At 43.3% G+C, this 65,827-nt stretch overlaps 1 protein-coding gene across 1 annotated transcript; it reads right to left on the minus strand.

Moving 5' to 3' along the window:
* Positions 1 to 724: 724 nt before the first annotated feature.
* On the minus strand, positions 725 to 60,727 carry TMCC3 (transmembrane and coiled-coil domain family 3). Its single transcript, XM_086948704.1, has 3 exons — positions 59,791 to 60,727; positions 30,046 to 30,181; positions 725 to 6,633 (listed from the first exon to the last, which is right to left on the minus strand). The coding sequence occupies exons 1-3, from the start codon at positions 60,711 to 60,713 to the stop codon at positions 6,331 to 6,333; spliced, it is 1,362 nt and encodes a 453-aa protein (XP_086804830.1). The 5' UTR covers positions 60,714 to 60,727; the 3' UTR covers positions 725 to 6,330.
* Between the last annotated feature and the right edge of the window lie 5,100 nt (positions 60,728 to 65,827).

Genomic DNA, 65,827 nt, shown 5'->3' on the forward strand with positions numbered 1-65,827 from the left:
TTACTTAACACATTGGACATCACAACCTCCAACCTGTAAGCACAGTCTGCCCCCACCCCCGAACACAAATGATGCCAGCAAACCCTTCAATGTAAGGTCCCACAGATCCTCAGACTCCCAGAACACAGTAGGCACAGAAACCATTCTCTCCTTAACTAAAATCCGACTCAATAGCCATTAGAATCATCCTTCCGCTTTACCACAGTCTGCTCTTCGCCACCCAATAATCAGAGCCTGTCCTGCAAACGCTTACACTGCTTATGCACCACCGTCTGGCCCCCAGACCACCTCTCATAAAAGGACAGTTTCTTTGAGACCAAAAACAGACTGCGACCGGTCAGATGACCACTCGCTCTTCATCCTGGGCCAATACTCGTATTCACTGCCTTAGCCCTCCGGCCAGCAGTTCAGGATGCGCATGATCCAGGCACGAGCTATGCCCGGGATATATTCAAATATACAAATTCTATAACCTACGCCATTGATGGGTAAAAGCAAAAGAACACGTTGAGTTTTGCAGCCAAATGAAGAAAGATTGTAAACCTCAGGAGGAAAAATGTAATGGAAGACTAGTTCCGGTAGAATGGATGCATTGCAGACATACTATGAAAAGTAAGTAAGTTTTCAACCAAGAGCATTTGCAATCCTCTGTTTTCTCACGTGATCGTGCTGAAAAATATCTCGTGCAGTTTAAGACAGAGGAAATAAATTGTCGGAGACAGGATTAAAGAATTCAATTCGATTTATTTAAAAACAAGACAATGGCACCGTTTATGATTCAGAAGGGTTCTGCTGAGGTATGATCCCTGCAGAATCTTCCAGCAAAACATGTAACGCTACGCATTCCTCGACAAAGAACAAGAAATAATGCATACACTGAACACAAATCGAAACAACAACTTCCTGAAACACAAATCAACCGAGGGCCACATACGTTTCCCCTGCGTCTCCGTACTGCCTAGGAAACACTGGGAAAAGCTATCTTTTCATAAAACGTTGTACACTTTTTATAAACATACAACCATGGAAAAAGGAAACTTTAGGCGCTCTCCCCACAATCATAAGACTCTTTTTTTACATTTAAAAAGCGGTCTATACAGGATCTCTGAACCCAGAAAGAACATTTTAGGAAAACAAAAACAGAACATGTACTCTTTAGCCTCCTTCCAAATACAGAACAGTGTTTTCCTCAATGAGTGTACCACTTTTACAATACTTGTTTGTTAATACTCAAGGCCAGCAAAGTTTTGTTTTGTCTTCATGTTATATGGTAAATTTTATATAAGTGGGGTACAGTATTATCCACAGAATGTTACATGCATATTGCAAATCTACTCTGGGACATAGCCAAAGTTAGGAGACCAAAGGCTCTGGGACTCAAAGGCAATGTCTTTTCAAGTATGGCAGGGGTCACTTTATTCCTTATAATACATGGCCCCATATCACACACCTCAATCCTTGGGCACCTGCTCCTCCCTATGAAAGAGATCCTCTGCCTGCCAATATAGAATACATGTTGTGAAGTAAATACACCGAGGGTAATTTAATGCAAACACATATGTTAAGCAATATAAAGAAAGTCACAGTCAAAGTCAGCTTATTAAGCTTAGTGGTTTCAAGCCTATGATAGAAGGGGATAGGGGATAGAAACCTGCCTTCCTATATTGAATCCCAGCAGAACAATAGAAATTTAAAAAAGCCTCCTTATCAGCTAATGGCGTAATTTTCAGTGAAAGATTGCTCAGAAAAAAGGGAACTGGAAAACTAGTGATCACTGTAATTGTTTAAGTGTCAGTAGGTGTTCTATTTTTGGAACTTCTTTTCACACTTGTTGCTAGTTCTAGCACAAAGCATGTGACATCACAAATCCGCTTAAAAAAATTAATACAGTAGTGATGTCATATTAGTGTTACGGGTGAATGGTGATATCACAGAAACCCTTAAACGAGATGTAGTTGTAAACAAAAATTGCAGGCCCACTTGGTAAGAGAATCCTTCATTTTATCCCGCTGTGAATTAAACACATACTGTGCTCATTTTGTTCAACTCACAAGGGTGAAGGTTTGAGTGACCGGACAGGATATGAACGAGTGCTGTACAAATAGCATATAGACATCTGCGGCACGTGCACACCCCTCTAAGCTATTATATTGGTTTGGCATCACAGCTTTAGTACAGAGATTTATAAACATATCATAGGTTGAGACATACGGAATGATGAGGCCATTATTCTCTGTACATCCATCACCTAGGCTGCAAGTCTTTTACAACTGTAAATGTAAATTGATACTTGTATAGAGCACTACTCACCCGCAAGGGTCTCAAGGCGCTTGTACGAATACCGCTGTGGAACCCATCCTGGCTTTCCCTGTGAGGCGTCCACTCCTGGGCACCCCCAAGGTGGAGGCCAGGCATCCTTAGCGTTCTGGGGGCCGTTGTGGAGATTAAGCAAGCTATTGCTCAGAGTTGCAGAGTGGGACTCCATGATTGGAATAGGCACCGAGGCGAGAATTATCAGGTCCGTGGAATTTTTCAGCCGAAGATCCGCCGAGGCAGGGAATTGAACCCTGGTCCTGGGCTAGACCTCTGCATCAGGGTCTGCCGCTCTAACCATTGAGCCACACTTCCCCAACTCAATATGCTTATATGTTAATTTGTCGAACCCAAGTACTGAGGTGCTCTATATTTCAGGATAGCCAGTGACTAATTAAGCGGCTTCCATACAGATTCATTGACTCTGGTTTTCTAAAGAATTCGTACACCTGCACCCACAGATTTATACCTTCATCTGGGTAAGATTTACAAACTCTCAGAATTCTCAAAGTTTTACAAGAGTCGATTTACACATGTGAAATATTAAACAACATTGGTACAATATTACAAAGGTGCAAATGCTTTAAGAGTGCAAGTACAGGTTTGTGTATTACGAAGGTGAATTTTCTCCCATAAATTAAGAAATGTTTGAAGGAAATTTAAAGCTACTGGCACAAATGGTGTTCTGAATTGGGCCTACCTTTGCAAATGCATCTTATCTGGCTTTTTTTTTAATATAGAGGAATGGTGTAAAGCCCAAGTTTGCAAGCATGTTTGCTTTAAAGGGATCACTTGACAATATTTCCACAAGTAGATTTTTCTGAACTCGCCTGGGAAACATTAGGCAAAGGATGTGCATCTGCTTGATTGGGAGCACTGAGGCAATGGTATCACCCCAGCAGCAGAGAAATAAGGCGCAATATGATACAAAGGTAAAGAGAAAATCGGAAATGCAAAACTTGATGTCGGACATACAAAGAACCGACGGCAAAGGTTGCATTTTGTATGTTGTATTTAAAATATAACTTGTTCTAAAAGTTTCTCGTGATGTGGTCAGCTGGCCAGGTCGCGTTCTGCATAGATGACGCGATGAGCAGCTTGGCACATACTGCATTGTAGGACATCATCGAGAAATGAATGCAGTGCTGCATGTCGCCTACATCAAAATTTGTTATGGAATGTGAAAACACCAAATCCTAAAGGATAAATGTTAATGTAAAATGTATAGATGGCATCACACAGCTGTGTTTGAGTCCCACATATTTAGGTGGGAAATGTGCACTTCATGGAAACAATGAAACTTCTCTATTTTTCATATCACCCTTCAGCACTCACACTTAAAATGTTGCCAAAAAGTACTAGGAAGAATAGAAAGTCTATCTACTGTGAGTAGAAATCTGCCTTTCTTTTAAATTGTAAGCCCCACCCTTGAAGCATCCAGTCTTTTAATGCAAAGGAGAATGTGCTATTTTTCTTCTTTAAGGATTAATTAATTTGTTCTTTTTATAGGTTTGAGGTACTTGTGCATAGTACATAAACATTTTAAATAAAATAAGAACTCTTTAGTTCAATACGATCTCATATGAGTGACTTTCTGTTGCACCACAAATGGTTTTAATAATGTTAGATATTACATTTCCAAGCGTAGGACTTTCAGAACGCAGCACATGGAGTGGCACAGTCCTAGCTCCAGATATAAACATGCCTGCCCCTTGATGCGAGAATGCTATAGAAATTAATCCATGTGGCAAGTCACAAAAACAATTTAGCAATTAGTATTAAGTTACAGTACATGAGAAAACACGTAATGTCGCCTTGGGGCATTTCCTTTCTGACAGTCAACAGCTGTACAATAACAGACATAAAAGATGGATTCCAAAGGTCAATAAACGTTTGTAATAATGAACAAAAATATATGTTTGTGCACATTTTTTCCAGTAGATGTTGCTAGGGGGCTGAGTTGTTTCTCTTGTGAATGAGGACTAGAATAATGTTCTTTTCACAAGGTCAACTCTTCATCTCCCCAGGCCATTAGCAATGTTCTTCTTGCTCTTGCTTGTCCAGCATTTTTAGAAATGCAACAGTCACAGGAATAACCGATCCCAGATACAGACCACAAATGGACAATTTACTTCCGCCTTTATTCACAACCAAAGCGTTCCAGGAAAGCAGCTTCCTCCTACAGCACTATTGCACTTGATTTAGGTCCAGAAAACTGTAAACAAAACTGAAGGAGCCACTCAATCACAGAGATGTACGGGGTATCCTTAAACATTGTGCAGCATAAACGTGGATACTCAATCAAGCATCACATTTTAGCTAGCCCCGCCTTCCTTGTGGACAGGGCCAAGAGCATCCTTTACTGGATTCAATTTTCCAAATGGATTTGTGCAATGAGACGCCAAGAGAACATCACAGCCATTCATTACCAAAGATGCATATTAGTCTTCATAAAATGCAATAAAAAGTGAGAAAGCATAGCACTCAATTAAACCCTGTTTGAAGTTTAGCAGATATGAAGCCAATGCCTCAGAACATTGATTTGGACTAGTGATACACAATCTAAATTCTATTTATTTTAGACCTTAAACTGATTCAAAGTTCATGAAGGAAGAAGCAGATAGGCACAGCATGTTTTTACTGGACCTATTGCTGTTGGAGTTACACTGGTCCCATTGACTAGGTTATAAATTAGATTTAGGAATCGATATGATTTGGTATCTGCTGTAAGATAATTAAAGATCACATTTTTACATCCATTAGCAGATCGGTTTCTGAATTATATACCCCTCTAAAAAGAAATATCCCAATTTGCTTTGCTTGATTAATAATGCAGATGGCAAGCATTTACCGTAGTCCTGTTGCTCTTCTAAGAGTCCATTGTTTTAATTATTGTGGAGAAAACCATCACGTGGTCAGAACCAATTTCGAACTTCCTGGCTTTTGAAAAACAGTTCTCAAAAGTAAAGGATGGTATGCATGTTTTAATTCGTGCTCTACTTCTAAAACAACAGAGTTCAAGATTAAATTGCACATTTGTAAGTCTATTTTACCTGCATGCAAATGGTCTAATGAAATGCTTTCTTTAGGTAGACTTTACCGTATTAGTTCCTCCACGGGAAGCCATAGGGGCATGCATTTTGGGGCCAAATGAACTGCCCAATGAGAGACAATCATGCAACCAAAATCTTTTTCAGTGACTTTAGACTATCAGATACAGGCTACAGGACTACCTGTCCCCATAGTGGCAGAGGCCAACATTGAACTACCACCCACAAACATACTCAACAATAAACTAGATGACCTGTACAAACCATGTGGCTGTGGCAGAGTAACAATTTCCTACCCGCTCTACTGTTTGCTTGGCTCGAGAATAATTGCTGGTTAGGATCGTTCTGTGGTGGAGTACATAGAATAACTACAAATAATGGACCACAAACGAACAGAGCATGCTCAAACAAGAACATGCTAGTTAATAACAACTCAGATGAAGCAGGGGGACCTACGATGCGATTTACTTCAAAATGTCCTGGGTGTATGCATAACAGATAACTTTGGAAGCAAACTAAATTATGGAAAACTTTGGTAATTAAATAGCCTGTGAGAAAAGTGAGGCATCATCATTTCTGGTTGAAAAGTTTCACATCATGAAGGTTGGGGACCACTTGCAGTGTGCAAACCAAAAAAGGTAGAGATTTGATCTCGGGCGGAATCCATGCGGCTGACAAATGACACCTCAGCGACATACGGTGCCCATACTTCAGTGCAATGGTATGCTGGTTTGTAAATCTGTTCATCTTCTAAGGCAGCAAGGGTAAAAGAGAGCATGCCACGTATAATAAAAAGTTATCGACTGTGTACATGACCCTGACCAGGTAGCTCCATGCCAACTCAGGTTAAGTCTGAAATATGTACACTTCGAAGATCCAAGAGTTCTCACAGTCTACAAATTGAGTCTCCCTAAAAAACGTTCAAAATCCTTAAAAAATATTTTTGGGATCTGATTGTAAAAGGAGTTCACTTGGGCAGAATGGTTCTTTCTATTGCGCATATGATGTGGTCCCAGTTCTTGCAAAAGACTGCCAGCAGCGTCACTGCGCACAGGGTGCAGATGATGTGGAGGCGGCTCTTCATCAGGGGGGCGATGAACTTGGCGATGGTGGAGACGCACACCAGGATGACGGTCATGAAGGCCAGGATGATGTTGATGCACTTGCCCAGCAGCACTTTGGCGTTCACAGTTTCCAGTTGGACGGACTGCTGCTCCTGCTGGTGCAGTTCTAGCTTGGAGATGCGCGTCTGGCAGGTCTCCAGGGCTTCCTGTTAATGGGGGAGAAAAGAAAATTGCTAAAAACACAAAGCAGTGGCTGAAGCATTACATCATATAACAGATTTCCCTCTCCTGTATCTGTCTTTTACAGAATGGAAAATATGATGGATTTCCCTTTGCACTTTCTTCCCTTTGCAAACCGACGCCTTTAATATTAGTGCAGACAAGTAACATTTAGTAGGCTCAAGCTAATGAGATGACATTAAAGTTTTCCCTAATAAATGTTGCATTATCAACGTCCCTCTTACAGAGAACCCTTTTTCGGAAATGCTAATGGGGTGATGAGTTCGAGATGCGGTTTCCATGGCAGCACTCGCCACACGGAAGTAGTGTGAAGTTTGCCCCTCATCCTCTGTGTGACAGCGCTGTAGAACACTGCGGGCCTGTCGAAAGGAAGCCAGCGCTCCTTTACTCTGTGAGCAACACCCGTTTGGCAGATGCAACTCCTGCTCTTCATGTAAAATAACATTATAAGGAGTGTCATTACAAAAGTATCAGGTGGCATCAGATGGGCGCCCTCCCACAGTATACAGCAGGGGTCTTCAAACTGTGGGGCGCGACCCCCAGGGGGGCCATGGAGCGATGCAAAGGGGGTCGCGCCTTCACAGTGTCACTTCTGCCCTGGCCTCCAGGGCTTCAGCCCCCCTCCTCCCCCATCTTGTGTCTCAGCCCGGCTGTTGCAGTGCAGCTCGCGCTCCTGGGGCCTCTGCTGGGCAGTGTCTGGAGTCTTATCTACAGCCAGCCGAGTTTTTCACAGGTCTTCAAAGACCATTAGCATATTTACATGCCTTTGTTAACTGATTACCAAAGCTTCGTTTTTTATGGTTCCAGTACCCCCTGGGCCCCCACTCTGCCTATTCCCTACATTAGAATTTGTACACTTACTGCTGTAGTGTGAGAATGCATTTAATGAAAAGAAATATAACGTTGTGTTGCCAAAAGAAACATGCCTGCTATGTGCTGTTTAAAGATCCTGCAGAGACCTGCTCTTGACACTAAATTGAGTTATAAATAAAAAAGTATGTATTAATTAGTTATGTGACTTTTCTGTCTTTATTCTCTTTAATTATTAGTCATGGATCATTGAGGCATCCCTAGAACACAATTAAAAGTGCTTTCTATTTATATTTGATGTTCTAAGTATTCACAGATAAGTGCAAAAAATACAGCTGTGGGTGACTGCTTATTTATGGGCCATCAAAATAATAAGCTGGTACCCTAATCATTAGACTGGAAGTTTGTTGCAGGATCAGCACATTTTTTTTTCCTCCACCCTCGAACCCTGATTAATGCCATTATAGCAATAGTTTAACTTATATCTGAAACCCTACGCTTCAAGTTTCTGGGAATGCACCCTGCTTTCAGACTACTCACTTCTTATTCTTGCCTTCACTTTCACGTTCGCCCTGCACTCGCAGCGATCACAATGCACTGCACCTGATCACTGTGCACTTACAGCAATCACAATGCACTCACAGCAATCACAATGCACTCACAGTGATCACAATGCACTCACAGTGATCACAATGCACTCACAGTCATCACAATGCACTCACAGTCATCACAATGCACTCACACTGATCACCATGCACTCACTGATCACCATGCACTCACTGATCACCATGCACTCACACTGATCACCATGCACTCACAACATTCACCCACTCACCCTGCACCTACATTGATCACAATGCACTCACACTGATCACCATGCACTCACTGATCACCATGCACTCACACTGATCACCATGCACTCACACTGATCACCATGCACACACACTGATCACCATGCACTCGCACACTGATCACCATGCACTCACACCAATTACCCGCTCACCCTGCACTCACACCAATCACCATGCACTCACACCATTCACCCGCTCCCCCTGCACTCAGTGATCACAATGCACTCACACTGATCACAGAGCACTCACACTGATCACCATGCACTCACACCATTCACCCACTCACCCTGCACTCTCCATGATCATAATGTACTCACAGTGATCACCATGCACTCACACTCTGATCACCATGCACTCACACCAATCACCATGAACTCACAACATTCACCCGCCCACCCTGCTCTTACAGTGATCACTCTGCACTAAAAATTTGCTTGCATTGTTCACTCTGTACCTCACCCTGCAGTCACACGAGCACACTTCTCACCCTGCACTCATGTGACACTCCACTTACCTGTACCCCCCCTTACTGCTCAATCTGTAGCTCACTCAAACAAGGCCATCACTAACCATCCACTAATTCATCCCACTCTGCACTTACAGCCGAACCCAAATTCATATGGTCACCTCACTCACCCTGCAGTCACTCCTTTTACCCTTCTCTCACACTGTTGCATTGCTCACCGTGCAGTCACATGGGCACTCTTGTCACCCACACAGTGCAGAAGGTTAAAGTGCCTGGTACAAAGAAGATGTACCATGCACATCACAGAACTGAGTGTGAGTAAACTATGAGTAACGCTATAAAAAAAATGAAATGTTTGTCAGACAGGTGTTATAGAGAGATGAGGTGTATTGTTGGTGAGTGGTAGTGAGAGAATTCATGGAGAAGGTGGAAAGACTTTTGCACTGTGTGTGACCAGTGCTTGGACAAGCCCTGGCTGCCCCCCCCTGCCCCCCCCCCCCCGAAGTTCGGGTCTAGTGGATCCCCTGCTTCTGCCTATTATTTACATTTGTAGTGCGCTACTGTTACCAAAAGGTGTCCAGGGGCTAATAACCATCTGCCTGCAATGTGAGAGAGGGATCCGGGGTTGAGAGAGGAGAGAAGAGAGGGATGGAAGGAAGGGGGTGAGAGGAAAGGGGCATGGGTAAACTGTTTAACTCTGCACAAGACCGCCATGGTTTGAATGCACCCTTGCTGCTCCCGGCCATGGCCAGGTGAGCTTCTAATGTGGCAGCGCGTATTCCTGCGGATTGGGAGGCCCTTCAAAGAGGTTGACTAGACATCTTTCTGATGTTAATTGCTGTATTTTGGTTATAAACTGGTACTGATGGGGTGAAATCTTTCCTCAGTTTTACTGTGTTTAAAAAAATTCTAAATAATAAAGCAATACTACCCCAAAATACGCAGCATCACAGAACATTATTTACATTTTCTACTCACACAATTTAGTCAAGCCGGTCGCATAATTTCGTCCTCAACTTCCTCATAACCTAGAGGTTTAGACATTTTTGTCAGGAGGGGGTCCTTACATTTGAAAATGTTGACAGGGGGGTCTCTGCATCCAAAAGATTGAAGACCTCTGGTCTACAGAGTCTTCCATCTGAGTGCTCGTGGCGTGCGGCAAAGAAAGGGAGACCGGTCAGCTGAGCCTCTCTCTGCTAGCCATCAGGGGAGCTCCCAGCAAGCGATGTGCACTTACCTCGGACCCCGTGACTGAGCCAAAGTGACTACTGATCTTTACATCTTTTTGCCTTTGCTACTCCTATTTGTTAGATATTTGTGCTTCTTTTATGAGCATGGTACAATCTCAAACTTGCAATAAAGAATGTTTAAAAAAAAACAGGAACTGGCAGGCTTTTGATTTCACAGTGTTTCTGAATAAATGTAGGGTCTCTTGGGGCTCCGGAAAAATTAATGAGCGGTATGCCATGAATTGCTGGGGGCCAATAAGCACAACATAATATGGCATGCACACTGCAATTGCCCCTTTGCAATTAAAAATCCTTGGACATCTCTCCTCCACACCACATACCTGCTTCTTTCACACAGCTCAATCTAAACATATACTCGAATGTCTGCAATGATTCATTGGTCAATGTAGTACTTACAGTAGCACCCTCTACATTGCTATATCAACACTCCCCCTACCCAAATAAACATGTTCACAAGGGGCATGGATTGTCTGCTGTCATGCGGATGTTTTGTTCTACCCTGTTCATAAATTCTATGTCTGAAGATATTTTTTGGGCCTTTTGTTGGGTGCACCATGTTATTTCTCTGAAATGTTCCTACAAACACTGAGATGAATCAAGTCATTTCGAAAGACATGCTAACTAGAACAACCAAGACTTATTTCGCATCTGTTTGTTCTTTAAATTGAGCAGAATGAGTTTCGGGAACTACCTTCAAAAAACCCTTTTTAGGTTTCGCCTGCACAGGGCTTGCTCTGCGTTTGTGAAATCTATTGTTTTTAATATAAACACACAAAAAAAGGGGCTCACATCCCACCTCCTCTCTTTGTTGGCTTTTCATTAGTTCTTGTACTTGCCATGTACTTTTCCTCCATTTCTATTGGCTATAGCAGATTTCCCTGCATCTATCAATACTTGTTCCTAGTCTGCTTCTCTTATCAGTTTCCTGTGGCCGAAATACTGTTAACAACCGTTTTGGTGAACTATTTATTTATGAAGGTTTGCCTCTTTCTGCTTTTTCGTCTTGCAGCAGTTTTGTACAGGGCAACTTATCACCTGGAGGGATTACGTGATTTGCCCATAATCACAGGATACTGCGCCGAGTCCCAAATCCAGGCTCCTCAGTTCTGGAGTCAGCAGCTCTAGTTGCTGTGCCACATCCTTTCCACTCCTGTGATACTTGTTAAATATAGTAATTCTAGAGACTTCCATCCCAAGAGAAATGTTTTATTTTTCCGTTCTTTTCCGCGCTGTATTCTGTGCACAATTTGGTTTAAGAAGGGCGCACAGGACGGAAGCCCCTAGTCACACAATTGACTGCGTAGGAAGTATGGCGACCACTCAAGTTGGTCTTGCACTAATTTACAGGCACTTCATTTCCATGCAGTGACACCAGTCCCTGCTCTGATAGCGTGGACGATGGCCAAACAAGATTGTTTCAATATTTGCGAAGGAGCACAAATGTGTTACAAGCCATGGAGCAAATTAAAAGCACTGTGCAAACAGCAAAAAGTGCTTTTTTTTCTCAGCTTAGTTTATCTAACAATGATTTGACTTAATTGTAACTCCTTTAGGACACACACCTTACATTGAGCAGTATTGAGTCAAGTTCAGTTGAATGATTTTACTTTTTATTTCTTCACTATATATGTATGATATTTTGAAATTTAATCGGTGATGTTAGGGTAGCAACACAAAAAGAAAACATTAAAGTAAGTAAGTAAAATATCTATAAAGCGCAGCGAATGCCAAGGGGTCTTGGCGCTGGAAGAAACATGTACTTCTCCTAGAATAGAGGTAAAAATGCTTCTATTTACTTGGAGGGGGGGGGGAGAGGGGGGAAGCCAGGTTATGAGCAACTTCCTAAAGGAGGAACGATTGGATTGCAATCTGATTGAGGCAGGCAGTGATTTCCAGATTTTTTCTGCCCAGTAGGATATGGTTCTGCCGCCCCACCTGGCTCTTCTGATCCTAGGAACTTGGACAAACCCAGCATTGGCGGATATTAGATCCCTCCGTGGGATGTACCAACCAAAGTATTTTTGGAGGTCACAAGGCCGCCCATACAGTGCTTTATGCACCAGGCATAATTATTTAAATGTAATCCTTTCTTGAACGGGTGACCAGTGGAGTTTTCGAATGCTGTTGGATATGGAGTCAAATTAGGGGATATTCAGCAACACCCGCGTTGCCACATTTTGCAAAGACAGTAGCTTTATTATGTAAATGTTTATCAATGCCCAGAAAAAAGGGAATAGCAGTAGTCTTTTTTAGAGAGGATCAGGGCCACTATCAGAGTGTTTTGTAACTCTTGTGGAATATATGGAAAAATCCTTCTCATCATTTTTAGAAGGAAAAAGCAAGAGGATGTAACATGGTTAATCTGTTACAAAAAACAGAGTTCATCATCGAACAGTAGTCCCAGATTTTTGGCTTTGTTAAGTGGGTCAGGCCATGGACCCGTATCCGCAGGCCACCAGAAGTCATTCCAAAGGGGCGAGCCGTTTCCAAACTCAATCACCTCAGTTTTACCTGTATTTTGCTCAAGGTAATTCTCGCACATCCACCCAATGATGTGTGACAGGCAGTCATGAAACTGACTTGCCAACGAGTCAGCGCTTGCTGTTAAAGATATAACTATCTACATATCATCTCCAAAGGATACCAGTGAGAAACCATGCGCTCTAATGAGTTTAACTAAAGGGGTGACATAGATGTTAAATAGGGTGGGGGACAGCGCTTACCCCTGCGGAACTCTGCACGAGAGAGAGAATGCATCCAAAGTAAAATTACCCCAACACAGTTTCTGCTTTCAATGAGAGAGGAAGGAAGTGAGCAAAGTAAGAGCCAACCCTTTTATTCCTACTTTCTCTAGCCTCTGCATTAACACCTGATGGATAAAGGTGTCAAAAGCAGCAGAGAGATCAAGCAGGATAAGCACCCCTTTTCATCCCTATCCAACTGCTTACGGATCTCCTCTGTGGCCATGACCAATGCTGATTCTGTAGAACGATTAGGTCTCAAACAGCGTTGTGAAGAATCAAGGAGATCATTGTATCCCAGATGGTTCACCAAGTCCTCATTCATCGCCCTTTCCAGATTTTGGTAGGGAGAGGCAAACATGATATGGGTCAATAGTTGTTTGGCTCAGTGAGGTGTAAAGAGGTTTGTTTTAGTAAGGGAAAGCTTTCTTCCAGGTTATAGCATAGATCCTCGAAGAGAATACATTGTGTAAAAGGGGAGCTAAGGAAGAGTAACATTGTCTGATACTTTGCGTAAAACAAAAGGTGGACATGAGCCTGTAGGGGAGCCTGACTTAATGGATAAAAGTAATTTGTACTCTCTTACAAGGCAGAGATGAAAAGCTTGTCAGTTCATTCTTAGCCTGATTGTTAAGGGCTGTACTCGTTATTAGCGGACCTGTGGCTGATTCGATTGGGCGCCCCAGAAGCTCCTTATAGACTGTATGCACTTTGGATTGAAAAGGATTTGCAACGTTGTTGCAAAAAGCTTGATCAGGAGATAACTGTTTGCCAGATTGGAGCTGCGACAGAGTAGTGACGGTTTTAAAAAGTTCTCTAGTTGAGTTTCTTGCTGCCCCTATTTTCATTGAAAAATACCTGGTTTTAGCAGCTATGATTGCCGCTTTGTTTTCTTCTAGGACTAGCCTGTAGTTGCATTTACCCTTTTCACTGAAGCCCTGCCTCCAGGTTCATACTGGGCTTCTGCATTTAGACTGTATGGTTCTAAGTTCAGCAGACTGCCAGGGGGCTGAGTATTGGTTCCTGCGATATTTAATATTTTTCTCTCGGGCCACCATGTCAATTGCCGAGCTGACCCAGTGATTAAAATTGTTAGACATGCTGTTATTACCTTGATCATATTAAAGACATGATTATACACTGTTGGTGCAACTTATCACCCAACGAAATTAATTAAGTGATTTGCCCAGAATCACACGATGCTGCACTGTTGAGACTCGAAGAGGGATCCCCGGCTCTCGAGTCAGCAGCCCTGACCTCTGCGCCACATCCTCTCTAATCCTGTGCTACTTCTATGAGAGCTCTTTCTTTTGTCCCAGATGATGATTGATAAAAACAGCTTATTATTGATCACATAGGTGAAACCGATGCCTTTCCAATGCTTGTTTCATTGTGATGCGCAAGCTAGTATGTCGATAATAGATCTGCCATCTATTTATATGTCCCGAATGGTGGGAAACATTAATTCACATAGTTTAAGTACATGGGGGTAAAGACTGGGAGATAATTCCTTTCACTTAAGTGGGAAAACACCACACTAATTTTGCAAGGTTTTTTCCAAATATGTTGGCACAGCTTTAACCTTTATAGAAGGCAATGAACAAATATTTTTCTTCAAATTATAAACCAGGTCGAATCTTTATAGAGCCACACAATGGCCAGGGGAAGTTTTCACCCAAATTTCGAATCACTTCTTACTAACAAGTACATTTTTTTTTGCAACAAGAAGGTTTGCAGTTTACTTGCATCAATCCAGTCCTTTAAAGCATCTAAAACACCTCAGGAAAAAACACAGTTTGTTGGTGGCATTATTGGATTCTAGTGTTGTAACTAAATGATTCTTTTTGCAATCTGCTTGGCGCAAATTTGTTGGGCAAATGTTGAATGCTTCGTAATTCCCAGCACAGTGCCTCTGGTGTTTAAAATCTCCCGAGTTAGCTTTAGAAAATGTAAATATTCACCTTGCTTTGCAATGAAGATTACATCCTCTATGGAAGCCTCTACATATTTGCTACTCTTAGCCTCATGAAATTCAGGACCAAATTACCCCCCTCTGCTGTCCAGAGTATATTCTTGATTATTCGAGAAAAAGTTAGTCTATGAAAATAATACATTAAAAATTGCTAGCTTGATGAAATAAAAATATCCCATGTGCCCTATTTACTATTGACTAACCTTGGAAAACCATGATTCATACAATAGTGTAACACAACAAGTAGTCTAGTAGTTGGGTGGGCGGAGTCGGGGTAGTCAGGGGAAGAGGAGGGGTTTAGACAGGACGAGGGCAGTCAGAGTAGGGACCTGGAAGAGACAAGACGTGCTGAATAAAGGTGATGATAGACAATCATATATGTGTCCTAGTGTTCTTACTTGTGGACATCACAACTGGCGATGAGGGAGGGATGTAGCAGTCCGCTATCCCAAGACCCCAGAAGCAAGCACTGTACGGTCCCTGGGTGTCGCGCTGATCAAGTCGCCGTAGCGACATGCGAGCCCGCCAAGATCGCCGTCGGAACGACCAGCGATTAAGACCTGCACTCCGCGATTGATAATACGCGTGGAGCTTCCCTGGCGCAGCTGAGTGAAGTGCTGCCTGAGTGCCAGAGAGGGATTTTCAAATTGAGCGCTGTTCGTGCCAAAAAAGACTGCCAGCGCCCAAGTGAGTATGGGCTGAAGTGAGGCCTAAGGAAATGAGGCAAGGGATCGGGAGCCCAAACCCGACCCTGCTGGGTGGCCTGAATGAATGCGGGGATTGACTGAGCGCCGTGAAAGGAAGCGATGTCCCGCCGAAAGAAACTGTGCCGCCCCGTCGGAAAACCTCACCCCCAATGCGTGAGCTATCGCATCTGTGTCCAAAGATCGAGTCGGACTGAAATCTCGAGCCTACCTGGTGGTGGAGAGAAGAAAACCCGAGAAGAAAGGAGCAGGACCAGAATGAAGGCCTGGGTCAGTCCATGGGGAGATTTGCATGTGAAGACGAGCCGAATGTAGTCAAGCCTTGTGGGAATTGGGCAGCCATCTTGGAGTCAGGCAGCTGGGAAGGCCTCCCTGTGCAATCCTGAAGCAGCCATTTTGGAGTCAGGCATTCAGTAAAAGTTCAAAAAAAGCATTGACACCAACAAATATACAAGCATTGGCAAGAGGAAACAAACAAGCTTTGGCAAAAGCAAGTAAACAAACACTGACAAACAAACAAGCCTTGATAAGGACAAGTATACAAACAGTGATAAACGCAAGGGCACATCATGCCAACTCGCGACAACTCCCCACAGCGCAATGAGGTTAAACCAATAATCTCGAGAATGTCTCACCTGCGACCACCAGAGCCCCTAACATTGACCACTGGAGGAAGCATGGGTCCCAGGTGGCAAGAGTGGTTTGAGGATATTGAATATTACATCAAAGTGTCAAAGGTGAATGAGGACGATGAGAAACTGATAGCATTAAGAAATCTGGCTGGACGAGAAATTAGCAAAATAATCAAAGATCTTCCACCAGCAGACACAGCAGACTATGGCAAGGTACGAGATGCTCTAAACAGGAAATTCCTTAACAAAAGGAATGCGGATTACGAACGGCACACATTCCACAAAGCACGTCAAGGGAAAGAGGAAGCAATGAGCACCTTCATTACACGACTGCGCCGACTGTCTCGACACTGTGAATTCGACACATTCTCAACTGATGCTGCCATCAAATCACAGATCATTGATGGTTATAACTCCAAAACACTCAGGAGGCGGTTGCTAAGAAAATGTCACGAACTGGATGACATAGAGGAAATGACCCGTGTCTATGATCAGGCGGAAGAGCACGCCAAAAGTATGGAGACCGGTCGAGCAGACAGCCGAGAACAGGCATGCAGAGTTCAAGCCAGCAGCAGTCGGAGAAACTCAAAGGAGAGACAGTGGAGTTCAAGAACTACATTACGTCATCAACACACAGAACGGAGGAGACGTGATCCAAGCAAACGAGACAAAAGGCCTGATCGGTCACGCAAGTGCTACAGATGTGGATATGATTATCCACATGTGGATGCCTGCCCGGACATGGGTCAGCGATGTCACAAGTGTGGTCGGTCAAACCATTTTGAAGCCATGTGTGGGGATTACCACAGCAGAAAGCGGAGTGAAACAACAAGGACCTCCAGGCCATCTCGGTCCAACGTGAGACGACATCAAGCCAGAGCGGTTCAGGACAGACCGAAGTCATCATCAGGGTCATCACATTCCATCCGAGATTCACGGAAGTCTCAATGGCTGAGACGATCACCATCCAGAAGCTCCAGGTCATCATCACGTGAATCTGAGTATACGGTGGAATATGCAAATATGATTGCAGACCCTGACCAACTTAAAAAGTACCCTCAATTAGACATCAGCGTGGGAAATCATGCTACCAAATTTGTTCTGGACAGTGGGGTGTCACTAAATTACATTCCAGTTACAGAGTATAAAAAAATGGAGCCAAGACCACTTCTGAGTCCAGCTCACATCCGAGTTTTTACTTGGATGTCCAAGAAGCCTCTTCCCTGTCTGGGAAAATTTCCAACGACTCTCCGACACAAGACAATGTCTGTACCAGCATTCATCCATGTGATTGAAGGCCCTGAGGCTGATTGTTTACTTAGCCTGCCCACTGCCGAACGTCTTCGGTTGGTCGAGATCCTATACAGGGTCATCCATAAATTCCCCAAATTGTTCAGTGGGCTTCAAAAAATAAAAGGGTGTCAGACTCGACTTCACATCAATGAACAAATTAAACCTGTAGCCCAACACCCTCTAAGAGTACCATTTCACCTTCAACAGGCTGTAGAGGATGAATTACAAGAACTCCTTTCTGCTGACATCATTGAAAGGACAGATGGACCAACACCATGGGTATCACCAGTAGTGATAGTACCAAAGAAAGGAACGGTTGGCAAAGTGAGACTGTGTGTGGATATGCGGCTCCCCAACACTGCCATTGAAAGGGAGCGACACCCTGGACCACATTTAAGCGACATGATCTCAGCATTAAATGGGGCAAGAGTATTTTCGAAACTGGACTTAAACAAGGGCTACCATCAGCTCGAATTACATGCCAAATCCAGGTACATCACCACTTTTGCGACTCATCTGGGTTTATTCAGATATAAAAGGCTGAGTTTTGGCATCCACAAAAGAAATTCCTTTCTGTGTTGTGCAACTTAAAATATCAATATAACTTTAAGCATCTCCTCGGCTGCTGAGATCTTTCAGGAGGCCATCCGTCAAATCATTCACCATATCCCTAACACTTTGAACTATAGTGATGACATTCTTGTATATGGGTCTGACGTAAAAGAGCATGACAAGGTGCTGGATCGGGTGTGTCATGCACTTTTGGAAGCCAACCTAACTCTTAATAAAGACAAATGCGAATTCCATCAGGCAACCCTCAAATTCTTTGGGCACATTTTATCCGGTTCAGGTATGAAGCCAGACCCTGATAAAATAACAGCTTTGAATGAGACCAAGAGCCCTCAGGACGTCAGCTATCTGAGATCGTTTTTGGGCATGGCCAGTTACTGTGCCCACTACATTGAGAATTATGCCACAATCAGCCATCCGTTCAGGTTACACACGAAGCAGGGTCAGCCTTTTGTCTGGTCTTCTTAGTGTGAACAAGCCTTTCGGGAAATTAAACAAGCGGTTCAGTCCGCTAACAACCTGGCATATTTCAGTCCTCGCCGGAAAACAGAAATTACAGTGGACGCCAGTCCTGTGGGTCTTGGTGCGATTCTGGCCCAATATGAAAATTACACTGACAAGAGACGTATTGTGGCATACGCTAGTCGCAGTCTGTCTGATCCTGAAAAGGCTTACTCGCAGCCTGAGAAAGAAAGTCTAGCAGTAGTGTGGGCCTGCGAACACTTTCATGTATTTATCTACGGAAAACACTTCACCATTATCACTGATCATAAGGCTCTCGTCACCATCTTTGGGAATCCAAGATCCAAAATGCCCCCGCGGATAGAACGATGGGGCCTGCGGCTGCAGGAATACACCTTCACTATTGTGCATAAACCGGGGAAGTCAGAAAACCCGGCTGACTACATGTCCCGTCATCCCCAACCATCGTCAGCGTCGGGTCCATCTATTGCTGAGGAATATATTCATTTTGTTGTGGATCATGCTCAACCTATGTGAGGGGGGCGGAGTCAAGATGGCGGGCTGAAGCCGGCGAGTGTAGGCTGCTGCATGGAGCTGCTCCGCCGCGATTTAGCCACGATCTGTTAACAAACACACCTAAACTGGCTGATTTTGATAGCCGCTGAAGGAGAAGTGAGAAGAACAGAGAGGGTGCACCGGGAAATACGGTAACAATTTCGGAGCTCGGAATTCGGAACTCACCGATTCACTAACTGCTCCGGTACTGCTCCGCTACCGTGATTGCTTTACTACACGACAAGAATCAATGCTACGGATCTTGCTTTGCCATAGCAGGGGTTTGCTCCGCTCCTGGACATTCGCACGGGTCTGCTTCACTCGCACGCCGGCGAGGCTTGTTAGTGGGGCGTGTCCCGGACCCTGCCTGTTTCCCCTGCAGCTGAGCGCTCACCCGACGCTGCGTTCAGTGCTACTGGTGCCGAACTGTTTGGCGCCTGAGGAGCCGATGTCATCAAGGCAGAAGAGGTCTGCAAGAAGCCGGAAGATCTGCCAAACGGTGAGACAAGGGAACACAGGTACGATGGCGGCAGCTGCGGCGCCAGACGATATAAATGCATCACAAATAGAGCAAATTGAGCACTCATCGAAACTCAAACTAGCCACAGGCAACAATAGCGATGGGAGAAGTAAAAATATCAAACAAAAAACCGCTGACACGATTGAAGTAATTTTGGGTTCTGATATGAAGCCCGCTCAGAACAGTAATGGCGGAACGCGTAAAGAACCTGAGCCAGAGTTACTAGCAGAGTTAGAGACCAAAGAGCAGACAGATAAAAATAAAGATAAAAATAAAGAAACAGCTACCAATGTAAATGAAGCTCGGTCAGCTACTACTATATTTTCTGCGGAGAAAGTGGAAATTAAGAGCAGAAGCAAGGGCTCGGATAAGCTCTCTAGAGTGAATATAGTAACCCTCTCTTTAGAAAATCAGTCGTGCACTGGGGATACCTTAATAAAAGAAAATCAAACCGATATGGAAATAAGTGAAGAAGGGACCTTTGCGATGAATGCAAGCCATAAAAAGATACAAGATATAATGCAAAAAAAGGGGCGGACATTGTGGAACCAAACACAAACTCCAACTTACACCCAAACAAAACTAAATTGAAGGGGAAAAAGGCAGGAGATGGCTCAAATCAAGAAACTATTGAGCTAACAGATGAAGATTCCAATTTAGAGTATGAGGAATTAACTGACGAAGATGAAATAGATGACATTTCTAAAATTATTTCCAGTAAATCAACCGGCTCAAGGAAAATTAAAATGAAGGTTAAAACCAAGCAAAAAAATTTGACTCATAAATCAGTAATTAGAAAACCAGCTGGAAACAAGAAAAATCGCCTAATTGATGATAGCCCATTGAGAAGATGGATAGAGGCAAAGGGTGGCGTTAAGAACATGGCTCTAAGACTTTCTGGTACAAGTCGTGAAGATGTGCATAACTCTCAGGGGAGCAATAAAATAAGCCTTATAGATTATATAACGGACTCTATAAAGAAATCATCACTTGCAAACCAAGAAATAACAACCTCCACAGGTGAAACTAGAGCTGACTTAAATAATGAGAACAGAGAAGGGGCTCCCCTGACAATAACCCCTACTACTATTGATAACTATGAGGTTAATGAATTTGTGGATATTAACTCTGAAGACACAGTTTCTAACCCCAATAGGATAAGTGAAGACTCGGATTGCATAGTATCAAGCTTAAAATCAACCAAAGCCTTGCCAGCGGAAAACTCAGTGGGCAATTCAGGAGATCAATCTGAAATGATAAATATAGCGACTGAGGAAATAAATATGAATACTTGTCCATTGGAAGTTAGCAATGAGCTGGTAAAGAAAACAAATATGGACTTCCTCTATCCAATCCCATCACTGGATCATACTTCTACACAGGCACAAGATACAATAACATCACAAGATCCCTCAAAAGCATCATCAATAACCATATCAATGGAATCAATTATGCAAACTCTTCTGGCACATAGAATGGAGAGTCAGCAGCAATATTTGCAGTTGAGAGAAGACAACACTCAGTTACAAAACTGCATGAGAGATATTTGTCAAGGCCTTGGTGGGGTTACAAAAGAAATAGAGGACATAAAACAACTAATAGTAGAAGTGGAAGAAGGTGCCAGCAAGACTGATTCAACAGTAAAACAAAATTCATCAAAGGTTTCCAAACTAGAAGCTAAAGTTGAGGATTTGGAAAATCGGGCTCGGAGACAAAATCTTAGACTATTTGGAATTCCAGAAGGAATGGAGGGGACCGACCCGAGATCGTTTTTAGTGAAACTATTTCAAAGAGCCTTTAGCGATCTATCCGACTGGGACTGGGATTCCCAATTACAAAGAGTACATAGATTGCCTCTGTTTCAAAAAAATAAAAATAGTACATTCCCTAGACCATTTTTGATATACTTTGGGAATTTCCTACTGAGACAAGCTGTTTCACTTAAAGCCAGACCCAACAATCCTGTAACTGTTGATAATCTCACCTTCTTTGTGAAATCTGACCTAAGTAAAGGTACAATGGACAGACGTTGGGAACTTCGAAAAACGATAGATGCTTTCAAAAATCTAGGATGCATGGCTTATCTCCAAGAGCCTGCACGTCTCAAGGTTATACGCAATGGACAAGTGTTTTTTTTTTTTACTGATCTCGAAGCGGCAGAACAAGCTCTGGAAAGAATCTCTTTGGAAAAAAAAAAGAAAAAGAAAAAGAGGATAACTGAACTAAAAAATTAGAACTCACTAATAATGATACTATTCCTTTTTTTCTGACCAGTGTGCTGATATAATACCCAAAATAACCTTTGGCTTATATATTTCTTTACTCTCTCATTTCATTCCCTTACCTTTATTCTTCTTCTTTTGAGTGCGGGCTTACATATACTTTTCTTTTTCTAGGTGTGGTCAAATATAGATATACATATGATGTGCTAGGGGCAGTTTCTCATGTAAGCTCCTTCACTACGCTGCCTTTACAGCGGCAGCAGAAGATAGAGGGGTGCTCCCCCCTAAGGGACGTGAGGGTGCGAGGGTGGGGGGGGTTTGCAAGGGAGGTGGTGGTAAAAGGTGGGGGGAAAAAACGTGGAAAAAATGTATTGCAAGATTCGATTATGTCTTAAAGAACATTAGCAAATATGTGGTTAAAAAAGAAGGTATCAACAGAGGGGAATCAATTATATGGGAGAAACTTTACGCTATCATAAATGCTTAAACTAAGACTATTAAATTGGAATGTAGATGGTCTAAATAGTAAAAGTAAAAGGAACTTAGTACAAGAAGAGATTAAAATGTACAATCCAAACCTTTTGCTAATCTCAGAAACTCATATTAAATATCAGGACAGAAAGCTGCTTTCTCAGATGGGTTATCAACTGGTTGTATGTTCTACGTTGAATGAGACTATTAGAGGGGTAGCTATTTTAAAACAGAGAGGAACTCGATTTGATACAATTAAAACTGCTTCAGATGCTCGGGGCAGGTGGGCAATAGCACAGATGCAAGGTGACAACAAAAAATTTGTATTATGTGTAGTATATGGACCTAATATTGATGATCCCAAAACATTTGAAGAATTAAGTATAGAGTTACTTGAGTGGGAGGGAGAAAGCATAATAGCTGGGGATTTTAATTGTGTTATTAATTACAAAGTAGATTCCATCGGGCAAAGCAACTCTAATAGAATGCATAAAGTTAGATCAGCAATTATAGAACTAGCAAGACTAAACAATCGGAGAGATGTATGGCACTCTAAACACCCTCTGATAGCAGGCTACACTCACTACTCTGCGCCACATAGATCCTGCTCTAGAATAGACATGATATGGGCATCGGACCAAATAGTAGATAATTGTGAAATTGAAATATGCCCAAAAATTACTTCAGACCATAACCCTCTGCTACTCGAAATTGAAATAAAAGATCAAAAAAAAAGAAACACAAAATGTTACATTCCCAAGGTACCTATTGGCTGATACTAGGTTCATAACACTACTAAACAAACATATACAAGAGTTCATTTTGCTAAATATCAACTCGGCTAGCATTAATATTGTATGGGATACCTGCTAATGTCAAACGCTGAGAGTCGCCGAGCTAACAAGAGAATTACCTCTACTATATTACACACTGAACTACAACTTGCTGATGCAACGCGACACTCAAAAAAAGATATCGATGAGATCAGACTAAAGCTAGCCGAATTACAAGCAGGATTAAAAAAAACATTAAGAGAAAGATATAGTGCAAAAATACATAAATATAAATTTGCTCAATATGAAGGCGGTGATCGTATAGGCAAAGTACTTGCTTATAAAACTGCGGATAAAAAAGCCAAAACTAAAATCAAGGCAATAATAGGAGCAGATCAAGGCACTTATGAACAAGCTGATCAAATATTGAACCAATTTGTTAAATATTACCAAAATCTTTATACCCCCGAAAATATACCCTCTAAAACCACAATAATACAATACCTTAATAAACACTTAACAACACAAAGGGTGTCAAATATAGAAGCTCTGCAACAACTAAACTCAAAAATAACATCATTTGAAATAAAACGTGCAATCGACGATCTAACTATAGGGAAGGCGGTTGGAGAGGATTGTCTGCCTTTGGAAATATATAAATCTTGTGCCCAAGAACTACTACCATTGTTAGAAAATGTGATAAACTCAATTTTATTATCCAAACAAGCACCAGCATCTTGGAAAATTGCTAAAATAATCTTTTTCCTCAAAAAAGGCAAACCCGAAAAAGAGTGCGGTTCATACCGCCCACTTTCACTGCTTAACTCAGATGCTAAAATTTTCTCTAAAATTCTCGCCAACCGCCTAGCTCCTATTATGCCAGATATGGTTAACTTACAACAGCATGGCTTTGTAATGGGTAGAGACACCACCGCTCATGTAAATATGGCAATTACAGCCTTTGATGTGGCTGAAACTATTCACACCCCACTCGGTATGATCATGTTAGATGCGGAAAAGGCATTTGACCGAGTGGGGTGGGAATACTTGTGGGAAGTATTAAAGAAAATGGGAATATCTGGTTCTTATTTGGATTGGGCAAGCTCACTATATGACGAACCACTGGCTAAGATAAGTTATGGGGGTAAAGATTCTGTTAGCTTTAAAATAGCAAGAGGAACAAGGCAAGGTTGCCCCCTTTCCCCATTACTTTTTGCTCTTTCTCTTGAACCCTTTTTAAATGCACTAAACGATCAGGCTAATATTATTCCAGTCAACCATGGGGGAAAATCCCTCAAATTAACTGCTTTTGCCGATGATATTGCAATATATACAACAGACATAAACAAAGCAATGCCCGGGATTATTAATGAAGCGGATAAATATGGAAAAGTATCTGGGTACAAACTCAACGTGAGCAAAACACAAATTATTGTCAACTATACCCCTGATGAACCTATATATGATATCTCCCAAAATGCTATATATTTAGGAATTAAATTAGCTGCTAATGTGGGAAAAATACTAGATATGAACTATGAAGCTTTTCTAAAAGAAACTACTTTAAGCCTTAAAAAATGGCACAAAATACCTCTTAGTTTAATAGGACGACTTAATTTGATTAAAATTAAAGTATTATCTAAATTACTTTACTTATTTAGGGCTATACCACTTCAACCTAATAAACTTTTCTTTAAAAAACTAGATGGCATATGTAGCAGCTTTTTATGGGGGTACAAAAAAGCACGAAGGGCTATTAAATTTCTGAAATTGCCAACATCTAAAGGGGGACTTGCTTTTCCGGATTTTAATCTCTATTTTCTAGCCACCTTTTTTCGTCGAATAAGGAGTTTAATAAAAAATGAAATTCCACTATTTTTTCACCAATATATGTTAGGTTCTGATTGTAAACAATTCTTACTTTGCGTACACGACCCGAATTATTTTAAACGGGTCAAATTGAAGACGGCCAAGCACATCAAAAAAATTTGGGATAAAATTTTGTTCATAGGCAAAAGCTCATTTTTTAATGCCGAACTTAGACTCTGGAACAATCCAGGTCTTCCTGGTATCTTCTCTGATGGGACAGGAAATCGATGGGTTAGACATGGAATAAATACACTGGGAGACCTTTATGGATCAAATGGTATGTTAGATTTTGAAAGCCTGAAAACAACAAACGGCATAACTAATGATATGTACTTTAAATACAGACAAATAAGAGATTTCCTTTATAACAAAATGAAAATACCTGAAGTTACTCAATCGGACATATTGGAGTGTATATATTCCGATAAAACAAAATCACTAATAAAATTGGGCTATCAACACTTAGTTAAGGGTAAATGCGATGATACGATTAAAATTGCATCAAAATGGTCTAGTAGACTCAATTTGGATATAAATCCCACACAGATTGCAACTGCACTATCCCATTTAAACAACATAGCACACTCTTCCAATCTTAGATTGCAATTCTATAGAACGATTACAGAACTTTATTATACACCACAAAGAATCTCTACCTGGGCACAAGGGGAACTCTGTAACAGATAAAACTAAATGTCCAAAATGTGATTTATATGCGGCCGGAATCGAACATATGTTATTCTCCTGTCCCGCATTATCGATATATTGGAACGGAATAATGGAAATCCTAAAAAATAAACAGATAACAACCCCGGTACTTTCTGCACACTTAGTTTTATTAGATATTCAAGAAATCAACTGTCTTAATAAAGATCTCATAACCATTCTTTTTGCATGTGCAAGATTAGTTATAGCAAGGACATGGATATCTAAAGATCCTCCTAACGTTGCAGAATGGTGCGCTTTGGTTAGCGAAATAAGAATTATGGAACTTACATTAGCTAAACATAGAGGCCCTAAAGCCTCTAAAAAAAAAGAAAAGATTTGGAAACAATTTTTTGAATGATAAAAGTGGAGATTTCTATTTTCAGATGACTATTTACTATTTTGAGCATTTCTCTCAGCTAGTTAAAAAGCACTTCATTTTTTCTTCTCTTGTTTTCTTATTTTCTCTGCTGATCTTCTTTTACATTGTAAAACCTAATACAAAGCTAATACTATGTCAGTTTATTGTCACACGACTCAATACATTTGTTTTACTATGTCTTATGTCTTATGTCTTATCTTGCAATAATAAACATACTTTAAAAAAAAATAAAAGGATCATGCTCAACCTCCAGTAATTCGAGACGCCACTGCTCAGGATGTCATGTTGCAAAAAGTAATGTGTCGACTACAATCAAAACGATGGAGGCAGGACAGTGACGACGAATCTTTGGATCCGACACTTCGCCAGGAACTACAAGCCTTTAGACATGTGTGTGATGAGCTGTTGGCCACCAAGGAAGGGCTGTTGTTAAGAGATCAGAGAATTGTTGTTCCACATCAATTACGCCAGGGAGAGCATTGAGAGAACGTGTATGGTTTCCCCTTTTGACCAACTTGTGGAACTGACATTAAAAGACTGCCCACAATGTCAGTTAGTCAGTCATGGCGATCCACCCGCCCCACTACAAATGTCCGTATTACCGGAGGGAGTGTGGCAGGAACTCGCCATGGATTTTTATGGACCTCTTCAAACAGGCAAATATGTCCTGGTGATTATAGATGAGTATTCACGATTCCCCATTGCCCAGCTCGTACCATCTACAAGTGCCTCCAGCACTCTCATGGTACTGGATGAAGTCTTTGCAGCGTGGGGAGTGCCTAAGGTATTAAAAACAGACAATGGTCCTCCTTTCAACGGACATGAGTTTGGTGCCTTCGCAAAGCATTTGAACTTTAAGCATCGAAAGGTCACACCCCTATGGCCACAGGCAAATGGCACGGTCGAAAGGTTTATGGCCACCCTGAAGAAAACGTTTCAACAGGCCACCGTGGAGAAGAAGGATCTACAGGTGGCACTCAATGAAGTTCTCAGAGCATACAGAACAACTCCTCATGCCACCACTGGAAAGTGTCCTGCCACCCTAATGCTGGGGCGACCAATACGAACTCGCATCCCGACCTGGGAGGGTGCACTACGGGCTGTGTCACCTCTCCGTGTCCATCAAGAAGTTGCAAATGCAGATCGGCAAGGGAAAGAAAGAATGAAGGCATATGCGGATGCGAAAAGGAGAGCTAAATCGCCATCACTGCACGAAGGAGATTGCGTTATTGTGAAGCAAGAACAACAACGCAAAACAGACTGTCGGTTCCGGCCGGAACCTTTGCTGATTACTCAACAAAAGGGCACGATGATTACGGCAGAATCTGACTAGCGCCGAATCACAAGAAATGCATCTCACTTTCAGAAATGCACACTGGCCATGAGAGAGTCTCTAGTGAAGTTGACCGACAATATGGTCTCTGATAGACCTGAAAGACCTGAAAGACTAACTCAAGAAAATGATGAGGTGGGAAATGATCCCCCAGTGGAATCCGAAGCTGAAACCGGAAACATATCATCAAGACCTCGAAGAAACATTCAACGACCCAGGCGTTTGATTGAAGAACTGTGAATTTGTTAATTCTTTGTTTTATTAAGAAAGGGGGAGATGTAACACGACAAGTAGTCTAGTAGTTGGGTGGGCGGAGTCAGGGTAGTCAGGGGAAGAGGAGGGGTTTAGACAGGACGAGGGCAGTCAGAGTAGGGACCTGGAAGAGACAAGACGTGCTGAATAAAGGTGATGATAGACAATCATATATGTGTCCTAGTGCTCTTACTTGTGGACATCACAAATAGCATCTAAAAACGGTGATGACATGTCAACAGTATTTTCCAAGTTAGTGTTTGATAAAGATTTAAATGAGAATCGTTTACAGACCGAATGGATTTAATTTCGTAGAACAATTTGATTTATTTTAATTCGAATTAGTAAGTTGTTCAGAAAGACCAAGTGTTGGGCTTAGACTTTCCTTTCCTGAACCACCCGGTGTGGTGTTCCCTTCAACTTGTTGCCAGTGTTGGAAAACACCAAGTAAACCCAGATGCACCAGGGCTGGCTAAAAGAGGCGCTTCAATAGCACACAACCTACATGAAAACAATTAACAAAACGTGACATTTCCACTATACCAGTCTAAGGAGTCAAATTCTATATTCCACACTAGAACTCTACTAAAATGTTTCATTCTGCCTATTAATATTCTTTTGCCTGTAGCATTCCATACCAACGAGACTCAATTTACAGGTCAAGTTCAACTGTTTGACTTTGATATTTGTTGGCACTTTGTTTCTCATTGATTATACAACATCTATTAAAGGTTGCCTCAGGTAACGATGCTAAATAAGTAACTTATACCCGGAAGTAAATAATTTTGTCATAGTTGCATTTCTCAGGTCTTGTGCGTACTAGCTTTGTGATTATTTTTGGACTTAGTACATTTAACAAGAATGCGATAAAAACTATTCACCAGAACTTAAAGGTCGATCTTTTCAGGATTAGGTATTTGACCTTCACGACCATTAAGGGTTAGGGCCGAAGGTAAAGGTAGACATAGAAAGCGGTTGAACCATGGATGAAAAGGGAACAAAACCAGGTAGAAAGTGAACACGTTAATGTTGCTGGATGAACTTTCAAATTATTTGTAAGGCCCGAACACAGTTTGGTACTTTTAGCAAACCAGAGAATTGCACTTTAAGAGTGCCCTGTCTGTGAAACCTTGCAAATTAATGTGTGCACGTTTAGTGACTCTTTTCGGCAGAGAATAAGGATACACATTATTAGCAGAGGTGGCATGCCCCTGTTTTCAGAAAAACCTACTTTTGCAAGGCAATACTGCAGTCCCTTGTTTATTTTTGTAACTATAATGCATATAACGGGTAGAATAGATGCATCTTAGTGTATGTATCCAAGTAGGAAGCATATGAGTTTGGGACAGCAACGAAGCGTGGAAGAAGTTTTTATACCACTGATGCACCCAGTGCTCCAAATTGGAAACCAATAATTATAAACAAACAGTGGTCCTGAACCTATAAATTACAGTTTTTTTGAACAAATCAAGAGTGAATCAATATTTGAGTAAGAAAGCAACAATGATCTGTCTGCTAATTGTAAAGACTGTATTGTCTATGAAAGAAACCTTGCCCCACGATTAGAGAAAATATATTCCTATTTAATTTTTATATTCATATTTTTGCCATACTTTTTATATCGATAAAAAACACACACAAAGGTTGCCCCAAAACAGGAGCGTCGTTAGGTGTAGGATTTTCTGGCATTGAGGGCATGATGACTCACAGAATTCTTCCAACAAGAACTGAATACAGGGTTGCCACATTTTATCAAAACAAGTTAGTTGCTGCTGTGTGGCCACGGCCGTCAGCTTTTCCATGCCCAGTATATCCCAGACCTTGTGTAGTCAATCCAAGTGAGTTGGAACTGAGTCTGTTCCCTATCTGGGCAGTAGGAGTTGTTTTGCTGCACCCAGCAGCAACTCAATCGCCCTGCCTCTATTTGAGCGCAATGGATATGTGAGGGGGTAAGTGAGACACAGGATTATATAACTTGGAAATTTGGGTATGTCAGTTTGAAAAATAGTATTGATCGATGTCGGGATCTGTTTTTCGGGCAGATTGATCTGTCCTCGCTCAACCATCCCCCTTCTACCACGGAATCCTACAGTGTGGACCCGATTTGAACATTAGTGCCTGGGTTGATTGATTCCAAGTCCAGCGCTAACGGCTGTGGTCAGTTGGGGCGATTTTATTTAATGGCCCAAGACATTTTAACGGAATATTGTTAACTTCTCTGCCAGTTTTTAGTATTTGATAAGACAGTATGAGCGTTGATAAAGCGATAGAATAATGATTGTCAGACAATGGCCATCTTCGTGTCTTAATTATACATTATGGAAATATCATCTTAACACACTAATCCAAACACAATGAATAATTACTCTAATAGCCATGCCCCTCATTTTACGGTTTTAATTTGAAAATAGGAGCCATGGAGCCAGTCAAACATCCTGAGAAATAACTTAGTTTTTAAAGGCATCCCAAAGCAATATCTAATCTGAACTACACTGAATGCGTAAGGCAGAAGATGCTATGAAGATACGTGGTGGTCTCCCAGTACCTGAATATCCCGCGAGCGTTCGTAGGCCTGGTAGGCCACCTTCTCTTCTATGCTGGCCAGCTCTTGCTTCAGGTTAGCAGTCTCGTGCTGATGAAGGTCCGTCAGGTCATGCAGCTGGTCTTCTAATCGCTCATACCTATTTCGAGTAAAGAAGAGTAGGCTCAGCATGCGGCAAAGACACCCTAATATTAACAAAAAGCATCACCAGCCTTTTCTTAGCCACCCCACTGCTTTGTTGTATTCAGATGTTATTAAACATGGATTTCCAATGACAGGACAGCTCAATGAAAATATCCCTATGTCAATGCAATGGTCAATGTGGAGTATTAATAGTTGGCTATCAACTGATTGTGAGTGTTAGATTGAGTGATTCTGAACACAGTGTACCATACACTGATTAGTGTACATGATCGTGAGAGAAGAGCTACATCCTCTTCTGTCACAAGTTCACTAAGGAGGAGCGGGGTGGTGTAGGACAGAGGACAGATTTCACATAGTAAAGTATTTGCTTGTTATCGATAACCTCCAATGAATCCTGCAACTCTACTTTCAAACTCCACTTGTGGTGCCAACCAGGCAGGTCACTCCACTACTTCGAAAAGTGTATCCTGAAGACAGTGATTTAAAACAGCTGTTTTATATTTACTTGGTGCTTCTACAAAGGATACGGTTAAAATTTTGGTACTTAGAGTCAATTTAAGCCATCCAGAGGCTGTATTGTACAGGTGCCATGGGCGCGACAGCATGTATGCCCACTGTGTGTGCCCCCAGTGCACTTTGGTTTTACAAAAGGGCCACAGACGCTTGTGCAGCCCCTTCTATAATACAGATAGCGCTGGTTCACATGTAGCACCAGCAATATTTCAAGAGGGCATTCCCTCATTTTCATGGGGGCAAGGCCCCATGCATATGAGGAAATCTCTTTACCTCAGCACCTGTGCCGTATTAAGGAACAAGTGCAAAGGCATAGACGCGGTCAGGAGTTGCACTGAAAGTGTGCCACAAAAAGGTGACACACTGTTAGTGTGCCCCTGAGGGCACGTCTCCCGAGTGATGAAAGGGTTGCCGAGGACTACCCCAACATCCCCTTGCATGTAGGTGCAGTCACTCACGGAACCCGCCTGCACTGTGAAACGCTGAGCAGCTTTGAAGAAGCTGATGAGTTCTGGCTGCCCGGCTGCCCTAAGGGCAGCACATTCAACAAATTAAGGTGGACTTTCCCTGTGTGAGCATGGCACACCTGTTGGAAGGTGAGCCATGCACAAACATGGAAAGTGTGCCCTATATGTAATAGGGCTCCAGGACGCCACTCTTTTGCTGCACTGAAAATAATATATATTTGTAAGGTGTACCAATGCATAAACTTTCAAATGCTCATGAGCTTCTTGATATGACAGAATCATAGACTGATTCCACACATAACCAGGTCCAAAAATGTTGAAAGAAAAATCATTAGTTGTACTAACTAAGTGCATGTGATGTATAAACACATGTAATGGTATTGCTAAGTGCTGTACTTCCAAACGACATTTAATAACAGCAAGACCAATCACAACAACAGAAATCAGTGAATTGTGCTTCAATTCAAGTTTTATAATATGTCTCAGTCATACATCTGCACAGTACCCACATACACTCATGTCTCACACACATTGCAGTTATCTAAGAACCAACTGACACATATTGCAAAACATGCCGAAGAACATAACATTAGCTTTAAGTCCTGACCAGCCATTTCCACTGTTTGTCCTAGGCCTGTATGGCAGGTGTAGCTATGCTGCAGCTAAAACGCACTGCGGTGATACCAGTGTTTTATTTGTAGAAGAATAAAAGCTGATGCCAAAAGATCTGCTCACAAACTGCCACCCACCAATGGCTCCCTGAATACCAAAGTTGAGTGGTCTCCAATCCACCTCATACTTCTTTTATTTACTGCTAGACTCTCTCTGCCTTTTCATCTTACTCATGTGGGTTCCCGCTGTGACAGTTTTTCTCTTACTCCTTATTTCCCCTTCTTTGGTTTTTCTTATCTTGCTCTTGTGAGATTCCCGAAAAGGATAAAATAAGTGTTGGGCCCCAAAAGTAAGTTTGAGCTTCTTTCCACCGGAAACCACTGGTTCAAATTAAGCCCTGGCTGACACACGGTAAGGAAAAGTGCTTTTCCCATGCAGGAATTGCCTATTTTTACATACTGATAAGTCGCCTCTAAAGAATGTTTTGTAAACCGACAGTGCAGGGCACAAAGATATAAAGACAGGGCACACTACATATTGGGGGTAGTGTGCCTCACAGTGAAATAAATGCCAAAAGCTATTTCACTGGTAGGTCTGGCTAGACTTTTCCCTTATTGGTTCATCTGCAATGAAAACCTTTATTTTCAACCTCTGCTTAGGAAAGGGCTAGAAAAATGCTTCAAAGTTATTTCCTGGTTAGTTTTTAAAATCTGACTGGATGGCTAAAACTGTTTTTTTATATCTTAAGCAGAAAAGTGACTTTGTAAAACTGTACTTTAGGCTGCCTGAGCCAATATTGCTATTCATCAAATCTCTAGAGCTGTAATATATATCACTGACTGACAGAATAGTCGACTCTGGCTGAGGGGCAAAAGCTTGCCTATGGGCCGATGAAAGGCTACTGGGTGTTAAATGCTAACCACTTACCCTGGAGTAGCTACCTGGGAGAGGACAGTAACAGTTTGTAGAACAGCAGGCAAGTTTAGCACCACCTCCTGACTTGGAGATGCCAAGAAGGGTTTTTCGTATTCATTCTTAGGTCCCTTCTAGAGAGTCATGCTCCAGCCACAGTAAAAGGTAAACCTAGTTTTGACCCTGTCCGGTATGAGACTTGCCAATCAGCTCAATACAGGTCTTTCTGATCGCAGCCGGGTCCTGCCGTTAAAACAGGGGATCCTGGGCAATTTTACAGTAATGCAAAGAGGAAGTGTAGCAAAAGTAGATTGTGAGGAAATAGTTAGGATTGCGTGGTAGAGTTTCTTCAATAACTGGCTAGTGCATAGGATCAATCTGGCACCTCAATCATCACTTCTGCAGAACTTTCCTATACATTGGATGACTCCATCAGAAGAAGGCCATGCTGGAAGAAGAATCATAGCTTCTGACTCCTCACTCTTGTTGGAACAAGAGGACTCATACAAGGACTCAAGGACTCTTGAAGTGTGCTGGCACCCAAGGACTGGAGCTCCTCTGAAAGGGTCAAGTAGTTGACCCTCTTTTTACCTGCTTCAGGGAGACAAAAAAGCAGGACTACGGACTCCGAAAAGGACCATGATGACTAAAGAGGACTAGACCTGTAGAAAACCTCGCTAAAGAAAGACATGGGCCTGGAAACCTGACCTGAGAAGCTAGAGCAGGACAGACCAGAGAAGCTTTCTCAAGGTGAAGCCTTTGACAGGAAAACACATTTGGTGTATCTGAACTCCGCTAAATTACGGTTCGCCTGAAATTATGCCTAGGTCCTAATCCACCATAAACTGCTTTTTCACAGTGCATGACTTTTTGTAGGTACGTTTTGCCTTGAAACTTTAAAAATTCACAACTTAAGTTCTCACAATACGATCTGATTATTTAGCGGTCTTTTTGCTTATTGATTTTTTTTGCGTTTACCTAAATTGGCTTGGTATTTTTATTGTTCTGTGTTCTTTGCTTTGGAATTGTAGACACTACTTAAACTTAGCACAAACTTCTCTGGGGATTGCCTGCTGTTTGTCATAGCTACTTGGGGTGAGCAGCGAGCCTTTCAGAATTGTGTTTTGACATAGTGAGCGTGGGATTGTTGAGGTGGTTGGGTACCACCATATCAAATTATTAACTCCATTTCTGGCAGCAGTACACAATCATTGCTGACCCGTTCTACTCTGGAGTATATTGTCACGACCCCAAGAAAGGTCATCTACTAGACAAAGGTTTTGTTACCATGGCCTAGAAATCTCACAAAAAGGTATGGTATATACAACCCATATGCTTCAGTTATGTATTCTCCACAGCTGGTATAGGCATCAAGTAGTGAGCATCTATGGTTGACGGTATTCAAGGTGTATGTTGGTTTCAGCTGATACGTTTACTGAAAATTTATGGACCAGTGTCCAAACCCTCAGGTTTAAATGGATAAAAATAGAAAACCCCGCTGTAATGGGCAATTGGAATGTTCTCTAGGGGTTGAATGATTATGCTCTTTAATCTATATCATGGCAAGTTATGATAAAAAAACATTGTATGCAGATGTTTTCACCACATGTTCATCTGCTTCTGCGCATGGACTTTGGTTCTCCTAAGGGCCGGTTTCTCTGTAAGCTTTCTCAATTTCTCACCCCTCTCGAATTCTTGAAGCAGTCATTTTAAGTAGTACCTTAAATTAGACTCTCTCAAGAATTCTGCTCTGGCTATACTGTAGCAAGATGACTATAGATATTTTCAATTTTTCTTGACATGTACTCAGTCCTATTTTCAGCTATTCCGAGCCAGTAAAAGATTAATAAACCTAGGGAAATACCAGGGGCCACTTGAAAAACGTCTCTTTTAATTATAGCATGACAGAAAAGACAGGGGTTTCTCAACAGATGCATCTCAACCAATGGGGAAAGAGTATGCAATTCTTGTGAACAATTAGTTTGATTAAAAATTGAATTACATTTTGAAATGCTCTATCCCCAGTTCCCTCTTATTACAATGAATACAGGGTGTAGTTGTGCAAAATCATACTTCCACTGTCACTGTATGGTTGCATTTTGTCACCCAATTCCTTGTTAACTCCCACTAGTCAAATTTTCTTGCTGAAATTTCTAAGGTTACTTTTCTTTGTAGCTTCTTGTGCATTAAAGTGCTCAGACTCATTAACATGAATTCGAACTCAGTTTGAGGAGTCCACATCCTACAGTGATGCAGAGCTATCTAATGGGCGCAGCCCCATCACTATCAGAACGTTAACACTTTAAGGGTCTACTACCAATAACCAAGAAGGTTTTACAACTGATCCATTTTCTCACAACCTCTTCATTGATTTAAAGAATTCAAACAAGTCGACATAATCATTAACCCAAAGCACAATACCACTGGATGGAAAAAGGTGGCGGAGGACCTTTACCTGCCAAGAATCCTCATGTAAAAACAGTGAAAACGTCTACATGAGAAGAACTCCATCTTAACTCCATGGAACTTACTCAAGGGGCCGACAACTTTAGATCATCCTATGCTTATTAATTCACATAATGCAAAAGGAGTCCAAAAGGACAATTTGTAGAAAACACAATTGCCACACTTAAATAGCACTCTTCTATAAAGGGTGAGGCTTCACTGTGAAATGCAGCAGATGGGCACATTAAATAGGAAATGCCATCCGCCATCTTTAGCCCTCAAAATCAAAGGATCCGAATGGATGGCTCCAATGTCAGTAGATGATTGTAGCCACAGAAAGGTTAATGCCCTTGTCCTTCATATCTAAACTTGAAAAAGGGTCACTAGTGGGCGGAAGATATCTCGATGTGTCTAGAAGCATCTTTCCAAATATGGCGATACCTCTGCAGCTGTAACCTCTGTTCTGGCTTCCACTTACATTTCTAATTGGCTTGGTCTCATCACAGAGAAAAAATATGTGGATTCTCTGAAAGTGTTATATATGCAGAGGAACTACAAAACATCTACATAAGGCCTGTACATATTTGCAGGCACTATGTCAAAGTAGTACCAAAGCACAGTAGGAAACTTGTTGGGTTGGCCCAGCTCCTGTGTAACCATTGAGTAGCTCTGTCATTGGAAGGGCAGCACCCCCTGCTGTGCACAAATGGCTTACAGGCTTTGTGTCTTGCAGCACAAAATCAGAAGTATACAATACATTATTGCCTATGGGGTCAAGCCCTAGAGACATATGGGGCACACTGGGAACCTATCTTGCAGGGAAGGAAAGAAAGGACAATGAAGAAAGAAGGAACCCATGATATCACTGGATAGTTGTGATCAGATCACAAGAGGGCTAAACGTAGCATAAAGGTAGCTAATCAGAGAGTCAGGGCAAAGCAGATAGTATACACACTGACAAATGAGGCTATTTTCTGGCTGGGTGCCATTTTAATTCTATTATAAAGCATACATACAACATGTTACCGTATTCTGGTTTGACAATTGACAATTTGACAATTACTGTGATTATTATAGTGGTCAATATTTGGTATTGTACTAATGTATCAATACATAAAACGTTAAAAAAAGATTTATATTTTGCGGTAAATTGCACTGTCTGCTACCGTAATCAATCTGGAATAATAAACGTCTTCTCCTCCTTTGTGAACCACTTGCTGAGGTCACTGGCTTCTGATCAAATGTTTTCACTTCATCAGCAGCCAGTACGTTAAAGGCTTGCGTCCGAGGAGAAGTCAAGAGGTGTGCTAGGTTCTCCAACAACCTTTTCAAGCACTTCAGGCTAGAAAGATTGCAGATCGTGGAATGCTGGCAGGACTGTGGCTCATAGTCAGGGCTGGATGCACGGAGGTTCTCCTGATTCTGTACTTGGCCTGCCCAAGGTATGGACGACGCCTCCCTCTAGCCATAGTTCCAAGTCTGCAAAGTTGCATCCCAGTTCCAGAGGAAGAAGCCTTCAACCATAAAAAATCTAGAACATAAGAAGTGTTCACAAAGTTGGATTGAAGAAGTGGAAGCTGCAGCGGAAGAGTAGCACTCGGGGCATAGCAGGGTCCATTTCTACGAGTGCAGAGGCAGTTATGTAGGCCTGCAGCACGAGGGCCGGGAAGGCGAAGCCGGACCATTGAGGCGCCCGGGACTAAGCCCTACCAGGGGGGCGGGCCAATGAGCAGGCACCTGGCAAGGCCAGGAAATTGACGGACACGGATTGGGCTGCATGGCTTGAACGGCCCATTAGGCAGGGGGCCCCCTGGGGGCACACCAGGACTTGAGGGCGGGGGCAAAAGGAGCGCAATAGCAAATGGTGGAGCCGCTCAAACGCGTGCCCTTGGGATGCCTTATAGAGGTGCACAGGGAGTAGAATATGGGTCAGCAGAGGGTGGTCACAGCACTTACACCCGGATCAGGCAAGAGGGCGACCCACGCCACTTTGCAGCAGGGTGTAGCCTACAAGCCGCAGGAGAGGTGCTAGACCCTGGCTGGGAAGGAGCATTCACTCAGGGCGCTGTCACAAGATGCTGTTATGGACTCACTAATACTGGACTTGACCTGCAGGCAATTTGGAACAATGATGGTGTGATGCAGTCAGAACTAAATAGCCAAAGAGGAGCCGCTCAAACTCGTGCCCTTGGGATGCCTTACCACAGGGGCACAGGGAGCAGGCGACTGGTCAGCATGGGTCAGCAGATGGCCGACATGGCACTTGCAGCTTGGGCCAGGCATGAGGGCCGCCAACAACACTTGGCAGCAAGGTGTGGCCTAGAGGCAGCGAAAGGGCTAGACCGGCTGATAAGGGGCATCGCTCAGTGCGCTGTCAAAAAGGGTTGTGCTGCTAAGGTTCAAGCAAGGAGGCAGGAATTATATGATTGATTGAAGTTGAAAAGGCATGCTTGTTAGGACAGTATGTAAATAAAGCTGCGGCCTTTTGCAACATCAACGAATTGCGCTATTTGTGGCATAAGGGAAGTTGGGGGTGCATAGGTTGCATGCAAGGGCAGGAAAATCAGGGGGCTTGCCCCCACTGTGGCGGGTTAGATGCTAGAGCATGTGAAAACGTTTGGCATTGCTGGGTCAGCAGGAGAAGAAAACTGGGCCTGCATCAGGACATGCCATGAGCACCGTGCCCAGCACATACATAGCGTTCTATGCCCATGTTCCACATAATTCCCCTTAGTGTACTTTCAGACCACAGTTCATCTGCCATCATACAAGTAGTATAGTGATGTCCACATTAAGGATGCATTCTTTATTTCGGACTTCTTTCAAGATCTTATATCCCAAATGTAATGTGAATAATGAAACAGGAAATGAATGCTGAAACAGGAAATGAATGCAGCCTAAACCGTGTACACAACCACTATCAGCTGCCTCCGGGACAGGATCCCAACGGTTTTAAAATAAGATCATATTAATACATTTTGCCTTCGAGAACAGGAAGTACGTCAATTTATTTTTACAACCAAATCCTGGATGTTTATTGTTACACCCTCTCCACTAGTTGGAAAGCATTCTACTAGGAACCGTCTTGTGCATCCAGAATTAGAGCTGGAAACTAGAACAGAGCATGGTGTTCGAGCGAGGCTGCTCAGCGGGCTGATGCTCTCTGTGCAACCTGAAAGTCACATCTTTAAAGGTCACGATGTGAACTTCCATTCTTTGAAGGTTGATACATTGAGCACCACTGAGTTGGGGAACAGAAAGCCCAGCAATACAAACGAATCATTATTACTGGCTGTAAGCACAACACAAACGCGAATCTAGCACAGAGCAGCAAGCATAGTGTATATTGTTATCATAACTAACATTATCTGCGATCCTCCAATAAAGAAACCTGCCGCGAGCAGAACAAGGAGTTCCCGCTTCCACGAAACGAAACCTTACACACGGATGGTAATACTTCAGCCACAAATAAAGATATATGCAGTGCTGACTCATTATAAACAGCCTCACCCTCGTCTAGTACCTTAGGGGTGGATTCCCGGCACACCTTTCTGAAGAATTCGTGGGGCACGGGTCATAAACATTAGGCGGGGCCTCCTCCCTCTCGAGGGCTTTAAGGACACCTCGTTTAAAACGCACACAATACACTGGGACACGTTTTGAGGTAAGTCCATCATTTGGTGTTACCGAATCCATCCCGAACATTTCACAAAAGCAAACTATGCCTGGTTTTGTGAACTAGAAATACATCTGGCAGTGTAGGGCCATCCGGCCATGCAAAGAGCGAGGGTGGTTTCTCTTTTGTAGGCAAAAGCTTTATTCTTCGGAGGCTACTGAAAACAAGCTATTAAGTTTGGTCATAAAACACCTATCGTTGATGGATAATTCAGTGTGGGGTGTGCGCCATATATAAATGGCTACATTAGTTTAACACAAGCACTGGCAAAGCCAATAGGTCTCACTTTTGCGAGGGCTAACGACATTGGCATTGTTAATGACATGTCTTTTACCCATGTGTTATGGAGTGGTTGTATGTGGTGTGGAGTGGAATTATGTGGGTTGGATTGGAATGGTTAGTTGTGAAATTGTGTGGTGTGGACTGGATTTGTGTAGTGGAATTATGTGGCATGATGTGCAGTTGAATTATGTGGCTAGGAATGATGTGACATTGAGTGTACTGGAGAGGGATTTTTCGTCATGGAGTGCAATTATGTGAAATAGTATTTTGTGTTTGAGAGTGGTATGTAGAGGAGTTTAATTAGGAAGTGTGCTGTTGAATTTGGTGGCTTGAGGTGCAATTCTGTGGTGTGGATTGGATGTTTCTGTTGTAATGTAATTGTATTGTTGAGTGGAATTATGTGGTTTGGTGTCAAATTATGTGGTGTGGAATGGAAATGTGTGGAGTGGAATTATATGGTGTGGTACTGTATAGCGGTCAGTGAAATATGCAGAATGGAATTATGTGGCATGATGTGGAGTGTATTTATGTAGGTTGTTGATATGTGGCATAGAGAACTTTTAAGTGGGGTGTATATATGTGGCATTGACTCGAGTATAATTGGAGTGGAATCATGTTAGGAAGCCAATAGGCCTCACCTGTGCAAGAGCTATTGGCTTTGCCAATATGTTTTAGCCATGTTCTACACCAAGCATGGCTAAACGTTAGTGGGGTAAAGTAGAGTGGGATGTTATGGAGTTGAGTAGAGTGAACTGGAGTGTCATGGAGTGGTGGTGAATGTCGTGGAGTTTTGTGGAGGAAGTAGTGTGTCGTAGAGTGGAAGGGTATATAATGGAAAATGGTGTAGAGTGCACTGGCGTAGCATTCAGTGGCATAGAGAGAGTGGTCCATAGTAGATTGCAGTGGCATAGAGCACACTGGTATAGATTGAAGTGGCGTACAGCAGATTGTTTCAGAGTAGAGTGCTGCAGGGTAGAGTTGAATGGTGCAAGGTAGAGTAGAATGGCTTCTGGTGTTGGCTTAGAGTACACTGGCGTAGAGTGCAATGGCATAGAGTTGTGGCATAGAGTCCACTGGAGTAGAGTGCAGTGCATATAGTGCAGTATTACAGAGTAGAATGGAGTGGCCTAGACAGGAGCGGTGTATAGTTCAGTGGTGCATAGTAGAGTGGGTTAGAGTGCACTGGCATAGAGAAGAGTAGTGCAGAGTAGAGAGGCATAGAGTGAAGTGGTGTACAGGGCAGTGTTCTAGAGTGCAGTGGTGCACAGTAGATTAGGGTGGCATAGGGTGTTGTAGTTCAGAGTGGCATATAGTTCTGTGGTGGAGAGAGCTGTGTTGCAGAGCAGAGTGTTGTAGAGTGCAGGGGTGTAGAGTAGAGCGGCGTGGCGTAGAGTGCATTGGTGAGGAGTTCAGTAAAGTAGTGTGGCGTGTTGCAGAGAAGAGTGCAGTGGCACAGATGTCAGTGGTGGAGAGTGCAATATTGCAGAATGTAGTCGTGCAGAGGGTGTGGCACAGAGTGGGGTGGTGCAGAGTGGAGTGATGCAGAATAGAGGCGGAGCTAGAGCTGTTGCATGGAGTTTCTCCATCAGCAGTTTTGAGGAAAGGTTCCAGATTAGCTGTATTGGGGAGTACTTGATCGGTGGCACTAAAGACATTTTCAGTAAGTTTGTTCGGAAGTACAGGATCAGCAGAACTGGCAAAAGCTTTGGATCGGTGGTACTGCTCCTATTCGGTGGTACTAGAAGCACTCTCAAATCAGCAACACTGTTGGGTTCACTAAATTCAATGGGACTGAGAATAGCCCCAATCGGACATTTTTGGGTGACTCTAAATAAGTTGCATTGGAGAGCAGGTTCTCCGACAGTCGTATTGTGAGAATATCCTTGATCACATGTATTGAGCTGCAGCTCACAATGTTTTTTATTGTGAGAGGCTCTCCATCAGTCATACTGGGATAATGCTCTTGAACATCCATACCTGATAAGGTCTCTCTAGTAGCTATATTGAGAAATACCTATCCACCAGGGACACTGCAGAGACTTTTGATCAGTGGTATTAGGTAAGCCCTTGATCACCAACAAGGGAGAAAAGGCTTTTCACCAGTGCTATTGGGGGAGGTGTTTAATCAGTGGTGCAGGAAGGAGGCGCTCCACCAGTGATACTGCTGGGAGGTTCTCGGCAAGTGGTAATTGGACTAAACTGTGATATTGGAAACATGCTCTCAATAATCTGCAGCCAGTGGCATCTGGCACAGCTCACGGGGGGGGGGGTGCCTGTCATCCTAATGACCCCCTTAGTGTGGGGTGGATTTCTTGATTAAGTGCATTTGTGAAGTTGCTCAGTTAGCACCACTGGGGGTCTTGAAATCAACAATATTGAGATGAAAGTAAACTTGTAAAGGCATGTGGAGGCTCTCCATAAGGTATTAAGAGATGCTCTAGTTCATTGGTATTCACTGGAAGCACTCCATGTTGCTTCTGCCCATCTTAACTTCGTCCCCCACAGCTGGTGGGCTTACAGATATTGCACAGCATTACAAAAAAGCTTTGGCAAAGGTAATAGGTTGAAAAGAGACAACCACTTAGCTTTGCCAATGCTTGTTTAAGACTAGAGTAAAGTTGACGCTTTCCACCACCGCAAGCACACAAGTCAATGTGTCCAACTTGGCGAGCAACAGCAAAAGGCAAATCAAATATTACGCATAAAAGTACCAAACACAAGCTTTCTCGAAGATGACCCACAGTCACTTCCCAGCAGTTACACAGCTTATTATTCTGATAGAGATGCTTTCGGATACCCTGAGTCTGCCATGTGACTTCCTAAGATTCCCGAAACGGCTGAGGGCAACGCATGATGGTATTCGGTGTCTTCTTATCTTCAAGGGCCAATAATAATCTAGAGAAGGGGGCGATCGCCAAATGCTGTGCATTTAGCCATCAATGCTAATCTCATCTCAGGGAGGATAATAGATGGACGCAGCACTCAAGCTTTTCGGCAGCTGATAATTCTACCTGAATTGGGAGAATGTGAAAATTCTAACTGGCATTTTCAGAAGAGCGTCCATAGATGGTCAGCAGGGTCCATTTCTACATGAGTGCTGAGGCAGTTATGCAGGCCTGCAGTACACAAGCAGTATTGCCTTCAGATGCTCTTAGGAAAAAAAGGAGGGACAAAGAGAAAGAATTGATGTCTAGCAAGCAAGAATGTTTAACGGACAGTGAAACCAACAAATGAAAAGCAGTGGGCGGGCTGTAAGCCCAAAGGGTGAATACAGCACTAGAAGAGACAGCAAATGCGCTGCCTAGGCTTAATCTAAAAATGGGTCAACAGTGTGTTAGTTCTGCAACCGTATTTAAGCCAAGTGCAAACCAAAGTACTTCGGTAATACACTTAAGTATAACGATAGAGTGAAAATAACTTGCTTGGTTTTTGTTGGGTTTATGAACAGAACAGTGATGTTTACACAGAAACACCTTCCCATTACTACTTTATGAATTTGAAAAAATGTAGCGGTAATGGGACTAAAAGTCTATCAGAAGGTATATACTATTTCTATCACTTAACATATTTCCATTAATTAGCAAAGAATACTTCACATATTACACTTCAAAATGGTAGGCGGTTTTACTATTTAGCTCATCAAAACATTAAGGCTGCACATTTCACGTAAATTCATTTGAATTGGAGCAGAGCTTCAGTTTTGCTGAGTGTGCACATTTGTTCTTGGTTTGTTGATTCTTCTACATTCCCAAGTGTGCAGAGCCACACACATCCCCCAGGGCTGAATCTGCTATGATAACTGGAACTCTCAGAATTATCTGGGTTGAACATTTGCAGTATATTTTATAGACCATGGAACCAATGAGATGCCAGATCTCAACCACACACGTTAGTACGTTGAGCAAATGAGTGAAGCATTTCGAAGAGCATCAGATGCCCAAATCAGCTAGGACTGATGACAAGAATGTGAAGAAGCCTACCATAGCAGAGGGTGACCACTAATATCATACATGAGATTTTAGTGAGATTTCTGTGATTGATCCTGTGTGGGCAGAGGCTGCTAAGTCCAAAGTTGAGGGCAAGCACAAAGAAGCTTGAATCCACAGTGTGAGATTGTGGAGCGAGGGCAGCAAACCAGAGGAGAGATCCCGATGAAGATGTGGAGGAGGAGCATGGATGGAGTGGGAGTCTCACGAGAACACACATGGGCCTATGGAAGATATAGTGAAATAGAGTGCCTTACATTTCACCTGGACCAGAGATAACCAGTGAAGTGAATGGCGGGCATCAGACAGAGATTGAATGCAAGCCTGATGGGGAGTCCAAGATAGCAAATGTTACCATAATCTAATAATTGATTCTGCAACAGATTCCTGCTCCCATCAGATAAGCCACAAATGCTGAGAGATGAAAGGTAAAATCTTTTTCAACTGTCTCATTTCGTGGAAATAGTCAGAGGTCACAGAGGCCCCCCCCCCCGAGATACTCATCAAATGAAAACCAAGATTTTGAACCCTTGTGACAGGTAAGAGGGTGAGCTCTTCTCACTTGACCAAAGGCTAGGTGCCACAGTCTACCCTGGCCTAAGAGAAACACTTCTTTCTTACTGGCTTTGAGCATTGGCAAATGACTGCTCATCAAAACATAGTTGGCTGTCTGAGCTAAAGAGGTTAATGAAGATCCGAGAGACTGGTTGGAGCGTAGGATAAGCTGGATGTCATCTGCATAAGAGCCCAGCTCCTTGCCAAAAGATCTTACAAAGACAGGCAGTGGAATCATGTAGCTGTTTAAGAGAATGCAGGATAAGGAGGACACTGGGAAACTGAAGGAGATTAGCAAATGCGGTCAGCAGAATAGTGGAAGCAGCAGAGATGAGGTCCACTCGAACTGGAAGGAGGAGAGCCATGCCAAGGCCTCTCAATGCAGGCCGTCTTCCACCAAACTGTAAATATATAGTAGTCCACTGTTTTGAAGGTGCCAGAAATTTCTCCAAGAATAAGGCCAGTCGAATGACCGGTGATGAAGCTCAGCCCTTTTCAGCCTCAACCATGGTTGAAGCACCCGCATGGTGAGACGGAATACAGTGTAGGCACAGAGTTCAGTGAGCAAACTCAAAAAAGTATATTCACTCATGTCAGCGCTAAACACCTAAACACAGGTGTGCTGATTGTTTTGATTATTATCAAAGCCTAGCACAACATAACTCATGGCCAGGAAATGTTGGAAACAAGTTACTAGTGGGTGTAAGTTTGCTGATACCCGTTAATACTAACGTTTTTTAAACTGTGAGTCCAGAGACAAAAAAATTTAATTTTCTATCAGCTCCCAATTGGCAGATACACTTGTAAGAGGTTACAATGCAGATCCAACGCTAACCTATGGGTGATACAGGCCTTTCTGTAGTGAAAAATGAAATTAGCAGTAAAACAAAACAGTGTGTCTTACCTTTTAAATACAGTGCACCCTGCCCAGGATGCTACCTTGGGCCGACCTTAGGGATGCCTTACATGTTATTAAAGGAAGTGTTGGGGCCTGGCAAGTGGGTTCACTTGCCAGGTTGAGGTGGCAGTTTAAAACTGGCCACACAGACACTGCAGCGGCAGGTTTGAGACATGTTTGCATGGCTACTAATGTGGGAGGAACAATCAGTGCTGCACGCCAACTAGTGCAAAAAGAACAATTGATGGACAGAATGCAGAACAATGTCATACATTCACCCCTGTACAGAGATCTGGGCCTAAATCCATCGTTTTGTTTTGCTTACCATGCCATTCCAGTTTGGACCCAGCCATTTGCAAATCAGTCTTGACCCTGTGCCCAATGGGAACAGTCCGGCTCGAACTGCCAAGCCAGGTCCTCCCTGGACTGGAAACAAGCATCCTAGTACCGGTTTCGGGCTTTCAGCCCTGATAAGCCAGGATAGCTTGACTCCAGTGGCATGGAGAGCACAGGACCAATGTCTGGGCATACCCTTCCCACTCGGGGTGACAAATGCAAAAAGAACAATTGTTGGACGGAATACAGAACAAGCACAGTACAGAGATCTGGGCCTAAATCCATCGTTTTTTGCTCACCATGCCATTCCAGTTTGGACTCAGCCATATGCAAATCAGTCTTGACCCTGTGCCCAATGGGAACAGTCAAACCCAAACTGCCAGGCTAGGTACTCCCTGGACTGGAAACAAGCATCCTAAGACCGGTTTTGGGCTTTCAGCCCTCATCAGCCAGAACAGCTTGACTCAAGTGGCATGGAGAGCACAGGACCCACCTCTGGGCGTACCCGTCCGACTCAGGGTGACAATGACAGATGACAACAAAAGAATCACAACAGAAAGCAACACAGACACATATTGCTTCCAAGATCTTCAAAATACTTAATAAAGCACAGCACAACTAAGTCCCGCCCTGCATAGCAAATGGTCTTCATACATTTCCTCAAAACGCTCACCGCTCCTTGCAGCTGAAACCTGGTTGAACATTTGCCCTCGATTGCTTCAAAATAAGCCGATCCTCTCACTCATTCAAATGAAGTTCTTTGCATCTCACTTCCTCTTAAAGGACCCCCTATAAACTTTTAAAATTAAAAGTCAGAGTCTGACACTTGCTGGTCCTGTAAAGCATTAACTGATGTTGAACATATTTTCTTCTCATGCCCCTACATTTACTCTTTTTGGGTGGACATCTCTTCTCAAATAAATAACATTTTCAAAATCTCCATCTCACTGAACTTCCCACTGGTAAAACTTGGGACGAACACAGCCATGCCACCTATTAAGCTCCCGAACGCAGGCCTCACTCACTTGATATGCTATTCATTTAGGTCATATTGATTAACTGAAAATCCTTCAGCAATGTCTCTTACCATACATGGTGGGTGTGGGTTCTTACCTTAGTTTGCAATGCATAATGGAAACAGTAGACAGCTTGTTTCACAATATGTAACAGACGTAAGGGGTACTGCCCATCCTGCTACACTGACAGGACACACATTCTTCAAAGTCTGGGCAGTTAAACTCCGCTCCACTCGCAGAGTTTGCAGATGTTTTTTTGTTTATGATTGCACAGTGCGGGCAAACACCTGGTGCTGAAAATCACGGTGAACTGCATTTATCTAACACACTCCGCCGCTTGTCGACCTCCAAGTAGCGTGGCAGAATTTTTTTTTTGCACTTCACGGTGTTCCGCTATGCAGAACTCTGCGAACTCCACCCAGGCCTACATCCTACCTAAGTTTTAGCAGATCACCATCAGTTCACATAACTCTCTCTCCTCACCTCCTATCTACCTTTCTACTTCTTTTTAGCTATCTCTGTCTCAATTTACTGAATCGATCTTTTCCTCAGATAGAAAGTACGACAACTCTTCTTCTGAGTTTTTTATGTTGAGCCTGGGCAGCGCATGCGCTGCTCTGCGAGGCATTGCTGTATTCAGGTATGAACTTGACGCTCCACCCATTTTCCGCCAATCTTTTCAATTGGCTCCTGTTAGTGTCCTTTCTAAATGGTTGCTTTTGATTCATGAATAGTATTAGTAGTCCCACCTTAGTACCGCCTTTTCTACATTTGTAACCGCCCATGAGGACTGGCACTTTTATTTATGTTGTTGTTACTCAGTATGTTCTATTAAGTCTGTGAGCACTATTTTCTTGAATGATTTTCTCCTATTCCACCCACAACATGCTTTCCTGCAACGCAGAACGGCGCCCGCTTTTATATTTTTATTAGTAATGGTGGGCGTGTCATGTTTACAAAAGGTGCGGGCTACCCAACTTGCACCTTTTCATCCTCATTTTCTTTTGTTGGCCGCACAGTCCGATTTTACTATAGTGGCTGTGCTCCTTCTTTATTTTCTTTGCCACTGCGGTCTGCTTTAACTAAAGCGGCTGCGCTCCTTTCTTTATTTTCTTTGCCAGCAGTCTGCTTTAAGTATAGCGGCCATCTTTTCTTTTTACAGGAGTACTAGCCAATGGCGGCCGTTGCACATAAAGGCATGCAGCCGCCATTGGCTAGTACTCTGTACTATACAGGGAAGTCATTGAGACTTTTCAGCAACCGCTTTACAGAAGCATCAGTTTCATTGCACAAGCTAACATTCTTTTTTGTTGTTGTTGTCAGCTTGCCCATAACTCATCTCCCCAATATCCTGGATCTCTCATGCCATGCCCAACACCTTCGCCCCCCTCCCACTTGCCCGCCCCCACCACCCATCAAAAGGTCAAGACCACTTTCCGCTGTATATTGATTTCCCATGCCTCTTTTTTTGCTTTTTTGCAGTTTTATACAAGGCTTCTGCGCGAATCAATGAAAAGTGGGCATGGAGAGAGATTTTATCATTTATCTGTCGTCTGTAGGACTGCGGTCTGTGCCTTGGCTACTGCATGTATTTTTTGTAAATAAAAAGAACCACATTTACTGAGCAGTCTCGGCTAACAACTTTCAATGGGTTAAGCATTGTGAGGGATAACCTCTGACATTTTTGGGCATTCAAATTATGTAACACAAGAAGACATCAACACACTACTGGAAAACTACCAGCAACCGCCAGTAGGAACACAGCTGAATAAAGCGACATTTACATGGGGCCCAATAGGACAGCCATTTAACAGGTGCAAATTAACAAAAAAACACCAGACCAAAAGGTTTGAGCTAATACCCTGCAGTCATTCAGCAGGCAGTCCTGTTTTTATCAATTTACCTACGTGACTTTGAAGAAACAATTGAAAAACACCACCTGAAAGAGGGACAGGAACCTGTGAGATGCTTCCAAAAACATTCACTTAAATTTGTTATTACAGCAAAAAACTGCACATTTTTTGTAAAACGGGAATGCATATTTACAAGCTTGTTTCTTATCAGATGAACAGGCAGCCGACTAGACTAAAGCTCTCCGTACAACCTACACCTCTGCTGCGTAAAAAACAGCTCTAACTTTCACAAATGCAAAACCCATTCCATTTGAAATACTTGCTTATACTTCCACTCCAACCCAAAACACATGGGTAAAAGACATTGTCATTTATAACGCCAATAGCTCTAACTCTCTCAAATGTGAGACCATTTGCATTGCAAATGCTTGTTTTCTGAATGATGTCAATCCCAGCCATTATTCACAGCGACCAAACATGTACTGAAAACTTTATCTCAACCTCCTGGCTCAGTGGAAAGGTACTTTGATAGCACCTCTGTTGTCATTGTTGGTGTGTTGTTGCTGTGTTCCTTACGCTCCCTGTAATTCCATGTGCTGCTGACATTTTGTGCAAAAAGTGCAGATCAAGGAAAAATGTTAGATATGCCACAATCAGTGGCGTAGCTGGCCCTATAGCTGCCTGTGGAGGACCCTGTGTTTGCCGCCCCACGGTGGATGCATTGAAAAGTGTGGGGGGGAGGGGCGAGATTTGGCAGTGATTGTCCCCCGCCCACGATGGCGGCAATATAGAGGGGTGGGGCTGATTGCCCACCGAGACAGTAGGTAAGAGCAGGAAGAGGCCACCGTCGCCCTTCAAAACTCGTGCCGCCCAGGGCAGACCACCCCCCTCTTGCTACGCCACTGGCCCCACTTATATTTCACCACATATCCCTAACCTGTTAATAAAAATTCTCTGCCTTAAATGTTTAAATATTGTAAGACATCTAATTTATATGGCTGTATTGATTAATTAAGCCTAAATTGTGCCAAGCCCCGTACCATTTCACTGCATACCTTATAGTGTGATCTGGTCATAAGTCGGAATTGCAGCCCTTCAGCATCAGCAACCCGTCCATGTGCATACCTCTGCTTACCGGCGCCCAGTACACCTTTATTACTAAAGATGTCTTATACAGCAAGGAGAGGTCACCCGAGTTCGACTCCTGCTCTGCTGCAAAAATGTGAAAGCAATGGCTTTTTGCTGAAGCATGCAGAAGCTAAAGCTACAATTACCTCTTCCTTCCAAGACAGATCACTGCAAGGTCATCCTCTGTTACAGCCAAAATAACAACGCATACATCACTGAAGTGGAAAGTTTTCCTCCTCAGACTTGTTAGTTTGAATGACAGCAGAAAGAAACGGGGTCGAGCACTCATTTGTTGAATTACCAGTCAGCTAGTCTCTTTTGTAGGGCCTACACCGATTATGCACATTCTCTTATACTAAATGCAGTCATGTTCACATGCAATCAGGGCTGTCTTGCATGTAGCATCATACACAACAGATGGCATTTCAACACAAATCATAACAGTAACATAGAAGCACACTTTTACAACAGCATAGCAATGGGCCCCTATAATACAGCACAATAACACTGAGTCTATGCTTGCCTCCTAAGTCTCCCCTAAACTGTAATCTTTGTTTTAAATGCTGCTGTATAGTTAGATGTCTATTTAAATGTGGACGAATGTTTTCTTAATACAGTGCAAAAGGTCATTGCATTAAGCACTGCCTTAGTGACCAGCAAGGACAAGTGATCCAGGCCGCATGCTTTATACTTAGTATGTCTTGAGCAGCTGCTGTAGCAAATTGTACTCATTTAAAAAAACATCAGATGCATGAAATGTTTTGGGGTCCTTGTACAGCTGTCTATCAATCATGGAAAATATAGCCCTTTTTTAGGTCTCAGCCTGCCATGGCTGCGCAGACATGCACAGTCTCGCTGGCGAGATTTAATGAGATAGAGAGAATATCACTAGCGAGGTTAAGCCCCACCCCTCTTCTCCATTGGCTGGCCTCCTAAACGTCGGCCAGCCATTGGAGAAGAGGTCCTAGTGACGTTCTCCTTTCTCTTTGAGCCCCGTCCTTTTCAGATTGGGTTCCTTGACTTACTGCTGAAGTAAAAGGTTTCTTATCTTCTTTATGGGTCCAGATGGCCCCATAAAGAAGATAAGGAACCTTTTATGCCAGCATGAAGTCCGGGCGCCCAGTCTGAAAAGGACGGGACTTAGAGACAAAAGGCTAGCGAGCGCTTGTGTTTTTTTTGGGTCCGTTTCACGGCGAAGCAACGACCGCTGACGTCTTGTTTTTTATCTCGTTCTATCTTCAAGTCCGTGAATCACAATTTTATCTTGTTCCATCGCAGACATGCGCCTGATTGGCTTCGTGCCATTTCTCCCTCCTTTAAAAAGCCTGATATCTTGGCCTGTGTTGAGTTCTATTTGGAGCTGGCGGTGAGATTGGGGGTAGGATAGCACTCTTCTATATTTGAACGGTACCCGGGGGTGCTGACAGCAGCTCTGCCTTCCACGCCCCTCCCCCGCTGCCACCGTCGGCTCCCGGCTGCTTCGATCCTCTCAGGAGACGCTCTCTCCGGGTGACAGACATCAATTTGTGCCTTACCTTGTTAAATCTATTCCTGCCTCCAGCCTGCCCACCTCACCCGGACTCTGCCCACGGCGCAGGCCTTGGGCTGTCAGATATCACTCTTCTAGGGCTCATTACCTGCATGTCGCGGTGCTGTAGGACCGGGGCCGCGCAGACGCCATGTCATGGCGCAGACAGATTTCCGGAGTGCCTTGCTCTTCCCCCGTGCGCTCACCTCTGAAGATCTGTCTGCTGGGTGGCCTTAACCCACTTGGCCCCCGGTGCCCGTGCCTGGCAGTGATTGAGGGAGCTTGGAGGGCTGGTGGTTGTTAGAGGGGCAGCTTTCCAATATTTGGCACTGAGGAGAAAATAGCGCCATGAGGAGCGCAGACTTGTCTTCTTTGGTACAGGTTAAGTGACGCAGGTGGTGTGAGGGTCCCCCTGAACCCCAAGTATAGCTTTGTTTTGTCTTTTCAATTAAGAGGCCCGGGAGCTTAATTTGTTTTCTTTAATTGGGGCCTATTCTACCTTATTATGCCGTTGATTGGTTCCCCGCTGCCTCTGTTCAGATATTTTAGAAGAGTGGATCAATGTGTCTGGTTTACAAGTCCCTAGGGTACCACAAAATGGTGCATGCACCTGCACCACCCTGTAGTGATGGGCCACCGGCCCTTTTGCCACCTGCTGTTACTGCACAGCCTTTTTTTTTTTTTTTTTTTTTTGGGAAAACAGATGCCCACCCCACCACTTCTCAAATGCTCTCTACTACGAGCAAACAAATCAAAAATGAATTTCAGATTTGTTCGGTATATTTATTTTTACCTTTTACTCTAGAAATTTCAACATATAAGCTCAGACGGATTGTCTGAGAAAGACACTCAACATGTAACAACGACTGTACAATAATGCAACAAAAAGGAATATAAATCACAGGAAAAGTTACAAAACACACAATTATATAATACAAGGTCTTGTCGATATTGAGGAAACCCTGCTGCGCAAGGAGGCCTATTTGATCATGAGATTTAATAGTGCCCAAACTGGACTTAATAGCATGTCCGAGGTATCAAGGCTTTAATCCTGTTACTTCTAAATGTTGCTTTACCTGTTTTGAACTACATGTCCCAGAGTTCCATGCGCTTATTGAATGTTCATATCCCCGCCCTAAAGATGGCGTTGTTGTTTCTGAATTGAACCTGGCAGTTGTATGACGGAGCGCCTACTGAACCGGTGAGTGCTCCGCATAATAGCTGGCGGTTTATCTGGGACTCTTAAACGGAGCTGACAACTTACAAGTCTCCCGTTTTCGTTTGACAGGCTGGAAGCCGAGGAATAGGAAACAGTGCGGTTCAACCCGGATACCGCTTCACCGTGGTGTATGAATTGACAGCAGCTTGATCGCGATTCTAAGACGCGCAAGCAAAGGTAACTTGCACACGAATCCATCCCGCTGTAGTCTTTAGCGTAAACAGTCTGGATTCGAGCAGGCTCTAAAACTATGCTACGCTCTTTGCCCCCTTACCAGATCGACCAGCATGCCTGAAACCTGAGACCGTTGAGAAAACGTTGTGTCTCCAGGTACGCGTTTTAAAACTTGTGATCGTTGAGTCATTTTGTTACTTTAAATGCGTGAGCCGGTGTAAAATCTAATGTGGCGACTTTGGTTCGCACTTTACAGGTTAAATAAGGAACCACAGGATATCTGAACTAGAAAGGGACAGGGAGAAAACACTTGCTACTGTCCAAGGTATGAATCTGGAATTTTTTCCTTTATGTTTCGCGGGTTCACCCGCGTGTGCACAAACTTAAAGTACATTGCTTTTTCACATTCTAAGCTTGATGTTATCTTACAGATAACAAGGTCCCGCTACAAGCATTGGTGCTAATAGATCCCCGAGATAAGGCCTTCGGAGTCACTGTCAGGTACTAAAAGGGCCATGAGGGGCATTGGGGGCAGTCACCCTGGTATTGAGAACGTTTGGTGACATGTTGCTCTCCTTTTGTCTTTCTTTTTAACATAAACACCTTTTAGAACTACATTGATTGAGCCCTGATGAGAGTCCGTCAACCTGATTCACGGACTCGAAACGCGTCGGCATCATTGGAGGAATATGCGAAGGATACAGAATTTATTTCTGAGTCTTACTGATTAATTTGTTTATATTCTTCCAATTGTTTTCCTTGAACGTGTCTCTTTCATTGAGTCGATAAATTAATTTTGGTTTATTGAATGTTCTAATATGTGCAGAGATTCATTGGTTTATTGAATGTTCCAATACGACCACTCACTATCCAAAAGGTGTATTATATAATTGTGTGTTTTGTAACTTTTCCTGTGATTTATATTCCTTTTTGTTGCATTATTGTACAGTCGTTGTTACATGTTGAGTGTCTTTCTCAGACAATCCGTCTGAGCTTATATGTTGAAATTTCTAGAGTAAAAGGTAAAAATAAATATACCGAACAAATCTGAAATTCATTTTTGATTTGTTTGCTCGTAGTAGAGAGCATTTGAGAAGTGGTGGGGTGGGCATCTGTTTTCCCAAAATTTTATATGGTCCAGCCTACCCTACATCCCGGGACCTACCTCCTTAACTACACAAAGTTTAGGGCGGGTGTAATCACCCGCGAGAGTAAAAAGGGCACTTGAGTCATTCTGTCTTGTTATTAATTTTTTCACTCCTGGGAGGAAGGACTCTCTGTCCTTCATTAGGGGATGTCTGAGAAGGACACTCTTTCATTTTCTGAGAGCCATATTAAATCTTTATGCGAGTCAGACCCCTTCCCCGACGTTGCCCTTAGCACCTCGGCACAACAACAGAACGAGTCCGATAAACTAACGAGACTTAGCAAAAAACACATCAGAACAGAATTACATGGGCATTTTTTATTGAAGCACCTGAGGGGAGGGACAATCCCCTGGGGTCTTCAAGTGAAAAATGTCCCGGTGATATTCACTGACGACGCTGAGTATAAGAAAGGATTCAGTTGTATTAACACCAAATGCAGTCGGGACCTTATGGTCCACACCATTGAGACCGCACAACGCTTGTGTCAGAAGGAATTAGAAGAGATTCAAGAACTTACTAAAAGCATTTTGGACAGTACTGTGGTTCCTGATGCTAAAACATTGATTGAAAAAATAGAAAAGGACATTCTGGCCTTTCGGGATATTACGATTAACAACAAAACCTCACAATACGAGAGAGACGCCAAATCCTTCAGTTTAGAAAAGGCATATCCTTTCCTGAAGGACGACTATTACACTCAGGCTGACTCGCGTGGAGCACTTTATAAATTTCAGGGTCGATCAAGGAATCGTTTCAAGACTTTCTCAGAAACATCCTCCTCATCTGACGCCTCTGGGTCTCACCAAAAGGGCAATCCTAACAAAAAGCAGGTTTCTTTTTTAGACAAAAACCAACAGGGCAAGACAAGATACAAAGTCCCGTGGGAAATGCGCACGCGCAGGAACCACTATCAATCATAGCGGCTGCAACTAACATTGTAAATTTATCTGCTAAACAACTTACTCAGGGCGAGGAATCTGTGCTTAATTTGGGGCTCAAATTTGTTCCCAGCCAACAAACTGATTACACCAAACTTAAGATGGAGATGATTGCTTTTTGCCGCAAGATACGACTGCGAGCATTCTTTGCAAACCAGCCACCTAGCTTAAACATTGAAACAACTGGTTTGAGAAATAAGTCGAATTTCATTCCAAACCAAAACATTCCTAAGCAAGTCCTTGCATATGAGCAAGTACTATTGTCCTCCATCAACAAATTTGAGAAAAACAAAAGGTATGTCCAATCCAATGTGAGCAAAGGACAAAGACAAGCACTCAGGAACTTACAAGAGGACCATTCCGTCCTGATAAAACCAGCCGATAAAGGCGGGGCCGTGGTACTGTGGCCCAAAGATAAATACATAATGGAAGGCCAATTGCAGGTTGATAATGTGACATGGTATAGGAAACTGCAGGGAGACCCAGTTAAGGAAATTCAGGGAATGATAATGCAATTAATTCAGGAGGGTAAAGACAGTGGGTTTGTAGGTGAAAAGGAAAGTGAATATCTTGTGAAGAAATTCCCTCGAACCCCAGTGTTGTACCTTCTCCCAAAAATCCACAAAAACCTGACTGATCCCCCGGGACGACCAATAGTCTCGGGTGTGATTCGTGTTTGGAGCCTATCTCCAAATACATTGATTTCTTTTTAAAACCTTTTGTCAGTGGAGTAAGGTCCTATCTAAAGGATACTACGGATTTCCTAGTAAAAGTGGAGGGGATGGAATTTGATCCTGAATCTGAAATCATGGTCACAATGGACGTGACGTCCTTATATACACAGATCCCTCAAGACGAGGCGCTTGAGGTGATAGAGATGTATTTGGACACCAGAGAGAGACCGCATAGAGTACCGACCAAATTTATTGTACAACTGGCAGAATTGACATTAAAAAAGAATTATTTCCGATTTAATGATCAATTTTATATGCAAATCAAAGGTACGGCCATGGGCTGTCCCTATGCTCCGGAGGTAGCCATTTTGTATATGGCGCAATATGAACAAATGTTCATTGAAAATAATAATCCCTTTCAGAAACACATTAAGCAATGGCTACGGTACATCGACGACGTGTGGCTCCTGTGGCAGGGGAGCCACACCGAGTTGATGTCCTTCCACCAGTGGCTTAATAATAAACATCAGGACATTAAATTCTCCCTTGAACAGAGTAAAACTGTTATGACGTTTCTAGACGTCCAAATCACTTGTTCAGAAGGGCACCTCAAATCTTCTCTCTACCGTAAAAAGACAGACAAAAATACCATCCTCCACCACCGGAGTGCTCATCCACGGAACTTGAAAAGTAATTTACCTTACGGACAATTACTCCGGATCCGCAGAAATTGCTCAAGTCTGGAGGACTTTGACCACCACGCGGACAAGTTCTGCGATGAGATGATCACCCGTGGGTACCCCAAGAAGATGTTAAAACACTCGTATAAAAGGGCTCGTTACACGCCAAGAGAATGTTTACTGCAGAATAAAACAAAACGAGATCTTGAACAAATGGTGTGCGTCACGACTTTTGGGCCAGATACACATCGGGTCAGACAAATGGTCCTAAAGAATTGGCATCTGTTGGAAGAACTGGAGTGCCCCTTTCCTAGGCCCATTTTTGCCTACAGAAGAAATAGGAGTATCGGCCAACACCTAGTACGTGCCGATATTGCCACACCCAGACCCAAACAAGACCTTCTATCCAAATGGGGTCTCAAACCTGTTGAGGGGCACCACAAGTGTGGGAACTGTGTGTCCTGTGGGTCCTGTCTGGAGGGCTGTGAATTCCAACATAAGCAAGTGAAATGGACTAATAAAGGGTTCTCCAATTGTAGGACCAAAAATGTTGTGTACGCCATCATCTGTGGTTGCCCTAAACTTTACATAGGGAAGACTAACCAGCAAGTGAACACTAGGATAACACAACATCGATCCCGTATCAAAAATAAAGTGCTCAGCGCGCCAATGGTCCAACACTTTGTTGATAAATCACATGCAGAAACTGACTTTTCTTGGACAGTATTGTACACAATGCCCACCAAAAAAGGTCTTGTCGATATTGAGGAAACCCTGCTGCGCAAGGAGGCCTATTTGATCATGAGATTTAATAGTGCCCAAACTGGACTTAATAGCATGTCCGAGGTATCAAGGCTTTAATCCTGTTACTTCTAAATGTTGCTTTACCTGTTTTGAACTACATGTCCCAGAGTTCCATGCGCTTATTGAATGTTCATATCCCCGCCCTAAAGATGGCGTTGTTGTTTCTGAATTGAACCTGGCAGTTGTATGACGGAGCGCCTACTGAACCGGTGAGTGCTCCGCATAATAGCTGACGGTTTATCTGGGTTGTATGACGGAGCTGACAACTTACAAGTCTCCCGTTTTCGTTTGACAGGCTGGAAGCCGAGGAATAGGAAACAGTGCGGTTCAACCCGGATACCGCTTCACCGTGGTGTATGAATTGACAGCAGCTTGATCGCGATTCTAAGACGCGCAAGCAAAGGTAACTTGCACACGAATCCATCCCGCTGTAGTCTTTAGCGTAAACAGTCTGGATTCGAGCAGGCTCTAAAACTATGCTACGCTCTTTGCCCCCTTACCAGATCGACCAGCATGCCTGAAACCTGAGACCGTTGAGAAAACGTCGTGTCTCCAGGTACGCGTTTTAAAACTTGTGATCGTTGAGTCATTTTGTTACTTTAAATGCGTGAGCCGGTGTAAAATCTAATGTGGCGACTTTGGTTCGCACTTTACAGGTTAAATAAGGAACCACAGGATATCTGAACTAGAAAGGGACAGGGAGAAAACACTTGCTACTGTCCAAGGTATGAATCTGGAATTTTTTCCTTTATGTTTCGCGGGTTCACCCGCGTGTGCACAAACTTAAAGTACATTGCTTTTTCACATTCTAAGCTTGATGTTATCTTACAGATAACAAGGTCCCGCTACAAGCATTGGTGCTAACAGATCCCCGAGATAAGGCCTTCGGAGTCACTGTCAGGTACTAAAAGGGCCATGAGGGGCATTGGGGGCAGTCACCCTGGTATTGAGAACGTTTGGTGACATGTTGCTCTCCTTTTGTCTTTCTTTTTAACATAAACACCTTTTAGAACTACATTGATTGAGCCCTCATGAGAGTCCGTCAACCTGATTCACGGACTCGAAACGCCTCGGCATCATTGGAGGAATATGCGAAGGATACAGAATTTATTTCTGAGTCTTACTGATTAATTTGTTTATATTCTTCCAATTGTTTTCCTTGAACGTGTCTCTTTCATTGAGTCGATAAATTGATTTTGGTTTATTGAATGTTCTAATATGTGCAGAGATTCATTGGTTTATTGAATGTTCCAATACGACCACTCACTATCCGAAAGGTGTATTATATAATTGTGTGTTTTGTAACTTTTCCTGTGATTTATATTCCTTTTTGTTGCATTATTGTACAGTCGTTGTTACATGTTGAGTGTCTTTCTCAGACAATCCGTCTGAGCTTATATGTTGAAATTTCTAGAGTAAAAGGTAAAAATAAATATACCGAACAAATCTGAAATTCATTTTTGATTTGTTTGCTCGTAGTAGAGAGCATTTGAGAAGTGGTGGGGTGGGCATCTGTTTTCCCAAAATTTTATATGGTCCAGCCTACCCTACGTCCCGGGACCTACCTCCTTAACTACACAAAGTTACTGCACAGCCGCCACACCACTTGGGTTTACCAATGTTTGTTGCGAGTTTCAGTGCCTGCACTGTTGAATGCTCCCTGCCTTAACGCCTAGTCTGCTTTACCAACATCCACGCCCTACACTCTCACACCCCGTGCCTGCACTGTTTTATGCTCCCTGCCTAAACGCCTAGTCTGCACTAGCGAACTCCTCCGTCCAACACTACTACACACCTGTGGCTGTACCAGATATCCTGGCCTTGTGCCAGGCCACAACCTGCACAAACATCCGGTGCTACGTTGTGTCACAACTTCTAAACCATCCGGCAGGAATGGGCAGCAGTGCATCCGGCTGCTGCAGCTGCACATATGGGTGCTGCACACACACACACACTTGTTCTCTCAGGGCGGGTGACCCCCACCCCTCCCCGCACGGGGGTGCCGTGTTTACAGGACAAAAGGGGGTGGTGATGCACGGGGCATCTGAATCAATCAAACATTCACACCCAGTCAAAAGATCTGGGTTTAATCCATCACCCTTCTTTAGCCCACTCTGCCACCCCAGTTCAAACATGGCTATATGCAAATCAGTCTGACCCTGTGCCTCATGGGAACAGTGCAGCCCGAACTGCCAAGCCATGTCTTCCCTGGACCGGAAACAAGCTTCCGAGGACCGGTTTCTGGCATTTTCTCCACACCACTGGAGTCAAGCTATCCAGGCTGAATGAAGGCTGATAGCCAGAAACCGGTCCTTGGATGCTTGATTCCGGTCTGGGAAAGACATGGCTTGGTAGTTCGGACTGGACTGTTCCCATGAGGCACAGGGTCAGAGCTGATTTGCATATAGCCTGTGTCTAACCCAGGGTGGTGTGGAGTGCAAAAAAACGATGGATTTAGGTCCAGATCCTTGTACTGGGGTGAATGTATGACATTGTTCTACATTCTGTCCATCAACTGTGTTTTTTGCAGTGTTTACAGGACAGCCAGGCTTGTTACACGCATTACGGAGGCTCGGTAGCAGCGGGGGGGGGGGCCTGGCTACATTTGCTGCAAAGTTAAGCAGCTCTGCTCGTTTCATTTCTTCGCCATCTTTAAAGTGCCCCCGGGGGACCTTGACCGTGGTGTGTTTTGTGCAGTTATTGGCTCGCATTGGGGTGATTGCTGTTCGAAGGTGTTGTAACTTTGCTGTACATTTCCAGCTCTGTGAACTTGTCTAGTCTGCATTGTCAAAGGCAAATTATTTTTAATCCTATTGACGCATCACTCCGTCAGTATGTATAATTGTATACATGATACTCTCGCATTATTTGACATTTGTGCAGCTCCGTTACCGCTAAAATGTAAGCGACCTCACATCACGCATACTGTTTTTTAATTTTGTGCAACACACCTTCTAGAATACGCGTACCCTTACATGTTGTATAAAAAAACCCTCTTAATGAGTGATTTGCCTTCTAAAATCGAGTAAACATTATAATGTCTGAATTAAGGTTTACTCTCATGTGTGTGGCTCTGTGTGTGTGTGTGGCTCTGTGTGTGTGTGTGTTGCTCTGTGTGTGTGGGTGTTGCTCTGTGTGTGTGGGTGACTGTGTGTGGGTGGCTGTGTGTGTGTGGCTCTGAGTGTGTGGCTCTGTGTGTGTATGTGTGTGGCTCTGTGTGTGTGTGGCTCTGTGTGTGTGTCTGGCTCTGTGTGTGTGTCTGTGTGTGTGTGGGGCTCTGTGTGTGTGTGTGTGGCTCTGTGTGTGTGTGGCTCTGTGTGTATGTGGCTGTGTGTGTGTGTGTGTGTGTGTGTGTGTGTGTGTGTGGCTCTGTGTGTGTGTGTGGCTCTGTGTGTGTGTGGCTCTGTGTGTGTGTGTGTGTGGCTCTGTGTGTGTGAGTGTGGCTGTGTGTGTGTGGCTTTGTGTGTGTGTGGCTTTGTGTGTGTGTGGCTCTGTGTCTGTGTGTGTGCAAATGCAATAGGTCTCGCATTTGCAAGAGATTAAGCTATTGGCATTGTAAATGACAATGCCATTTATTTATCTGTTTCAAAACCAACACATACATAGCATTTTTGTCATTTACAATGCCAATAGCTCTAACATTTGCAAAGGCGAGACCGTTGCATTGTAAATGCTTGTTGTACTATGGTACAGTTATTACATTTCTATAAACAACCACATTTTTTTAAACACAAATAAAACTGGAAAATAAAATAGGTACCTGTATCGTTCTTCTTGTAAAGTTTGAGACATAAACCCGTACTCTCTTTTAAACTGCACTTTCAGGGATTCAATGTCTTCTGCTAGCTGAGATTGTCCTTCCTTGATCTCCCGCAGTTCCTCCAGGATCATAGAGAGCTTCCCTTGACTGTCAAGAGTACTGGTCCTGCCTGTCCCAAAGGAATGATTCCCGTTACTATCCGCAGACCCAGAGGTTGCGCTAGAGCAGTCCTCGTCACTGGCGTATTTTGGTTTAGTTCCAATTGTGGCGCTGCCGCTGAGGTTCCTGGAGCTACCTTGTGGATGGAAACCCTCCATGTCATTCTTCAGGTGAGCAATATTGTCCGCACTGCCAAATTTGTTCCGAATGAGATTTGCAAACTCCCTTGATTTACTGAACACAAACATAGGCGGTGTGAGTGATACCCCAGGCACGCCAGCCTTGGGGTTTTCAGACTGACCCGCAGCTGGCGCGCTGGAGTTAAGGGCGCTGTTGACACTACTGTTGACATCCTTCAAGGAGTGCTGGAGCTCTTTAAGGTTGTCTTTGGAAGACTCCTTGGCGCTTCGAAGAGATATGTTTTGCTCAGTCTCTTTCAGTTTCTTGTGGTACTGCTCCAGTTTCTTTTGCAGCTGAGCGATGGAGTGAGCCGACTTTTGGTTCTTCTTCTCAAAGACCTGCTTGATGCGTCCCGCTTGTTGCTTGTCCGCACTGTTCACCAGCTTCAGGTATTCGGCTACGTTTTCATCGCGAGCGCTCTGCTCAATCTTGATCTGCTCGGTGACTTTTAGGATCTTCTGCTTCAAGGTGTCAGTGTTTTGCTTTACTTTGTGAAAGTCAGCAATTCCATCCGGTATGTCAAAGTTCAGGTTGGTGTCTGAGCCGCCTCGTCGGATGTTAGGTGGCAAACTAAGGGTTTTCATTTCAGACCTTTCCACCTGAAAAGAGTATATATAAAGATATTAAGCAAAGGATAACGAATATGGACATTTCAGCTTAAAATTCATAACAATAGGCAAGGGTTTGCTGCTGTTAACCCCAATGACGTGCTGCGAAAATTACGTATTTTACACAAAAAAATTACATTGATCAGTTAAGACATCGGAGTGTATATTAGATTCGCATTCTTGATTCTTTGTCCATTCTGAGCCATTCTCCTTTTCCTACTTATGAAACATAACGCATTTGCATTCTTTTAGCTTTTGACTAATAATAATTGTGCACTTTTCCAACACGAGTAATGCTCTCGCATTTAGACGTTCCACTTCCCTGTTTTTCTGCAGGTTCACTCTATAGAGTCCGGGATACCCCTTTAGTAGCAGTTTCAGTTGTTCAGAAGGAAAAAATAAAACTCATGTATAGAACATATGGAAGTGAGACTCCTGTTTTGCAGTAAATGTTTTGGGGAATGGATCCTGTTTGTTCTTTTGTGAACTCTAGGAATTTCTCTGCAGTGTTCTACAGGAGTGCTCCGGGTCTCCAGGCGCATGCAGGCATCAGAAAAGGAGAAACCTTCCTCCACTACCTCACATGTCACAGGGACCTTCAGTTGTCCCATTCGGTGGCATGAAGATAATGTTCGAATATTACCACACTGACTGCCCAGGATCTTCCAGGAGTTGTAATGTTCCCTGCAGAAGTGTGAGTGAGTGATTTGTGGTGGGTAAGCAGCTGTTACTTCTTATGCTTGTCATAGGTTGGTTTTAAGAGAGGCTGCATACATTTAGCATATTTCTATTAGTGTGTCTGCAAAGAGTTAATATACACTGACTATGCCACTGCTCCCACCAGGGAACATCCTGATAGAATGTCTCCTTCAAGTTGTGCAGCACTATTCAGAGCTCACTTGAATGGATGCATTATGATCATTGGAGACACACTGATAGAACTATGCAACATGTATTAAGCCACAGTCAATTCAGTGTATCTTAGAAACAAAACTAAAACAAACAGTAGCAGCTGCTTCCGCCCCCCACCTAACAGTAACTTTCACAGAAAGCAGGGAACTAGGGGCTTTTGGACCCCGCGATATCTCCCTGCAGGCTGGCACAGTCACTCACTGCACCCATTCGCAGAGAGATCTCTACTGGAAGCGGTGTTGTGGTGTTCAAACAGCCAGCCCACTTTCACTAATACGATGTCCCTAGGGTTGTTGTGAGTTTGCAGCTGCCCTGGGGGCAGTGCACGGCATGTAATAGTGCACACTGAGCAGGTCTGCCTAGTGTACTCTGTTAATTGTGCCCCACAGGGCAGACCAGGAGAGTGCAACCTTTACAAATTACAACTGCTGGTCTCATGGTAATTTGGAAACTGCATGATGAACCACGGGAAATAGATTATTTTGAGTCAATTGCCATCTCATGGCAACAGTGATATCTTGACCACTGTAGTCCACATTTTTACAGAGGTTTAAACTCAAATGTGGAAAGCATCTGGGTTCTAATAGCAGCATCATAGGTCACAAATCATTAACGAGGACCCCATTTTTGCTTGCATTCACACAGACACACAACGCTGAATTAGACCTCAAGATCTCAACACAAAATAATATCCAGGCACAGATCAGTTCACTTCTGGGAATAAAATGGGGTGGGTACTACGGCACTGAAATATTAGACGGGTGCCTAGACCACAACCAGCGCGTGGGTAAACTAGATGGCCACTGCCCTTTCAGATGTGGGGTAGAAAATGTTTCTTGCGCCTACTGTGGTAAATATCCTAGTGCAAGCCATGCTAGGATCTGCATGCTTTCATCTCACAGGAACATGGAAAGCCTTGGTTGTGAGAGCATCCTTTTTAAGCCCCAGCTGATCTATTATCCCAACACTGGCAGCGAGGCAGGCACCAGGGAAATCTCGCTGCGTTCCTAGTGATGTCATGCCAGCAAAAAAGGGGACACTTTATTTATTCCTTAACCCACTTCATGATGGTGCGGGAAGCTGAGCAGCAAATCCCCAAAGAATACAAAACAGAACAGTATTTTGTTTTCTTTTTTAAATGGGTCATCGCCTACAGTTAATGCTGAAAATGTAAATTAATTCACAGCTTAAAAATTCCTCGTCAAAAGAGATCACAAGGTTGCCATGAATCCCAGATGTGCCACTTCATTGAAAGCGATGGGGGAGTTGAGTCTGGCCAAGAGTCAGACTAAGCTGCGATGAACGAGGACTTGACAATTATGATGGCATCTGAAATTGAGATGTGTACAAAATGTATCTGTTTGCTGCATTGATAAAATTAAGTCAGACACACGTTGTATTACTCCAGGGGTCTCCAAACCGGTCCTGGAGGGCCGGATCCATGCCAGATTTTTAAAATAACTACATGCATCTCAATGGGGATATCCAAAAAATCTGGCATGGATCCGGCCCTCCAGGACCAGTTTGGAGACCCCTGTCTTACTCGATCAGTACAGAGTTTCTGCTGGGAGCAAGCAGCTAACACCTCCTGTGGTGCTTGGCAGAAACAGATACATTATTTAGACTTTCGGGAGAGAATACCTGGTTGAGAATCAACATGGCTGATGCCTGGTGGAGCTGCTAGACTGCTATTGAGGAGATTGGCCCTGGTTTCCCCCTTGACCGTCACCTACGCAGCTGGACATTGGGCACAGTTCTTCCTCGTCTCCTCGCTATGACTCCAACCTCCCCTCCCTCCAACGAATTCTTGCAACATTGTTTTGTGTACTGTACATTACTGCGCTCTTGTAACTGATGTACCTCTTAAACGCAATGATCCTAAATGTAAAGCGCTCGGATACGCTCTTGGGTCTTGTTGCGCTATATAAAACTTTATAAATAAAAAACAATATATATAGTTTAAAAAAAATGTCCTTTCCAACTGATGAGCGTTAGCAATAGATTTGACCTCTAGAGGCTTAGGGTTGAATCACAAACATTTTTGACCAGCACCATTTCACGTCCATAGTGATACGTTAAGGCAGTGCCCTTTACCAGCCTATTATGAAAGCAAGTTTCTGAAGGCGGACATGACAAGAATATTTGTGCATAGTAGTGGTCTGCCATTTCTTTGTGCTACCGTGATTTTGTGCTGTATTATTTCATTATAGTATCTTGTATTGTGTTAACATTGTGGCTGTTTTGTTGAGCGTGTTATGTTTTAGCTGTGCTGTTATGTTGCATTGTGCATGCTATGGTGTTGAGCAATTTTTCCATTTAATGCATTTAAAGCTCTTATGACAAGCAGCCACAGACTAATTTGGAAAACTAGTGCTGCTCCAGCTCTTCAACTATTTTTAGACACAACTGCGTCAGACACAGAGGACCAAAACAGAAATATTTTTGACTCTCGCTATTTCACGTCTCCGTGTTAAATTAAGGAAGTACTTAGCGTAAACACCTTTTACTATTGCATTAGGCCGACGGAATTCTGGATGAGGAAATGTGTGACAAAAACATATGTGTAGATCTGTTATCAGTCATTTTGTTGTGGTGGTAATGTATTCTGCTGTTTTTGGGCTGCTGTGTTTTTGTTAAGTATGATTGCAATCAGTGCCGGACTGGGAACAGCAACCACCCGTGGCAGGTCGCTGCTCGACCGGCCCTGGGAGTGAGGAGGGGGTGCAAGCAAGAAGCTCTGCTACTGCTTTTGTAACAGGGGGCCAATATTGCAGCACCGCTGAAAAAACAGCCCCCTGTAAGAAAAGTGACCCCGCAGCCACAAAACTGGCTCCCACCCCTACGGCCCACCGGGGAAATGCCTGGTGCTCACTGCGGCCAGTACGGTCCTGATTGCAATGCAATTTAGTCGTGCTGTACTGCAGTCGTTGTGCTGCATTCTGTTTTCACTGAATTTTTAGGAAATGCCTTTTTATGTTATGGTTCTTTGTGTATGTTGTGTTTACTTTAGATATGTCAACAAATGATTCTATGTTACAGCGAGCTCTTTAACTACTTAAGACACAAGTCAGCCTAAAACTGTGGCAGAATCGAGACTTAACTCAGAACTCCTAGTTCTCGCCTTACAGGATGTAAGTGTACTTGTAAAGCGCAATGTAACTCCAAGGAGTATCCTGGCGCTGAAGACCGCTGGGGAACCCGTCCTGGTTTTCCCTGTGAGATGGTCCCTTTCTGGGTATCGCCAAGGTGAAACCAGGCATCCCCCGCGTCTGTGGGGGGCCGTTGTAGAGATGAGGCAAGCTTAATGCCCAGAGTTGCCGAGTGTGTTCCCAGGTTAGAGTAGGCACCGAGGGGAGAATTATCGAGTCCGTTTGACCCTGGTCCACGACCCTGCCGCGTTGGGAATTGAACCCTGGTCCCGAGCCGTTCTCTGCTTACGGGTCTTCCGCCTCTAACCAGTGAGCCACACCACTCCACTCCACAGGATACGGTTTGTGTCTTAAATTAGCACTTGCATTGCTGACCTTATGTTATATGGTCATGTGTCTTAACTTGGTGCTTCCAGTGGTCACTTTATGTGATATTACTGACTGTCTTAACTTAGCGCTTCAAGTGCTCACGTCATGTGACATGGCCCATGAAATGACACTACAAACAGCGTTCCCTTTGTTCTCTCTTATCTGAGTTGCGTCAGTGTAGGGAGCTCATCACACGGCATCAACAAAAAAGAATACAAACTTTGTCTGCTGAAGTGCAAGTACAGAATACTATTATGCCAGGCCTATATTGCATAATTTTTGGACCTGCAGCCAAATCTCATCTTATCATGCGCAATTGAAAAATAGAAATAATTTTCAGTCCAGATAATAAATAAGTGTGAAAAGTTTCCACTAAGCGCATTGTTTATTGGTAAACACATAGAAGCATGTCTACCATACATATCTTACATGAGACCTTTAGAGGCCAAAATGCTACTTGTAGTTGGATGAAAGAGACAAATTAAACAGTATTAAAGACAGTAATACCCATATAAAGTATATATTTCAAGTAGTAAAGTATCACTTGCATGGTGCTGACTCTGTGCAAGGTGAGGTGGTGTCCCCCCCCCCCAACCATTCGGTTTTTCTGAAAGTGTGTTTTTTTACTCACTTCCTGGAGAGCGTAAGGAAAAGCTTTGC

Source organism: Lissotriton vulgaris, unplaced genomic scaffold (genome assembly GCF_964263255.1).
Source record: "Lissotriton vulgaris unplaced genomic scaffold, aLisVul1.2 SCAFFOLD_993, whole genome shotgun sequence".
In the NCBI taxonomy this organism is placed as follows: domain Eukaryota; kingdom Metazoa; phylum Chordata; class Amphibia; order Caudata; family Salamandridae; genus Lissotriton; species Lissotriton vulgaris.

Bases quoted from the DNA above. Each gene is read 5' to 3' on its own strand.
- TMCC3 (XM_086948704.1), bottom strand. From the start codon at position 60,713: ATGAAAACCCTTAGTTTGCCACCTAACATCCGACGAGGCGGCTCAGAC. The intron at 30,182-59,790 runs GTACCTATTTTA...TACTCGAAATAG, and splicing joins TTACAAGAAGAACGATACAG to GTATGAGCGATTAGAAGACC. The intron at 6,634-30,045 runs GTACTGGGAGAC...CCCCATTAACAG, and splicing joins AACGCTCGCGGGATATTCAG to GAAGCCCTGGAGACCTGCCA.